The sequence below is a fragment of the Lissotriton helveticus genome, chromosome 1_1, assembly GCF_964261635.1.
Source record: "Lissotriton helveticus chromosome 1_1, aLisHel1.1, whole genome shotgun sequence".
NCBI lineage: Eukaryota > Metazoa > Chordata > Amphibia > Caudata > Salamandridae > Lissotriton > Lissotriton helveticus.
The window spans coordinates 1,363,008,622-1,363,080,710 of record NC_136057.1 but is presented as its reverse complement, the minus strand read 5'-3'; positions in this window follow the sequence as shown (position 1 = coordinate 1,363,080,710).

The window sequence follows — 72,089 nt, the reverse complement described above, 5'->3', positions numbered from 1 at the left end:
TGTGTTTTTTTTACAAGTTTATTTTTGTTAGGGTTATATTAAATCTATATTTCTACTTTACATACAATGTTGTTTATGTTTTGTAGGTGGTGTTACTGTTTTACATTACACTGTTTCCTTGCTGGTGCAGGTCCGCCCATAGCCAGTGTTTGATTTAAATAATTGGCTGACTGTGTAAGACACAAACAGATAGATGCGACACCCCTCACTGATTGAGTTGTCCTACTAGTACTATCAGTCTCTCTCTTCCAGTCTATGCATTCTTTAACTGGACTCAAAGGGGGGTGTGAATTGTTTGAAAACATGTCCATTATTAATTATGCCTCCCTCAAACTTCTCTTACCTTTGCTTGATGTTTAACTTAGGTACAGCGATGGCTGCATGGTGATGATGGTTTCCTTTTCCTAATATGTCATGATTGTGGTGGTGGTGGTAGTAGTAGACACTGGCAGGGCAGCAGCATTTGCAAAAAAAGAAAATGAGACAGTCAGTCGCCTTTGAGAGACTGTTCGAGGAGTAGTAGAAGGAAGTACAGTACAGAACTTACCGAGCAACACTAATATGCAAAAATATTTTATAACAAAACATAATGGTGGTTGGGATAGCCTACTAGACAGAGTTACAAACTATAGTTGTGTCGAGTCACTTGACTAGGCCTACAGCGTAACAGTTAGTGCTGTGTATGAGAATGACAACAAATCCATTCAACGGCAGCAATTAATGTGGAGGTATATGTTCCTTTGGTAAATAAAAATCACCTCTAAAATATACTACTCATGGGTGGGCAAGCAGAAGAAGATCCTCGCTCTGCCTTGAAATTGAAGTACTATTGCTTTCGCCACATCCGCCCCAGCAAACTTGTAATAAATTATTGGTATACATTTAATATAGTCACACCACAATAAGTCACACAGCCCGGGGGACGAGGTTTAGTGTTTGTTAAATGGATGGGAAGGGGGGGTTTGGGGAAAGGTTTGAAAATGAAAAACAGACAGTACACATGGACAAACACCAAACAACAAACTCTGTAGACTACCATATCCATATCAATATGTTAAGGGAGAAAAAGGAAATGCATGCATGATGATGATTGATAAGCAGACCAGGATTACATACACTTCTTGTTCAGTTGTTCCGGGCTTAATACTTTTACAGATAGCAAATACAATTTTTAAATATTGGTAGGGATGAATCATAAACAGAGAGCAAACCTAATGATAATAATAACAAGAAGAAGACACTTTTGTAAAGATTGTAGACAAAAAATGAATCAAATTATTTAAAAGATGATGAAAGTTGATACTGTTACTGTGTTATCCTGGTCAAAAATGTGTCTGGATTTGCATCTTGGCATTCCTCTTGGTCCTCTCGTCCATCAATCTTGGGTGTCACCAGTCACCACTGCCCGCCTGGAAAATGTAGATGTATTGGTAAGGTAAGTGTGCATTGTAATGTTTTCCCAAGAATAGGGCAAGGGCCGGCCTGTAATTGTAGATGGAAAAACAAAAGGGATATTGAGAATCAAAGTCGAAAGAAATACACAAGTTATGGTGTAGTGCAACAAGAACACTTTCCGAGGCGGGATGTATGCATCATCTCTACTCTAGTCTGTTTCCAGCATTGACCTTCAACAACAACAGGACAGAGCAGGCCCAGAGTGATGGCACGTCGCTTAGCACATCCTCCGTTTAGAGTACTTTTTTTAAAGAGTTGGACAAAGCACATATCCAGCAACATAGCATTTTACAATTTAAGTGAGTAAAGCAATGCACTGCAGTCATCCCACCGCTACACTCGACTTCACTTCTACACAGACATTTAGGTCTGCTGTGGTTGTTGTTGACGTGCTTACCTTTTCTGCCACTCATGAAACGTCCTCCTGACGTGTTATTATTCCATCAATCATCTCCGATACTTGTACTGACTGACTATGAAGATCGGCCTGCAGTAGAAGTACAATTTTGTTATTACACAACAAGAGTAGAAATAATATTGACTTGAGTCACTCTTTAGTATGTACAGTAAGACTACTAGTACACTTTTACTTCACTTCATGCACAACAAACAACATAAACACAAACACCAATCGCTCAGAGACAGGTGTCCAATGCATGACATTCATTTTCATTACCTGTTCCTTCTCATCTTAAGTTAACGGGCCGTCTTTTTCGCCATCATCATCATAGATAATGCTGTTGTCATACTCAGTGTGCAGATTGAGTCCCTTTCCTGTATTCAAGCAAAAGCAATGTATCAAGTTGCAGTAGAAATACAAATTTCTTATTAAAAATAGTTGCAAGAGGAAAATTGCCTTGAGTTACGTTTAGTGTGTACTGTAGAAAGATGATTAGTGCACAATGAAATAACTTCATGCACAACAGACAACAACAAAATCACTTAATCTGCGTCCAATGCGTGGCATCAATCATTCATTACCTGTTCCATTTCATTTTCAGTTAATGGGCAGTCTCTCTCGACTCTGAAAGGAGGATAGCTATAGTAGTCATCATGTTCCACTTCTTTTGGCGGGACTAGGAAAGATTTTATTTTTTCTTCTATTGTGCATCAGCAAATCATCATCTGTCTTGAGGGCAATGGATTAAGGGAGATTCAGGAGGATGGAGCGGAGGAGCTGGATTCGGAGGACTGTACTGTGAAATGCAGACACCTGAAACTTGTATATTGAAATAAGAAGAGTAGAAGATGGTGGTGATGGATTTGTTGTGATTCAAAGTTTGTAACCTGAAAGACAGACACACAAATAAAGGAAAATAAGGGAGGAAGACCGTAAGTGCAAGCCTAATTGTCAGGGAAGTATAGCTCGTCCTCAAACTCTAGGGGTTCAGCCAGTAGTAGGTAATCATGTAACACACTACTTCCGTCACCTGGGCCGCTGTCCTCATCTTCCTCCCTTGCTTCATGTATTGTGTAATTCGGTGGTATGAAGTGCTGATTCATTTTGATCATTGTTAACCTCTCCACGTTCTTGGGCTAGAGACTGGTCCTTCTCACTGTTACAATGGAACCAGCAGCACTGAAAACACGTTCGGAAGAGACATTCGTGACAGGGCAAGCCAGATAGCTTATCACCAGCCTGCTGAGCAGTGGCCATTCAGCCCTTTTCCTATACCAATACTGCAATGATTTTTGATCGATGTACAGCTCTGTTGGGTTGTCCAGATAGGCCTGGACCATCCGCTCAATGTTCAGGGGTGCTGCTGCTAACCTTTTTTCGGGCTCTTTTCTCTGTGCATCAGCACTGTGCTTAATACCAATGCCTAACTGTAAATACCAATCGTGTAACGATTCTACTGGGCCTAATGATCCAGTTGTTGTTGCTGTTGTCGATAGTGATGGTGAGTGTTGTGAGCCAAACGCACTGCCCTCAGCCTCTGAAGTCGCACTTGATGCCACATGCCCTGCTGCAGTACTTCTTGTCGGTTGATCTAGCGGGCTTTTAATTAGCAGCCATTCATTTTCCAACGTACTCGCTGCCTCAGCTATCCAAGTTTTGTAGCGGGCAACATCCATCTCTGGAAAAGGATTTAATGTCTTCAGTGCCAATTTTGCCTGGGGATCCAGAATTGTGGTAGAAATGTAACGTTCTTGTGACAAAATCTTATTTTGCACCCTTGTATTTTCAGCTAAGCGACGGACTAAGCTCTCCACCAAGTCATAGGTAAGCTTGGGCGTAGTTTGCGTAGCAGCACTACATGTAGCTTCATGTAGTATACTTTGAACTTCACATAGTATACGTAGTCTGCGTAGCATAGCTGATGACACTGTGTACTTGTCTGCACTGTGAAAAAATTGCATAATAATTGCAAATGGAATTCTGCACAGTGCCAGTTATGATAAAATAAGTATCTCTTTCCTTATATGCTAAAGTGCATATAGTACTTTCACAAAAGTAATATTGAAAAATTAATAAGCAGTGAGGGAGGTGATGATTTTGGGATCCTCCCTAACCTAGGGGAAGTACCAAACAGATGCCTTGAAAACATAAAAGCACATCTTATTGAACGATTTGGTGGTTGTCTCATCCTCTTAGGACCACCCCAAGCACAGTTATTGGCAAAAAAACATTCCCAACCAAAGGCCCTGCAAAGAATTATGGGATGAGATTAGCAGTGAGCAGTGAATATTATATAGTATCCAATATAAAAATAATTCTACAAAGAGCTGCAGTTCAACTGGTGGTTACTAAATGTCCCTCACGAGTCAAATGCAAATGCTTGATGAAAGGGCTTCAATGGTTTTGTATTTGACTCGTGAGGGACATCTAGTAACGAATAGTGGACCTGCAGCTTGATGTAAGAATAATTTCAATGCTTTGCATTTGACTCGTGAGGGACATCTTGTGACGACTAGGGGCCTTATTTATGAAGGTCTTGCGCAGCCGGTGCGTCACTTTTAAAATGGGAAAAAGTGTTGTGCCAGTGGCGCAAGACCTTCATAAATGAGGCCCTAGGTGAACTGCAGCTCTTTGTAGAATTATTTTGATATTGAATACTATAATATTCACTGCCCACTGCTAATCTCGTCCCATAATGCTTTGCAGGGCTTTTGGTTGGGATTGTTTTTTTGCCAATAACTGTGCTTGGGGTGGTCCTAAGAGGATGGGACCACCACTGAAGTTCAACAAAATGTGCTTTTTGTTTATGCTCTTTCTGTTCAAGGCATCTGCTTGGTCCTCCCCCTAGGTTAGGGCGGACCCCAAAATCATCAGCTTGCCTAATGTTTTCATTGTAAAAGTTCACTCTTGTAAATTGGTTATATGCTTTTAAGCATGTAAAATTGCTTTTTCAAAGCATCTGAGGAAGTTGTTGATTTAGTTGCTACGCTACGTGATTAAGCACAGTTTTGGTACTGTACTACGTGCAATTTGTGAAGTGCGAATTAGTCCAAACTTTGCATGCTCCATTAGCGTAGCGTAGTATTATGCCCAGGGTTAGTCATAGGCTACTTTTTTTTCCTCTACACCTTTGTATGATTCAGACACCTTCTTCAGCTGATGTGCTAGCATTTGCAATAATGGGACAGCTTGGCCCATTGTACAGTCCTCCTTGCTGACTTCACATGTGAAGACCTCAAAAGGACGAAGCATGTCAGTCAGGCATTTAACTAGGCACAATTGGTCCATCTGAAGAGTCATGCCTTTCTCAGTAGCATCCAGTCTTTGCATGACATATTCATTGAGTGGCCTGTACTGCTCAAACAGACGATCAAGCATGTAATACGTTGAGTTCCAACATGTTGCCACCTCCTGGATGAGTGCTTTGACTTGCATGTTATATTCAGGTTGAATGGTCCTCAGCTGCTTCCGAGCTTTAAAAGAATGCCTGAAATGAGTGCATATTCTTCGGCAGATGGTCAGTAAGTTGCTGACTATGGGTTCTTTTTTCAGAAAGTCTTGAACTATAATGTTTATGCAGTGCGCCAAACATGGAACCCTGAAATAGGAACCAAGGTGCATGGCCTTAAGTACATTACTGCCATTATCTGTGGCAACAAAACCAATACTAAGCCCTCTTGGGCGCAGCCATTAAAAAACCTTGCTGGAAACTCTTCCAAAATGTTTACAGTAGTAAGAGATTTCTCCATGACGAACTTGGCTTCAGTTGCATGTTTCCGAGTAGCTTTAAAAATCTCAGCTGTGTCAACAGTACCTCGTTCAGATAGCTTATCTCTAACACCCACAAAAGAGACCCAGTGTGCAGTGATGCACATGTAATCTGTGGCTTGGCAACTGGTCCACATGTCTGTTGTCAGGTGGATATTGTGAACAGCACTCTGCTGCAAAGCTTGTCCAACCAATACCTGCACATCATGATGTAGTGCCCGAACAGCAATTCTTGCGAAATAGGACCAGCTGGGAACTTTCCATTTAGGGCAGATGGCTGACACAAATTCAAGGAAACCCACCCCTTCCAAAAATGAAAAAGGGAGAAGGTACAGTGCTAACATTTTAGCCAGCTTTGCATTGTACAACTGTGCCATTGGGTGGTTGCGTTGGAACTGCCCCTCCAACCTAAGCATGCTCTCAATGGTAGGCTGGATTACTTTCCTTTGTGGTGCTGTTGTTTTCATTAACCCACTTAGGCTCAACGACGCAGTTTGTCTCGTTGCAGTACTCGGTTGCCTTGGTGTCTCAGCCTGACTCTGAGTATGGCTCTTATTGCGGTGCCACTCAGATGTTACTGAGGAGGATGTGGGCAGTACCACTACACTACTGGGGACAGGGCTAGAAATGCCTCCCTCTTCTTCACCTTCCACCGCAATAATATCGTCCCCTGATTCTTCATGCCCAACTTCAATGAGTTGAGTTTTTTTACTTTGTTTTAAGTGAAGTAGGTGATTCTCCCACACGATAGTGTGGAGTATTCTGAGATGACATGCTTGGCCTCCAGTACCATAGTTTGTACCAAGCTTACCCCGCCGAACACCTTTTCCCAAACTGGGGAGGAGAACTTTCTGGCACTGCTGGATGTGCCACTTTCAATACCAGATGAACTGGAGTAAGTGCTTGGAATGTGACTCTGTGCAGCTACACTGTGACTTTTACTACCAATACCTACTGAGATGGTTGAGCTGGATGTAGGTCCCTGCCGGGCCTTTGAAAATATGGCAGCTGGAGGTCGTGGGGGTGTAACCTGTGTTGCTGGTATCCGTGCTACATCCCGCTCAGTAGCAGCCTTTCTGGATAGGGTGAGAATGTTGGTCTCCATCCCCTTTGGGGCCGGAGTGATGTGCATGATGACTGGCTCATCTTCATCAACATCATCCCTCTCTTCTACATCTACCTCCATAACTCAAAGTTTTTCTGGAACCTTCCTTTTCAGAAGCATTGAGTTGTGGCGTGCATCACTCTCAGACTGAGCTGGTGGCTGCCAAGTGGCATCCCCATCATCAGAAGCGTGTCTTGAAGAAGAAGATGATGGACTAAGCCTCCTTTTCCTTGCTGGTGGCCTGGAAGACAATAGATCTTCCGAAACAGTGGTTTGCTCCACTTTGTCTGCAGGAAGCTCGATTTCCTGAAATGCCCTTACTTCAGGAGCAACAACTACTATTGTGGGCTGTTCTTGCGGCTGCTGCTGTTCTTGCGGCTGCTACTGTTCTTGCGGCTGCTGCTGTTTTTGCAGCTGCTGGTGTTGTTGGTGCGGCTGCATACTTATCTGCTGAGTTTCAGCCTGCGTTGATTGTGTACTACTTTGCGATAATGACATTTCAACATCGCTGCTCGTTGGTAGACTGGCTACCTTTGCGACACTTAAGGGCTTGGGCCTAGGTTGGTGGGGGAGGTGCTGCTCCCAGCTTGGTTCCCAGACAACGCTGCTGCAGGCGTAATTTTTTCATCCCAAAATAAACATTGGCCGGCACACCAGTCGTGGTTAATGGCACTTCCTTTTTCTGTTCCTTCTTCTCACCGGCAACTTTCTTGGTACCCGACCTGGTACCTCTATCTTTCCAATCCTTTGTTTCTAGACACTTTTTTAAAAATCTTTTTTATTTATTATCTCTCTGACTATTTTCCTGCTTCTATATTTTTGGTTTTTGTCTACTTTTTGTGTGTTTTTTAGCTACATTTCCACTCTTTTTCTATTGCCTGCTCTTTCATTTCTTTTACTTACTTTTTATTTTTTTTTACCTTTTCTTTCCCGCCCCGATTCACTCTCTACCCCAGAACCATGTCTAAGGGTAGGGCTTGCCGCAGGAGCCAGAGCCGCGACCGCCTTCCTTGCGGAAGGCGTTGCCCACAATGGGTGCAGGCACTGGCCTTATTTGGGGAGGTGGAGTTGGCTGCACTTGTTTTCTTTGTGCAACGCCCCCTCCCCTTAACCCTGGCAGCAGGTGGCAGGCCTGGGTCCAGGTACGGGCTCCGGGAGCGTTGGCAGTGGTGGGGGAAGGTGTGCCGGGCAGTGTTTCGCTGCTCTGTGTCCGGCGCACCCAGAACCAACTGACGCACCGGTGGTCCGATATCCTGGACCGGGAGCAGGACCTGCTAGGAGTGGAGGTCCCGGGTCTTGGTGAGTAACTATTTAATTATTACTACTTTGTGTCTGTTCTTCTGCTCTGTGTTATATATTGCGAATATCTTTTTTCCCAACCAGCTAGAATGCTGCTGCTTACATTACAGGTAAATTACGTTTAAAAGTCTTCTGTGATTGTTATGATGATGACACAGGTGCTCTTTTGCGCTACTAATCTTATTTGTTTGCAACTTTGCGTTTGCGCTCGCTTAGCGTGATTATGTAAGAGTTTATTTTAAAGAAATTAAGTTACGTAACGCTATAGTGACTCTAGTCCTTACTTTGTCCTGTCACTAAGAGATAGGGGCAGATTGATACTTAGGTGTAGTTACTTTGTATGAGTTTGTAATTTTTTAGTGGCATACGTGATACCCCTCTGTTATGTCACGTGCTGCTAGTACCCGAGTCTTTAGTAGAACCTTTTCTAGTTTGTGCAATGAGTGGTAATAGGCTTAGCACTAGCAGAACATCATTCAGCATCAATCAATATGCCAAACATTTGGTGTATACAAAAATGTAGTCATGTAATGTGTCCTCCATTTGACCATATGCATTGTAGAGGACTAAAAGAAGTGGAAATGCATACTTAATGTACAATTGGCACGCCTAGAATAGGTGGGCTAGATCAGGTGGTACATCGTACTCAGGCTTAGTTAGTATTCTGGAATCAGAATGGAAGACTGGATTAGTGTTGATAAATAGTAAATGGTCGATCCGCGAATCCCCCGATACTACTTGTTGACCAGATGAGATCGGTCAATTTAGTTATTGCAATTGTTGTTTACATAAGTGGTTTTTTGACTGTTCTTTAAAAATATTTTATTTGTTTCACACCACTCATCAATGTTTGTCTCTTTCTTATATCTTTCCTGTTCAGCACCCAAGGGCAGGCAGACAGGGGCGCAGTCGGCGGGAGAACACCAGCAACAGGAGGACACTAACGAGGGCTCTTCTGCTGGCCCTAGTAATTCTTGTTTTTAATAATAATTCTTATTCCATAACTTTTACTGCACCATATTTTTCACGAACTATTGTTTCCGTTTCCTAATGCTATTTTTTACCAACAATTATCCTTCGATCTGTACTGTTTCGAAATTCTTGTTATCCCTGCCTCTGCTATGATGACTCTATGTACTACTAATATTAGTCTGTCTGTACTGTAGTAGCTAAGCTTGCCCAGTTGGCCACTCTTAAAAGGTTTTAAATAAAACTCAGATTCACCAGTAGCTCTAGCCAGTGAATCCAGTCCTTTGGGTCGTCCTCTTGTACTACTTCTAGTCTTATTGATCTTGAGTCTTTGTTAATCTTGAGGCTTTTCCGCTTTTTGACAATTCCCACCAACAAATGCCCAACCAGATTTATTACTATTTTGATAGAATAGGACATACTACTAGTGTTGTAGGGATTTTGAACATACAGAACTTTGCACAAGAAAATAAGATGTTGGTGATGGGAGGTTGGACTTTCCTCACACACCTCAATCAGAAGTTCAAAACCCACCACAATCCCCTGCCAGACTAGTTATAGCAGTGTCTTGTCATAACTATTAGCTCTCCGAACCCTCCCCTCAAGATACCCAACATGTAGATAACCCAGAACATAACACACCGACCTCTCAGTCGTGGAAGCAATGCACATGCACACCCTTCCTTTCGCTTGCTCACTCGTCTAAGTCCACACCAAATACCACCAAGTCTATGTAAGTTCAATATTTTTATTTTGAATTGACAAGCTCTGTATGTTGTTCTATTATGCAGCACCAACAGGAAAATGAATAACATTAAAACAATAAACATTGTTACACTTACTTACAGTTGGGAAATCATGATAACTGAACAGTGGTGGTAGCACCACCATCCCCTAGGTAGGAATATAGTTTATATAAATTTATAAATGAAGATCTCTGACAGTCGTGGTTATTGTATTTATTTATTTATAATGTTTTATATAGCGCGGACATGACCCACGGGGGTATCAGAGCGCTTTACAGTACATAATTATCACAAGTTATACATACAATCGGGTATCGCATATAATACAAATGAGGTAGACAAGTAGGCTTCTAAGAGTTAAAGGTTTAGGATGATAATTTGTTCATGAGAAACATTTTCGCTTCCTTTTTGAAGGTGGTACAAGAAGGGATTCTGCGTGAGTCTGGTGGAAGGTTGTTCCAAATCTTCAGTGCGATACCTGAGTAGGCTCTGCACCCAGTTCTCTTTTTGTGGAAGGATTGAGGTTTTAGTAGTAGTGAGCTTGCACTTCACAAATGTCTACCACCTCCCGACCGCTCTAGCTTTTGTGCTAAGTAGCTGGGGGTGTTGCTATGTAAGGCTTTATGTGTCATGCAGGCGATCTTTAGTTGTATTCTCGACTCGTATGGTAGCCAGTTCAAAGCCTTCAGAGCCGGAGTGATGTGGTTATTTCTTTTTATTCTGGAGACCAGCCTGGCCGCAGCGTTAAGCGATGTCCTGAGCGGTGCTAGTTTGTATTTTGGAAGACCGCAAAGAGTGATGCTTCCGTAGTCCAGTCTTGGTAGTACTAGGGCTTGGACCGCCATTTTTAGATCAATCTGTGGGAGGAAGGGTTTAAGTTTCCTTAAGATACTCAGCCGAAAGATGGCTCCTTTGGTAGTATTGTAGATCTGCATATTTAAATGTTTGTCAATGGTGACTCCCGCGGATTTTGCGGAGTCAATGATGTGAGGGGCGCAATCAAAGGAAGTAAGATGCTTCAGCCATAAGTCTATGTTGGACAGCTCACTCAAGGGACCTCGGCGCCTTTTGGTGCGGTGGCAAAGTTACAGGCACACATGGTCAGTGGAGACAAATCTTCTGGCCCTTTACGCAGCTGCATTGTAGGAAAAGCACTTTACATTTACCCAACGAGGTAGCACTTACTGGATTAGCCAGTAGAAAGTACTCCAGTTGAGTAGAGGTATTGCACAAAACGGTGGCATCTTCGTGGCTAACTATGCAGGGCAGGATTCATTCTGGCACGAGGCTCCTGTCACAAAAATTAAACCTCAACAGGAAGCACTTACAGATATAGCAGGTGCCCGAGTTGAAGCTCAAATTCAGTAACGTTTTAATCAGCCCAAAACATTAGTGACCACAGTCGAGGCTGGGCAAGTGTGCTTTAACCCCATATCTGCCGTCAAACATTAGCTGTAATACTCGAGGGAGGTCTTTGAATCCATGAGTTTCTCGAGCGCAATCCCCGTGTAGTTCCTGTGACCAGGAGGCTGCTTTCTCCTCGCCTGCTGCCCTGCTGGCTCTCTGACCCTTTATACACAAGAGGCATGGTGACACGCATAGAAGCCCCGCCCATTTGGCCCCGCATCACACACTAGCGGTATCAAACCTCTTCCCGCCCTTTCCCAACTATGATGGACAGCTCACTCAAGGGACCTCGGCGCCTTTTGGCGCGGTGGCAAAGTTACAGGCACACATGGTCAGTGGAGACAAATCTTCTGGCCCTTTACGCAGATGCAGTGTAGGAAAAGCACTTTATATTTACCCAACGAGGTAGCACTTACTGGATTAGCCAGTAGAAAGTACTTCAGTTGAGTAGAGTGCAAATCGCAAAAAAATCCGCAAGTTCGCGGGAAAATCCACAAATCCGCTGATTTTTTGGCAATTTCACGCGAATTCGCGGACCGCAGATCCGCGAAAATTCGCCCATACTTAAATATCACCAAAACAAATACATACTCACACTCCCGCTCAGAGTCACATAGTCACTCAGACCTACTCACAAGCTCACGTACCCACTCACAGACCCACTCAGAAACACACATGTCCACTCACAGACTCACCCAGAGACTTATGCACCCTCTCACACACCCACTCAGGAAGTCACACACTCACTCACAGATGCACTTAGATACTCATACACCCACTCACAGATCCACTCACACACTCACGCACCCACTCCCAGACCTATTCTGACAGTCGCAGACCCACTCAGAGACTCACATTCCCATTCACAGACCCACTCAGACACTCATGCACCCACTCAAAGATCCCCAAACATGTTCATGTACAAACTCACAGACCCACTCAGAAATTCACGCACCTACTCAGACACTAACACATCCACTCACCGACCCATTCAAAGAGTTACACACCCACACACAGACCCACTTACACACTCATGCACCCACTCACAGACCCACTCAGACTCACCACCCACTCAAGGACCTACTCAGAGACTTACACACCCACTCTCAGACTGACTCAGACATGCACATACCGACTCACAGACCCACTTAGACACCCACAAACCCACTCACAGACCCATTCAGACACACACCCACTCACAGATCCATTCAGGCACTAAAGCACCCACTCACAGACCCACCCAGATACTCACACACCCACTCAGAGAACCACTCAAAGTCTCATGCACCCACTCACAGACCCACTCAGGAACCCATGCACCCACTCACAGACCCACTCACACACTCACACAGCCACTCACAGACCAACTCAGATGCTCACACACCTACTCACAGACCCACTCAGAGACTCACACCCCCACTCACAGACCCACTCAGACACTCATGCACCAACTCAAAGATCCCTAAACACACTCAAGTACAAACTCGGAGACCTACTCAGAAACTCACCCACCTACTCACAGACCTACTTAGACACTAACACATCCACTCACAGACCCACTCAGACTCACGCACAAACTCAAGGACCTACTCAGAGACTCACACACCCACTCACAGACTGACTCAGACACTAACTGACATCATAAAAGATTCACACACACAGACCCTGAGCCAGCCACTTACACACCCATTTCACCACTGTCACATCCACTAACAGACCCACAGAGTGACATAAATTCACTCAGCTGCTCACACAGATGTTCATACACCCACTCTCAAACGAAACAGGTTATAGTTAACTAAAACTTCAAAAAACACATTAAAAAATCAAACATTATAGGTATGTTATAGTTTTGAAATGGAATAAAAAATCCTTTGAAATTCACTGAAAAAAAACAAAGGTTACAAGGACTTTACAGTAAGGAAATAGAATTTTTAAAAACTTAGAAATTGAATATAGATAGATAGAGATAGATAGATAAATAGACCCTAAATTTGGCTTAGATCCTTATTATGAATGTCTGACAAAATATCGAAATCAAAAATATCGAAATACAAAAATATCGGAACAAAAATATCGAAGTCAAAAATATAGGAATCCTATCCCTAACAAGGTAAGTACAAAAATATCGAAAAAATAATATCGTAGTACAAAAATATCGAAATTAAAAATATCTTTTTTTTAAATGTATTAATAATAATGTAAAAATAATTATAAAATACATATAATGTTACAAATATTAAATAAAAATATTAAAACATAATTAAAAAATTAAAACTAATACATATACATTTAAAATAAATTAAAAACTTAATAATTTAATGTAATTTTATATTTTTTAATTTCATTTAATTGATTTAATTTAAATTTATTTTATTTTTACCCTGTACGACTGTACCCCAAAACCCCAAAACTGACCCTGAACCCTAAAAATACCCCTTTACCCAAAAACCCAAAACTGACCCTGAACCCTAAAAATACCCCTTCACCCATGAACTGAAAACTGACCCTGAACCCTAAAAATACCCCTTTACCCAAAAACTGAAAACTGACCCTGAACCCTAAAAATACACCTTTACCCAAAAACTGAAAACTGACCCTGAACCCTAAAAATACCCCTTTACCCATGAACTGAAAACTGACCCAGAACCCTAAAAATACCCCTTTACCCAAAAACTGAAAACTGACCCTGACCCCTAAAAATACCCCTTTACCCAAAAACTGAAAACTGACCCTGAACCCTAAAAATACCCCTTTACCCATGAACTGAAAACTGACCCTGAACCCTAAAAATACCCCTTTACCCAAAAACTGAAAACTGACCCTGAACCCTAAAAATACCCCTTTACCCAAAAACTGAAAACTGACCCTGAACCCTAAAAATACCCCTTTACCCATGAACTGAAAACTGACCCTGAACCCTAAAAATACCCCTGTACCCATGAACTGAAAACTGACCCTGAACCCTAAAAATACCCCTGTACCCAAAATTAATTAATATTATTTAATTACCAATTAATTATTAATTAACAATAACAATAAAGTAAATATATTAGCACATTTGCTGTAATTAATTTAATTTAATAATTAATATTATTTTGCACAATTAATTAATTAAGAATAACAATAAATTATATATAAAAAAATTACTATAATTAATGTAATTAAATAATTAATAATAATTAATTACCAACTAATTAATAATTATAAATATGTAAAAAATTATAATATTTAATTAACTAATGAATAGAAATTAATTACCAATTAATTATTAATTAAAATATGTACAAACATATATCAATTAATTAATTATTATTAAATTACTTCCCACCCTATTCCCCTATAAACCCATAACCCGCTACAGAACATATTTATCTATTAATAAATTAATTAAAAATAATAAAAAATTAATTCTCAATTAATCAATTAATAATTCCTACTAATTAATAATTAATTTAACATAATTAAATTACTTCCCACCCTATTCCCCTATAAACCCACAACCCGCTACAGTAGTAAAAGACAATATTTAATAAAATAACATTAAAAATAAATAATAAAACATAATAAATACAATATAATATACACTAAATTTATTTAAAAATTGATATTAGTAACATCAAAGTTATTAATTTCGATATTATTAACATCGATATTTACAACTTCGATATTACTGATATCATGCCAATATCGATATTTAGACTGTCGATATTACTTACCTTCGATATTTTTGTATATCGATATTTAAACTTCGATATTTTTGCATATCGATATTTAAAAATCGATATTTTGTCTGTGTACCCCTTATTATAGCTGGAGCAACATTATTGTCTATTTAATCAAACACAATAGGTTTTTGTACAATGCACACCGTGAACGCAGATATTTGAAGGTACTCTGTGAAGAAGGAAAAGGCAGCTTCATGACATGAATAAGTTATTTGTCTTCTGTAACAAAATTTCTGGTGGATACTCTATCTAACCACAGATTCCCCCATTGTGACTGTTCCCAAGATGTCAAATGGGATCGGTTAATTTTAAAGAAGTACTCCTCCATGCCGATAGATGACGTTGAACAGCTCCTAGCTGACTTTGTTCCGCTCCAGGAATTAACAAGATGAGCTGTATATATGTGCTACCCATGCATTATGATGCCAGTTGCTTTCGTAGGTTGTCCGCGCCCACAGACAGAGCCTATCAGCATATTGGCATGACGTGTAAATCTTCAACCTGGAATCTTTTTAGATGGAAAAAGAGTCCAGTCCATAGAACGGGGAGGTGGGAGGGTCGGTGAAGAATCCAAACTTAGAGAATCCAACAGAAAGATTGTTACGGACAGTAAGTAACTAGTTCTTCTAATGGATACTTCTGACAGCAGATTCTTAACCTTGTGCATAGATACCACAGCAATACCTCCTCAGAAGGTGGGTCTGTGAATTGGCTCATATCATAAAGTCCCGCAGGACTGAGCTAGCAAACTGTACCTCTCGACAGACCTTAGTATTGAGGCAGCCGTGTTTTGTAGACGTATGAACAGATGCCCATATAGACGCTTGACAAATGTCTAGCACAGATACTCTGTGTTATCGCATTAGTAGGAACTTTAGCTTCGATGGAATGAGCCTGCATGCCTTCTGAAGAATGATTTTTGGCCACTGCATAGCAGATCATTATGCAGGGCCCACTTTTGCACTGCCTTGCCCTTCATTGCCCGAGAGAACCTCACAAAGAGCTGATTGTGCACCTGGTGTCCTTTGGTACACTCAGTGTAAATACTTAGTGCCCTCTTAGTGACCAAATAATTAAATCTCTCCTCCTTAGAGGGATGAGGTAGGGCAAATAAAGTCAGAAGGGTGATAGCCTGGCCAACATGAAATGGAGTGATCACTGTCTTTAGAAAGGCGGCTCGGACCTGCAATACCAAATTATCTGGAAAGGCACACATGACCGGTATCCGGACACATATCGAGACCACGCGCAGCTTGGAATTCTTCATACCAGTTTTCCTCATCATATTGTGGGATATAATCATCTCCTTCACCATAATTGTCTTTGTCTCAGTCAGTTTGAAAGAGATTGTGTGAAGATTAGCCCCTTCTACGTGGTAAGGGCAAAGTGTCAGAATCGGTAGGACTGCCTCTTGGCTTGGTGCTGAGCTGAGCCGTTTGTGGCATCAGTTGAGGTCATAGTGGATTCATCTCGGATTCAGATAGCACAACGGGCTGCATATCCTCCTCTGGTATCTGCGTCGATGCAGAGGAAAACAGCTCAGGGAGCGGCATAGAAACTGAAGTCGGCAACGGGTCTTGCTGAACCCAATGCAGGTTCATGGGACACAGACAGCCTCAAGGGTGGACCTGCTAGTGGAAGTCTGACTGGAGGTCTCTGCAGTTCTTTGGGCCCAAAAAGTGCCAGAGGAAACTGGTAAAGTGTCAAAAATGCACATATTGGACTCTGTGCAAGCCTCTACTTGTTTCACCATCTCTGATGGATCAGTGATCACCGGGTGTGCCAGGACTAGACTTGGAATCACCTTCGATGAAGATCGGGATGAGGCTAGGAGGCACGCTGATGCCCTCACCCCCTCTCTGAAGTCAGAGAGTAGTAGGAAGGGGCTGATTCCCACTTTGACTTCTTATTGTTTTCTTGGACTTACCCGAAGAATTTGACCTAAAGAATGATCTGCTGTGAGAAACACTTTGGGAAAGGGACCTCACTTATGACTTCGGCCAATCATCGCATGGATTCTTCTTATGTTTGATGACGTAAAGTCTGGCGTTGCCATCACGTATGGCCTTCGTATTCATTTGGACGCAGTCATCACAGACCTTGCAGTCGTGCTCTATCCCCAGGCTCCAAAGACACACTTCATGAGGGCCCATCACAAGCATCTGACTGCGACAGTCCTTACACGGTTTGAACCCTGTTGTCTTAGGAAGTGACATTTTCCCTTGCACATTGGTAAGCTGTTTGATGAAAAATAGGTCTTAAAGTTAAACGAGAGGCTCCGGATCTGGACCTGAAGGCACGGAAAAAAAGGAACTGATGCCAGCACACATTTCTGGCGCCTATGTATGGCACTGCTCTTAACTGCCAAAGAGAAACAATGTTGGCGTAGATCCGCATAATGCCACCTACCAGCACGCATAAGTACTTCTTCAAAGCGTCCTGCTCTAGCCTGATGATTTTATAGTTTGACGAATCCATCAGGAAAATATTTATCTAGTATCAGATAATAAACAACAGCAGACACTGACTATAGGTTTTCTTCTTTGCATTGTGCAGATGGGTATCTATTTTCTGTCTCCTGTTTTACATCAAAAGTGACTGCTTTCCCTCTAATTCTTGGTGCATAAGGTAACAGTGTGGTGGCGCACAGATGCCACATGAAAACGAGGCTAATTTGAGGGTCAGCAGTTCAAGGGAAGATCAAGCTGACCCAGAGCAGGTAGCTGGCTCGAGTCAGCTATGTGGCTCGAGCCTGACTCGAGCCTTCAGTGGCTCGCCCACATCTAAGTACGAGTTGTCCCTGGCATTACAAACCAGAGAGGGGAACCGCAAATGCCTTTGCTTGGTGATGGTGAGTTTATGGTACATGGAAGCAAGTGAAAACAGACTACAACAACCCAGAAATCAAAAATGGAGACCACACAAACACATCTACCCACAAAAAAACACTGACGAGCACCTCATTCCATCATTAATCTCTTGCTCCCATATATGCCACAGCTGTAGTTACAGTAGTAATTAACCCAAGCCTACAATAGGTGGAAAGTGAGTTGGGCTGGATTTTGGAATTTTTAGCACGTTGACATCTTTGTACGTAGATATTTTCGCAGACTTTGTTTTCACAATCATTATTTTTTTTGTCATTATTTGTGGAATCTATATTTTCACATCTTATAGACTGGTCCACCGGGCACTTTAAATTGTACAACAAGGGGCAAGATTATAAGCTTTTTGGCATGATACAATGTGGAGATGACGCTCTGGTTGCAGAGTTTTGTGTTGCCTTGCAGTTCAGAATGCAGCAAAATAGGTTTGCTCCAGTCATCATTTCATAAATATTTCTGCTTCTTTGGAAAATATAAAGCATACTGAATTTCTTCCATTAGAACGCGTTTGCGTATCAAGGAATGTAACTATTGTCCTCGTTTTTTAAAAGTGAAGGATGAAATTATGAGTCCCATCAGTATATTGTTTCCTATTACAAAAGCAACACAAATAGTCTAAATGTGTTTGCGCACATTGTCTATTACAGAAGCAGCAGCAAGGCTACAAAAAACCCTTAGCTGCGTTTTTGTGCCAGTGCAAGGATAAGTGTAATTTGCACCCTATCCTATAGTTGCATTTTACAAGCAGGAGCCAGATAATGTAACTTTCCAAAGTTGCAGTGATGTTTTGAACAAACATTCGCTCTGAACCAGCACTGCTTAACTGACAGTTGCATGGTTGGTCATGGCAAAACATGCAATTTTGGACCGGCAAGTTAAAATGTTGCAAAATTACACTGAAGCGTTACAAAGATTGCTTGATCTGGCCCTGGCTGTCTGTTGTATTGGAATGGACGGGGGCAACGGCAAGCCTCTGGGTGCAGCAGCCTCTTTTAAATAGTTTCAGCGAGAGCCGAGTGATTACATTTTTTACATTTACTGTAAAACACAGATTAAACTTGGATTAGAGTACAACCTATGTACTTAGATTTGCACAGTAAATACCCACTGGTCTGGGATAACAAATAACTGTACTGTACTGTTATTAATTAACTTGTGCCTCTTCAACTTACCTTTTCTTAATATTCATACAGAATCTTTTAATGTAACATTTTATCTTATTAATATCCTTTTAAAAATCATGACATTTTAATTAGGCTGTACTTTTATGGTTTTGCAAAAAACGAAAAACGAATAAAGTTAATTTTGATTTGATTTGAGTTGAGTCAACGCAGGTACTACACCCAGTTGTGTTTACAGTTCTGGGCAGCTGGGAGTTCGCATACCAGAGGCGTGAGTGTGAGGCTGCCATATCTGTGCATCCCATTCCATAAGCTTCAAAACACAATTTCACTAACGAGGCCACAAAGAGCTTGGATTTGCATCGGGTTCCGTGTTTTTTCCAGAGTGCAGGGTGTGTGTGGTATGTGGTTTGGACTCACTGCCTCTTTCTTTGCTGCTCCGCAGTCAAGATAAGTGTCTCTCCGTTTTGTACTTCTATGTGGTAGTAATAACATTGGTATAAGGCTTATATTATGTGTTGTATCCGTGTTGTTTTTTCTATTGAGTTGTGTAATATACATCTCTCAGCGCTCTGTGTTGCGTGCTAGTTGTTTCATCTTCCGGTGTCCGTTCGGGGATCTGCAATCACTTCCAGTCTCACCCTTCCTCTTCTATTTAGATGCATGCTGCGCCCGTTCCCCTTTCGTTTGCCCTTCTTTCCATTACTTCCTTTCTTGCAAAATCGGCCCTGTAACAAAATCGGCTGAAAAGCGGCCCAGGCAAAGGGCTCGGTCGCACCCAACCCCCCCCCCACCCCCCGGGGGTGAGGGGGGCCGGCCGAGCACTTTGCCAGGGCCGGTTTTGGCTCCCAGTCCAGTCCTGAGCCCAATTGAGCTACTCGCGTGTTTCTCCGGGAAACTTGCTGACACGTCTTTCGCTCGCTAAGCTCCCGATCACATCGTGCAAGAGCCACCTTCCCCGGGCTGCAACAACAGGGGACTCGCCGACAGGTTTTAATGTGCTTTAATGAGACTTTTGCTTATTGCATCTTAAATCTGAGGATTTAATTGAATGGATGGTTGAGTCCTTCAAGTTTTCATACTTTTTGAGACTGTTATATTCCTAACTTTATTCATACTTGTGCCTGTGACCAGCCTATTGCTTCCACTGATACCCTCACTGGCAGAGTCCTCTAGGGCTGTAATAATATGTTTAGGGCCCCTTCCATTTCTTCTTTAACCCTCTGGGGACTTAAGATTGAGAGGATTCCTCCTCTTTGTGACCCTGTCTGATTATGAGCCATTTGAGCAAGGTCTTGAGGCTTGCAGGCCTCATGAAGATGAAGATTACTACTATGATGATGGGTTTGTAGAGGTCTTTTACAATTCGGTCCAATGCTTTCTTGATAAAGCCCTTACTTTCGCCCTTCAACCCATTTCATGTAGTCTTGAAGAACTCTCTGGACGTTCTGCTGCCCCCTCTCCTACCCCTCCAGTGGGCTCCTCCCAACGCCCTCCTGTCCCATCTACAGATTCCACTTGGCCACCTTCAGATGCCTATAATAAGTTGTCACAAGTGGTTTTAGGTGAACATACATATAGTGCCAAGAAGGCTCAAGCTCTCTCACCCCTCTAACACCCTGACACTGATACAGATACTTCTTCTTCCTCTCATCAGTCCCAAGCCACTAAACATCCTAAGAAACATAAGCATTCTTCCTCTTCCCGTCTCAGTTCCCTTCCCCCAATCCCTTCACTTTTGAGCCCTTCAACATCATTCACCTGAAGTCCTCTGACTGGGTTCCAGCACCCTCAGTTGCGTACTATATTTAACACCACCTCTGCAAGAGCATTAAAAAGGAGGTTCAGTCCAGACTCAGAACAGAGTGCCCGAGGCCTGACCTTCTCCATAAAACAGCTCATGCTCCTGACATTGACTCCAATATGCTTACCTTACTAAAGAAGTTCACGTTCACAACGATCAGAAAAAGGGTATAGACAGATCCCTCTGAGCTTGTCAGTATAAATTGCTTAATCTTTCCGGCCCCTTGGCGAAAATTCTATAATTGGCCCTCCACACACAAGACACAGGTGCCCCCATCAATCCAGATGTGCTAGCGGGTGGGCTCATCGTGGGATCTGTCTGCCGGACAATGCCAACTGTGCCCTGGCCTCTGAAAGACACAAATCTGTGCTAATGAGAATTGACCCACAGTTTATAAATTGGCTACTGCTAAACCTCAGATACAACAAAGAGGGGGGAGAGAGAGAGACAAGTGGATTCGGTCTCCCTTGGCAATATAGTTAAACAAAATGGAATCCACTCAGGAAAGTGGTCGTGATCCCTAAAGTGATGGGGAGCACACAGTGTTGTTTAAATGCCCCTCACACACCAAAAGGCCCCTTGGTGTCATGCTTCATCATCGGGGGCCTTCGCACCCCTCTACGGAATGCGGCGTGCTACGACTTGCGGCTACATAGGAGCACTTGATAGTGAACTACGTGTGGGTGTGTGTTAAGGGAAGATAAGTGAGTAAGTGAGGTGAGGTGGAAAAAGTGGAGTTTAAAAAATGCCTGGCTCGTAGGAAAATTAATATTTATTATGTCCTCGGCTGGTATTATTAAAAAGGTGCAAAGTGGGGTTGATTATATACGTGTTAGGGTATATCAACCGAAAAGTGTCAACATGTTTCGGAGTACAACGACTCCTTCTTCAGGACAAGGATATGCACGTTATCCTCACCTTACTCACATGGGATGTTAAAGTGTATTCTACAAAAAATAGACTAGGTGAAATGTACCTATCAATGTTATTTAATGGACATGCTCAGTTGCGCCCAATTGGCGTTGAAGAGAACCTGTGGAATAAAAAGACATAAAAAACATCATAGTCGGATGTCCAGGAACTCAGGAAAGGACAATACTTTCAAATGAGTGGAGGGTAAAAAGGAACCCAAAATCAGGTTCTGAGACCCTGTAAAAGAAGACATAGAAAAAAGACATACAGTAAACACAGACATACAACTACATTGTGAATTTCATGCCCCCTAGTATGGTGGTGGAGGAGAGGGCTTACTTATAGTTCAAGGTTAGGAGACCTCATGAGCCTTAGCGTGGTATTGGGGGATTCCTTCCTCACTGCTCAGTTTAAGCAACCTAAAGGATATTAAGGTTGGATAATAGGTTGTTTTAGTTGTAAGTTCAGCGGAACGTCAAAAAGTACAAAGGTACAGACCACTCGTTCTAGCTCTTTTGACCCGACTCACGGTTAATGCACGGTAGAATCGCCTGCCTCCCCTCAACGCTGCTCCGATGAAGTGAGGAGTGAGGTTGGCGATTTTCTATTTATACTCCCGGACTGCTAATCAGGTTGAGTAAATTGGATAATTAAGTACGGAAGTAAGCCCAAATAAGGGTGTACTAGGCACCCGGATCCGCTGTTGCGCCGTAGGTAGGGGTGCGGTTACTGAGGTGGGATGCGCACGCGTTAAAGACTAGCGTGGAAAGAGTTGCGCATGCGTGGCACCCGGGATTCCTATGGGACGCGCATGCGCTAGAGATTAGCGCGGATGTATCCCTTCTTTCAGTCAATGCGCAAGGGAAACATCCAACAATACAGTACATGCTGCCGGTTCACCCGGGATTCCTATGGGACGCGCATGCGCTAGAGATTAGCGCGGATGTATCCCTTCTTTTAGTCAATGCGCACGGAAACATCCAACAATACAGTACATGCTGCCGGTTCAGGCTTACATTCAACCAGGGGCATGAGACTGATTTTGCAGTGATCGCGAGCCCTGTTAACGTAACGGGTGCAAAAGACACTCATTATCTAGGGGATTTTAAATAGAGGATGTTTTTTAGGGACTATGCAATCACGACTTGAGTTCGCACCGTTTATAAACATATGATGACTGTAGGTTATTCAATAAGACATATGTAAATGGGTCTAGAGTTTAACAGAGGACTGTGCTTGGAACACGGTGAGTAAGGTGTTAGTTATCATTGTATACTCAACGTAGCTGGCTCCAAGGGATAGAGTCATTCAGCCCAGAGGTATCGGTCCCCAGGCGGAACACCCACCGCTGCTCTTTTTCAAATAGCCCTGACTCTGTGGGTAGTTGTTCAATCACTGTCCACTGTAATTCATTCACACAGTGTTGGTGTTCCAGGAAATGGGCTGTCATTCTGGTGGTTGACTTTTTGCATCTAATGTTACTTTTATGCTCATTGATTCTTATTTTCACTTGTTTCGTTGTCATTCCCACATATTCCTTTGTACTTGGTTAGTTACTGGACTGTAAGTGGTGACGCATACAGTCCAGTAACTAACCAAGTACAAAAACTGGTCAACAAGCATTGGCGTACACTGACAAGTGGCTCGCTGAACCTAGAAAAACCACTGTTTGCCCACAGACGTGGGAGGAATCTCAGGGACATGCTCATCCATACAAGACCTCCCCCACATAAAGTGGAACAAACGAGGTTGCAAGGTATACAGGGCCATCACCCGTGTGGCAATTGTAACAATTGCCACCTCACCAAGAAGAGCCAGACCATAGTCTTCACGAATGGTACCAGCTGGGAACAACGCACTTTTACTAACTGTAACAGCAGGAATGTAGTGTACCTTATTACATGTCCCTGCGTGTGGTGATGGTAGGGCTGATATCTTCCTCGATCAGCGAGTAAATTCGTTGGCGTTCATCTTCATTGTACGCTAAGGTATGTGCGTGGGCTTCAGTGCTTTTAGTGATTTCATCAAACTGCATGGTATGGCGTGCACCCCACCTGTTGGCGGGTAAGAGAAATGAATTAGAGGAAGAAATGGGTGGTGCACTGCGAGGGTATATGAAAGTTAATGAAAAGTTACTTAGTTTTGGGTGCTCTCATGGGTGGAGTTTCCGTCAAAACGCCGATGAGATATGAAAAAAGGTTGTGTTTGCATAAATATGATATGATACGATGGGCCTGAAAGGAGGATCATGAAGATTTTTATGTATTTTCGGTCACATGTGTATTGTCGGGCTCCTGGGATGTTCTTGTTGTAAGTAATCCTTAGTGCGATCTTCAATGATCCCAGCTTGGTGTGCTGTAGTTACAATGTTGATCAAGATCTTTTGAAACTCTTTAGTGGGATTGTTATCAAGTAACATATAGATGTTAGTGTCCTGGATGTGTTCAAGTAATCGTTGAGAATACATGGTAGTGTTGAGAATTACAAGAGCCCCTCCCTTGTCGGCTTTGATACAACGAATTCGTGGATTGTTGGCCAATGCTTTAAGAGTGTCTCGGTCTTTGGTGGTGAGGTTCTGATGTTTCTGTTTGTTCTTGAAATTGATTTTTGCCAGATCGTTGCGTACTAGATTTTCAAAGAGATCAATGCACTTGTGGCTGCTGGGAGCTTGGTATGAGCTGGGAGGTCGGAGGCCTCGAAGTTCATCTGGTTTGTTCGGCTCTGCCCGAAATGCATTGGAGAAGTTTGCGTTCATTTTTCTACCATTAATGGATTACCATATCATGGAATGATATGCAGTTAATATCATCGAATATATTCATATGAAGATTTCAGAAAAAAAATAATAACTTTTGAATCACTACCTTTTGAACTCATTTCATGACAATCAAAGGTGTGCCTCACTTGGGGATGTATTTGCAGTGCACCACCCATTTCTTCCTCTAGATTCTATTAAGGACACATAGGTGCGGATTATCCCATCCATTGGGACAGGTAAGCTGTTGTGATAGCGCTTGGTTGCTATCTACTTTGTATATCATGAATGTGACTGTTCTCTTTTGCCCGCCCTTGTGATTATTTCAGGGTTGTGGATCATGTTTCATAACACCCTTTTGTTTTCAGACTCTGATCAGAAGCAAGGATGAGGCGTCTTGGAGCTCCAGTTCCTTTTAGGTGTCAGTTCTCTTCTGGACTTATGTGAATCTACGTTGAAAGGATTTCTGGTCTAGTGCTTTGTCCCTGTTATGGCCTTTGGTTTTGGCTATAAGTTGGACTATTATTAACGCAATAAAGAGGCAGTCAAGATGGTGGCTCACTGTCTTGTAGGTCATGTCTATACACTATTGGTGGACTGTGAAGGAGGCGTGGTTAAAAACCTCCTGGGAAATGTAGTTTAATTATATATTTCTACTATTTATTCATTGGCTGCTATTTGGAATAGTAAAGATGGAGAAAGCATAATCCTCACCTCCGTGTCCTTAATAGAATCTAAAATTCTTGTAGCAAATGCTAGAAAAATGTTCTACTCAACATGGCGATGCAAGCACTACTGCACACAAGCATGAGGTGTAGCAGAGAATGGAGATACACGCAGCCACACATGCCTACTGTGTGCAGGGTCTACCTAGGTGTATGTTTTAGGCAGTAAACCAAGAAAAGAAACAGACCCAAACCCTGAGGAACTGATAAACAACCAGAGTATGTACCTTGTGTGGAGTCCACCTAGAGGGTAACAGAGGCACAACCACTGGAGACACTGTTGAAAAACCAAGGTGCACGAATTCTGGATTGGGTGTTTCTAGGGAGGTTAAACACATAGGCATGCCCGACTTCAACCTGTGTCTATCTACTATATATGCACTACTTTAAAACTGTAATACAAATTGCATTTAAAATATCAACAACCTGGCCAAAGGGACAGTGACGCTCTTTGCACTTTTACACCAAAAGGCGGTAATCACTGAGGGCCCAGTACTCCATATGGCAACATGAGCAATGCAGAGTTAATTCAAAAGAGTAAAATTATGCCACACGGTCAAACAACAGATGAAGCAGGGATAACGTAGGTGACAGGAACAGGAGGCATGCGGCCTTTTAAAGGCAGGCATGATGCCTGCTGCTACGCAGGGCTGAACGGCCCAAGCCCATCTCATGGTCCTTAGTGGGCTTCACGGCCCAAGGCCTTCTCATGGTCCCGCGAGGCCTAGTCGGGTTATGGCTCAAGCCCTAGCCAGATTGACCCTCTGCACATGCGCGAGTGAGACACAAGGTGCTTGGTAGGTTGTTGCAATGGCAGAGCGAGACTGGACTGGCTCACCTTCAGTTACCCTCCTCTCCTTATGTTTCCATGCAAGCCGAATACTTTCTTTTACAACCCAAAGACAGTTGCTCATTCTAGTTTATGTGATATGGTACACCCCACACTCTAAAAGTTTTTTCCACTTCAACTTTCGTTTTTAGTAGGAAATGAAATTTCAGAGTAAATACAAGAAACAGTGTTGTGAAAGTGAGACTTAGGTTGCCTCCAGCTAGAACATCAGCATGATATAGATTTTGAGTCTGCTGGGCACTGACTCGCTGCCTGGAGAGGTTTGCTCACTTTCAGTATTGTAATGTAGAATTTATATAACAATTGTTTAATTGCTCTCAAATTAGAGTCCCCCTCTCTTCTTGTTCTCTCCCTACTCTTTGCTTCTTAACTCAACACCCCTCTTCTGTGAACTATCTGTCAAGTTGCAGAGGACTGAGACATTATATTAGCCATATATTGCTGTTTAACCATGACTTTGTATAACACTTTATTTAAATTTGTACTTGTTAACACCTACGCACTTGTCACTCTACTTGATTTGCAGGTGTAATTTATTTTTGATATGTAATGTGCTACTTCCATTGTAAAGCGCTCTAACACCTTCAGGTTATGCTGCGCTACATAAAGGAGCATAAATAAATATCTTATACGAGGCATGAAAGTGCTCTGATTTGCATTGGGTTCCTGTCACCCTGTTGGGGTGCATGATTGATGCCGTTTTGGCAAGGCCGGCCTGGGAACGGAAGCCACCCCTGGCAGCTTCGCTCGACTGGCCCCTTGGGGGGACCAACGGAGAACCTTTGGCTCTCCTTTATATCGCTGCCGCTTTATCAACAGGGAGCCGATATTGCAATACTACTGCGAAACCAGCCCTCAGTAACAACAAGCATTTACAATGCAATGGTCTCGGCATTATTAAAGGTAGAGTTATTGGCATTGCTCATGACATTTTTGTAATTTTTTATAAAATCATAAATAAATGGCATTGTCATTTACATTGCCATTAGCTTAATCGTTAAATAAATGGCATTGTCATTTACAATGCCAATAGCTTAATCGCTCGCAAATGCATGACCTATTGCATTTACACCCACACGGAGCCACACACACAAAGCCAGCCACACACACACACACACAGAGCCCCACACACACATACACACAGAGCCCCGGGGGCAGGGGAGCAAGCACAGCCAGGGGGCAGGGGAGCAAGCACATCCAGGGGGCAGGGGAACAAGCACAGCCAGGGGGCAGGGGAGCAAGCACAGCCAGGGGGCAGGGAAGCGGACACAGAGCCACACACACAGAGCGCCACACACACACACACAGAGCCCCATATACACACAGAGCCCCACACACACACAGCCCTCCCCCCCACACACACACACAGCCACACACACACACACACACAGAGCCACACACACAGAGCCACCCACACAGAGCCACCCACACAGAGCCACCCAAACACACACAGAGCCACCCACACACAAACAGAGCCACCCACCCACAGAGCCACCCACCCACCCACAGAGCCACCCACACAGTCAGTTTTCACTAGAGGAGGTGCGTTCCCTCTTTGATGGTAAAGGCCACTTGCAGCCTCTTCCCTTTACTGGGGTCAGAGGCAGGGAGCTTCCATTATGATAATGGACACTTACAAAAAATGACATAAGTCAAAATACATGTGTTCATACAGGTCAAAAATAAAGACTGTTGAAAAATAAAGACTGTGTGCAGAAGTCGAAAGTAGGCATGTGTGATAAAATGCAGATATTCCTTTACCTTTGTGAGAAGCTTAGGTAAGACTTTCTACAGATTCTTTGTTAGCTGGGGATGAGGAGGAGGGAAAAGCAAATGATGTGAAGACTACAGTAGCCTGACAGATGTGTCCGAAATTGTAAAATGCCCCCGGAGCCCTTCAGGCTCGAAATGCGGAATGCCTGCTGCCCCGAGGTTGGAAATAACGTGGGAGCTTCGTTGGAGCGGCCCACTGCCAGTCGGGGCCGCTCGGTGATGGGTGCGAGGAGCCCCGCACCTCCCTGAAACCAACAACCCGGGTCTTGCACTCACCGGGTCTCTGCAGGTGAGGGCTCCTCTCTCTTTCTTGCTTCCATTGTGGGGCTCTCTCACACTGCGGGATTCTGACGGCAGAGTCCCCGCAGTCCTTCTCCAGCCACGGCAGTCATGTGAAGCGTCTCCTCCCAGGAGGGCGCCATAAATGTCAGACTCCAACTTTCATATAGCGCTTTTCATTGGGGGTTATCGTACTTCTAAGCGCCTTCAGTGTTTGTTAAATTGGGGAAAGGAACAGCAGTCCGGGATGATGCAGTGCCCAGGGTCACACAGTGATGTTTAAGTGGAGAAGCCTGCATTGGAACACACTTCACGTGCTTCTGAAACCTACAACGTTCCCACATTTCTTTCTAAAGCAAAAGCCTCCGGCCACTGGCATTAGGGTGGATCACGCCTACAGATGCTTTCCACCCTTATTTACCCCTCCCCCCTTGCCTACATCACTTGTGAGCACCACCCAAGCTGCACACCAGACCCCCACGGATCAGAGCCCCCCACCCACAGGCAGTCTCAAATGCATTCATCGCAGGTTCATCAAATAATTAACCTTCACTTCAGGCTCCTAATGAGACGCGCACATCCAAAATAAAATTAATTATGAATTAAAAATGAATTCGTCCCTCTCATTAATGGAATGCGGAATGCCTGCTGCCCCCGAGGTTGGAAATAACGTGGGAGCTTCGTTGGAGCGGCCCACTGCCAGTCGGGGCCACTCGGTGATGGGTGCGAGGAGCCCCGCACCTCCCTGAAACCAACAACCCGGGTCTTGCACTCACCGGGTCTCTGCAGGCAAGGGCTCCTCTCTCTTTGTTGCTTCCGTTGCGAGGTTCTCTCACACTGCGGGATTCTGACGGCAGAGTCCCCGCAGCCCTTCTCCAGCCACGGCAGTCCTATGAAGCGTCTCCTCCCCGGGGGGCGCCATAAATGTCAGTCTCCAACTTTCATATAGCGCTTTTCATTGGGGGTTATCGTACTTCTAAGCGCCTTCAGTGTTTGTTAAATTGGGGGAAGAAACAGCAGTCCGGGATGATGCAGTGCCCAGGGTCACACAGTGATGCTTAAGTGGAGAAGCCTGCATTGGAACACACTTCATGTGCTTCTGAAACCTACAACGTTCCCACATTTCTTTCTAACGCAAAAGCCTCCGGCCACTGGCGTTAGGGTGGATCACGCCTACAGATGCTTTCCACCGTTATTTACCCCTCCCCCTTGCCTACACCACTTGTGAGCACCACCCAAGCTGCACACCAAACCCCCACAGATCAGAGCCCCCCCTCCTCCCCCCCCGCGGGCCGTCCCTAATGCATTCATCGCAGGTTCATTAAATAATTAACCTTCACTTCAGGCTCCTAATGAGACGCGCACATCCAAAATAAAATTCATTATGAATTAAAAATGAATTCGTCCCTCTCATTAATAGAATGTGGAATGCCTGCTGCCCCCGAGGTTGGAAATAACGTGGGAGCTTCGTTGGAGCGGCCAACTGCCAGTCGGGGCCGCTCGGTGATGGGTGCAAGGAGCCCCGCACCTCCCTGAAACCAACAACCCGGGTCTTGCACTCACCGGGTCTCTGCAGGCAAGGGCTCCTCTCTCTTTCTTGCTTCCGTTGCGAGGCTCTCTCACACTGCGGGATTCTGACGGCAGAGTCCCCGCAGCCCTTCTCCAGCCACGGCAGTCCTGTGAAGCGTCTCCTCCCCGGGGAGCGCCATAAATGTCAGTCTCCAACTTTCATATAGCCCTTTTCATTGGGGGTTATCGTACTTCTAAGCGCCTTCAGTGTTTGTTAAATTGGGGGAAGGAACAGCAGTCCGGGATGATGCAGTGCCCAGGGTCACACAGTGATGTTTAAGTGGAGAAGCCTGCATTGGAACACACTTCATGTGCTTCTGAGTAAGTAATTGCTTGAAACCCCGCTCGGTGGACTGCGGAAAAGCAATTGTTAAGAACCGCTGGCAGGCGACGCCGCACAAAGCATCTCGGTCGTACTGTTACACTAAACAAGGCGGCCGCGCACAAGGAGGGGTCGGGGGCCCTCGGCAGGGGTGTTAGATCATCTGTTCGTAGCCATTTTGATATTGTCTTTTTTTATATTAAACCCTGTGCTCTTTCCAGCTCACTGTGATGGCGTAAAAGAACAAATAGTGTGAAGACAATTACATACATCTCGGTATTGCGGACAGGCAGGATATCACAGAGTGAAAGATGTGTGCTCTGAGGGAAGTTTTGCGGCTAACAAAGAGACCGCGAGCAGCAAAATGGCGCCCGCAAAGCTCCAAAAATTTCGGATTCGGGGCGTGTTTTTGGCGTTCTGAGTGAAGGATGACGTCACAGTCGAAAGAACGCAAAAAACACGCCCCCGAATCCGAAAGAGACGGGGCTTTAAAGGAGTGATGACCCTCTCCTCCAATGGCTCGCCTCCGTTTAGGAAGCCAGCCAATGGAGGAGAGAGGCGGGTTCAAGCCCCCATACTCCAAAACATTAAATCTCCTCCCGGAGGCTGCGCAAGCGCAGCCTTCGGTCCTCGACCTAAAAACGGCCCCCACGGGTCAAAAACCGGTCCCCACCCTTCCGGCCCACAGGGGAATCGCCCGGTGCCCGCTACGGCCAGTCCAGCCCTGGGTATTGGCTGTAGTTTGGCTTGTACGAGAGGCGCTACTTGATGTGCTAGAGGTTTAAACACATGGTTCAAACATGGTGTGGCGTACATCACTGTGCATAACTATGAGGTGTTTCGGACAGTATGAGAATAGATGCACCTGTGACTACTCACGCTGCAGAATTTTGGACTGACCTTACTAGTAATGCCATTACATATTGGACAATGATGAGAAATTTCTTCCTCCTTCGCCATTATTGTCATTTAATTCAATTGTCCTCATTTCATTGACCTGAGATGGGTGAGAGGCTGGGTCAGCCCCTTTTATGGTCTAGCTCGACAGCGCAACTGTCACCAGACAAGTATGTGAGCATCACTTGAGAGGGGATTTGGCTCTGCCCACATGTTGGGAGCCAGGAGCACATGCATTGATTGGGCAGAAGTGGTGTGCTTCTGCAAAACTGTCTTACCCTCCATACAGCTGTGATAATGTTGTTTATTTATCCGGTTGCCTGAGCTTGACCTTTCAATTCACACACATGACATTGTAATGCTTTTAATGTGCCTGACATAACTAGATCATTTAGGGTGCTTTTCTCTAGCAGCAGCACAGATGGTATGAGGGCAGTCATTAAACTACATATATAGTTTGACAGTGCAACTGTCATCTGACCTTTTAACCTACACCAATATCATACTACAGTCCTTTGCTTCCACGCAAATACATGTCCATCCCCAGGGTATCTACTTGTAAAGCTCTCACTGCCATAACAACATTCCTTTAAAGCCACACGCACCTATGAGCACTGAATATGCTTGTTAAGATTCAAAGCCTGCAATTACACCAACACGTTCTCTAAACCACGTCTACAAAACAGAAAATGCTAAATAATACATTTTCACATTTCATTGCTTGTAACGTTTTTAAAAAAAATAAGAGGCAGTAATTTGAAAAATGTAATAATTATGGAATTAGGGTAGGCTGATCTTCACAAAAAAGTATGCTGGCTCCACATTTGAAGCTAGTCACACATTTTTGTCTTACACAGCACAATCTTTGAGGCATTGTAGTCCTGTATATTTTAGGTCCTAATTCCATCCACTTGGTAAGGATAAAACTCTGAGTCGCCATGCCAGGACTAAACTTGAGTCCTTCACATAGATCTCAGAATCTGGTGGATTGGCCCAGTTATCTATCTTATTGTGCTAGGTTATCTCATATCAGGCAATAGCCTCTGACTGGATATTGTTCCTATTATAACAGAGATGATAAGTGAAGAACACGTCTGCAAAAAAATAATCTAAATACTCATTTGATTACTTTTGGATTGCCAAAATTACCAAGTTAGAGATGTTACTTTTTAATGAATGTTGTTTTTAAGCCCAATCGTTTAAAAACTTCCTGACAGAATCCAAATTCCATCTGCTGCAAAATGTTGCCTGCCCATCATTTAGCTGCCAAAACTGAATGTTATGTTTCTGACCAGCGCTTGAATGCATGGGAATTGATGTTAGGTGCTTGACACGGGCTGCAGACATGGGGCAAGGCCACACTAAAGTGCGGCAAAGTATATATTCCTGCATTCTACTTGTGGTAGCAAAATAGCAAAGATTAAGGCTTACCTGCCTGTCCAACTGTAATTCACCCTAATTCTATTGGTTCAAAACTAGTAGTAACACCGGGGAGGAGCCCCTCCTGTAGTCACAAATTTGCCAAGGCTCAGGTACCTAAGAGTGCCACTGGAGCATACCTTTGCAAGGCAAAGGAGTACACCAGGGTAAGACATATTCTTACCTTCATGTACGTATTAATAACTAAAGGCACATTAGTAGAGGTGCCTTTGACTGCCCAGGTGAAGGCCCTAGACCCTCCTATGACGGGTCCTAATGAGGCCGAAACATGTAGGTAAGGAAGAAGTAGAGAGGATGTTCAAAACACAGATTCATAAAATCCTCCTGTGTTCTAAATCCAGCCGAGTGTACCCCAAAATAACAGAGGTTCTTTTATATTAGAATCTGCCCCCCTTCTATGACCAGAAAAATGCTTATTCTGATCTCCCTCCCAATGAGGTCGAGACCACCATGGTGGTATCATTTTAACATGTTGGGACGGACTGTCTGATGATGAAGCTTAGATTTGTGCAGAAAAAAGCACTGTGGGATTGTAACGTGCCAATCTCCCAAGAGGTGGAGTAAGAATTGGTAGGGTTGCCTTGTAAGAATTTTGCCCCATTGGGCAGGGAGTCCGCTCCACCCACAAACTCGAAATTGGCGTATCAGTGGTAAACCTGGCTTTCAGCCTCAGAACACAGCTGGACTCTGAAAGAAAAGAGGAAGGAGTGCACTTGCTGAACCTGTGGACCTCAGAAAGGAAGCCTGCACCAAGAAAGACTGCACTTTGCTGAACCAAGATAGGACTATAGTAAGGAACGCGCTGCTTTTCCTGTTGACTTTGTGAAGAGAGACCCTAAGGACTAGACCTGCTCCAACTTGTGCCTTGGACCAGGGAGTGGAGTCCTACGACTTCTCTGGTTAAGCTTCGGGGTCACAAAAGACTAAAAAAAAGTCCTGCACAGTGCCCAGCTGACCAGGACACCACTGTTGTAGCCTGTGACATCAGGTCTTAGCCCCCTAGGATGGTGCTTGAGTGTACTCTTTTTCCACAATGAACAAAAACGTGTAAGCCTTAAGCAAAAGGTAAAAACATTTGAGTAAAGAATGAGAGGCTGCTGAGCCTGGAATGCACGGCCGCCGCATACAGAGAAGCTGCCCTGTTGGAGGTAGCTGTCAGATGGAAGACCCAGGTCCAACCGAGGCAAGGAGGCACCATGAAGAACGAAGTGCTGACTGGGGGAGGTCCACTGTGGCCGCGTCCCAGCAGTGGGTAGCACCCACCCATACCCTGACTGGGGATTAGCTGGTGGGCACAACAGATGATCTTGGAGAGTCGCTTAGCCCGGCTGGTTGGCGGCAGGGGCGTAACACTGGCTCCTGGAGGGTGTAGGGGGCCCTCACGTTCCAGGGGGCCCCGTCAGCACCGCACTTCTGCTGGGGAGCTCTAGATTGAGTCCGGAGGGGGGCCCTTCACGTACCCTGCAAGGGGGCCCCCTCAAGGTTCGTTACGCCACTGGTTGGCGGGGCGAAAGGACGGGACCCATTGAGAACTGTGGTGCCTCCTGGCTTCCATGGAGCTGGTGGGCCTGGAGGCCACAGCCGCCAACTACGGTGAAGTTTTTGGCAACCGGTGCTGGTTGACTCGAGGGTGAGCTCGTGCCTAGGCAGCAAGGCAGGCCTTGTTTGAGGCAGCTGTCCAGCGGTGGATCGTGGCCAAGCCGGAGGCCTCATGGGAACCGAAGAGCTGGCTGGGAGAGGCTCACTGTGGCCGCGTAGCAGCAGAGAGGAGCACCTACCTTACCCCTGACCGGGCTTTGATGGTGAGCACGGCAGATGGCATAGGAGGGTCCCTGAGGCCAGCTGGTAACGGAGGCAGAAGGACAGGGGCTCCACCCTGCATCAAGCCTGGAGGAGCGGTGCAGACCAGAGCCCAGCTCACTCTTGCTTCCAAAGCTGATTCCTGTTACCCCCCTTGTTGTGCATGCACCACCCTCCATGCAAAGTGCTTATTCAGCTTCTGCCTCTGGTCTAGCGGCAAGGGGGGAGCGGTGCGACCCTTCGCAGAAGGTCCACATTGTGGTGATCCAGATAAGGAAACACAACTGGAGCAGTGGCGTAACAAAACTTGAGGGGGCCCTCCTGCAAAGTACATGAAGGGGGGCCCCCACGCTCCAGACCCCATCTAAAGCTCTCTGGCCAGGGGCCTGCCAGTGCCGGGGGGGGGGGGTGGACCCTGGAGCTCAGGCCCCCCTGCACTGCGGGGGCAACAGGACCTTTTGTTACGCGACTGAACTGGAGCTCACCGGGTTCCCCTACCCTAGACTTACCCTCTGAGGAAGGCAGGGTGACAAGGGGGAAGGATGGTATGACTCCTGGGGGTGCTGGAAAGCAGGGGGTGTAAGTAAATTCTGCCAAACCCTGTGGCACTGAGGCATTACACTGCCCTGATGATGAAACCACAAAGGGAGCAGGCCGCCCCAGCTGACCACAAAGGACACACTGGACTATATGGACATGTCGTTGCAGGGGAGGGGAGCCCTGAATCACCTAGAAACCACCCTGGGAAAGCATATGAAGCAGTTTGATAGACTACTGCAGGCAAAACAGGACACTAAAACCACCTTGGAGACCAAGATTGACACAGCCTCACTGAAAGTGTCCCTACTGAGAGCTGATCACAGGAAATTTGCTGAGAGGGACGATGACCCAGAATCTGCTATCACAACAATGTGCCCCACTCTAAAGGATGTGCAATCACAGATGCAACTGACGAGGGCCGACCTCCAGCGACTGCAACTGAGAGCAGAAGATGCAGAGCGGTGCTAATACGTTGGTTCACTTCATCAGATTATTTTCGCTTTGGGGGTCCCTTTAAAGTTAAAAAAATATATAACCTTTTTGTAAATTGGAGTGTGATTATTATTATGATGTGTTTCTTGCTTATTGGATGTTTTGGTACTGATAAATGCGTTACACATGTTTTCCTTTGACTTAAGCCTGACTGCTGGGTGCCACAGCTGCACAGGACTGAGCTGGGGAACAACCTTTACAACGCAACTTTTACAACGCACTACCATGACAATGAAACTTTTACAACGCAACACCCATTACAACGCATGCATTTACAACGCCACCATTACAACGCATGACACTACAACGCACACCACTACAACGCATGTCATTACAACGCAGTCATTACAACGCATACCATTACAACGCATAGCATTATAACACATAGTACCCTTACACTATCCAACACTTACCCTACTGTTGCACCCCCTGGAGTTAGAATAGTAATTTTTACCCCTACACTATCCAACACTTACCCTACTGTTGCACCCCCTGGAGTTAGAATAGCAATTTTAACCCCTATACTATCCAACACTTAACCTATTGTTGCACCCCCTGGAGTTAGAATAGTAATTTTTACCCCTACACTATCCAATACTTACCTTATATGCAATGTAATGTTATGCGTTGTAATGGTATGCGTTGTAAAGGTAGTATGCGATGTAATGGAATGCGTTGTAAAGGTAGTTTTTAAAAATTCGTTGTAAATGCATGCGATGTAAAGGAATGCGTTGTACTGGATGTTGCGTTGTAAAAAATGCGTTGTAAAGGTAGGCGTTGTAATAGTATGCGTTGTAACGTCATACATCCGACTGAGCTATAGTTTGGTTTAAAGAAACCTAACTAGACCTGTGCAGAATCATGACAATACTTGTTGAGGTCTCACAACCACCCCAACTAATAATCCATTTTCTCACACTTAATATTTATTTGAATAAATTAATTAAATTAATGAAATGAACAACCATGCGGTACATACAACATACTGAATTACTGCTAACATAAACAAGCATTGGCATAGCCAATAGGTCTCGCCTTAGGGACCTTATAAGTGTTTAGTCAGAGATATTGGCAATGTTTTTAAGGTATGTTGTAGCACAATGTAGCTGCTGTGTTCAGTACTGTAAAGTCTGCGTGCAAGTTGTGCTTAGTGTAATGACGTAAGGGCAGTGGCATGGTGGGGAATGTAGTGATGAGTTGTGATATGATCTGTGTTGGTGGGATGTCTGTGTGTAGTGTGTTTTGCTGGTGTGTATGTCGGTGGGATATGTCCTGGTGGGCTGAGGCAGCTGACTCCTACTGACATCATGTTCTACTTACAAGCCAACAATGGACTTATAAAATGCACCGGACTGTCACCAGCTCATTTTGAGGAGATTCACTTTATTGTAAACATTTTACTGATGTCCTGTAATCTCTTGTCAACTTCTCAATAAAGTCGTTTTTAAATAAAAGGGGGGCACTTTTCGATCACTGACATTTCAGCACCTTGTCAGGGGCAGTAAGCGCTATGAAAATCTACAATAAAGCTGTGTTTTGGCTTTCAAAAGTCTTTATCCTGAATCAGAATGTGCTCGAAATGTATTTATTTATTTTTGCAGTTTTTATATAGCGCTAACTCTACCTGATGGTATCTGAGTGGTTTACATAAGTTACAGTTCCATTACACACGGCCACGTTATTTTTTTCGGAGGAAGACTGGCACGGGGAAATTAAGTGATTTGCCCAGGATCACAGGATGTTGAGCTGAACCGAGACTCAGACCTTGTTCCTCAGTTTTGAAGTCCGAAGCTCAGGCAGTTACACAGCAAACCTCTATTCAATGAATATGGGTACAACACAAAGAGTGGCCCTGAGGGCACAGTAGACATGCATTACAAGATGTCCACAAACTCTACACAAAGCGCTGTGCTTTCGCTTTTGCTAATTTCTCTCAGATCTTCACTATGGGGCTACATGGCTCAAATTGCTGGCACACATTATTTATGAACACGGCTGTATGTACGAGCCAATAATGGACCTATAAGATGCACCGGACTGACACTTGCTCGTTTTGAGGAGATTCACTTTATTGTAAACATTTTGCTGATTTCCTGTAATATCTTGTCAACTTCTCAATAAAGTCGTTTAAAAAAAGGGGGGGTGCTTTTCGATCACTGACATTTCAGCGCTTCGTCTGGGGCAGTAAGCACTATGAAAATCTACAATAAGGGTGTGTTTTGGCTTTAAAAAGTCTTTATCCTGAATCAGAATGCGCTTGCATGTATTTATTTGTTTTTGCAGTTTTTATATAGCACTAACCCTACCCGACGGTATCTGAGTGGTTTACGTAAGTTCCAGTTCAATTACACACAGCCACGTTCATTTTTTCAGAGGAAGACCGGCATGGGGAAATTAGGTGATCTGCCCAGGTTCACAGGATGTTAAGCTGAAGCTGAGACTCAGACCGTGCTACAAATAACCAACAAAGAAGAGCGGGAGGGGATGCAAACATGGAGCGCAAACTGCTAATGAAAACAAGCAGCTCAAGAGGAGTGGTGGGGGCATGCACAGGAATGCAGCTTCTGCTCGCTCCTGAGAGCAAAATGCTGTGGGAGTTAACATTACAAAAAGAGGTGGGACATGCACTCACCTTTAGCCATTTGCATGATTGCTTTAGTGAAAGACACGCACAAAAGCCAATCCAATGTGTGGGAGGAGTCAGACCCACACAGAGAAGTTTTGAGTACTTACAAGAAGCCATCCATAGTGCAGCGCATACACGCTGCGCTAGGCTTGACCTAAAAAAGGCTGCATTCACAATTATGTATTTTTTTAAAAATAAGTCAATAACTATGACTTTTTTATTTAGGCTTCGCCACACAAACTAGGCCCTGAATGCTGAGACTCCTTGCTATTTTTTTTTTAAAGAGAGATAATAATCCATACTTAATTAGCACACCCAGGAAAACATTTTTAAATTCAATTTATAAAACAAAATTAGAAATTAAACAGATACATCCAGTTTTTCAATAAATTGGGTTTAGCGAGGGTTGCTGAAAAGCATGTATACTTATGTGTGTATATGTGTGGCATTTATACAACATGAACAATATCCCGAACACAGGGCCCGTGATGAAGGAGTAAGCTAAACTCCGAAACGCGTTGGACATTGTGTCTCATTAAACCCGCACCGAATATTGAGGCCACGGCTCCAGTGTCAATATTTTCCTTGGATCGAAGGGAAATTACAGTGGTAACCCTGTGTTCGAGTTTTCAGGGGGTGGCTACCGCTGCCGTGTGCCCGCCGAAAAAGAGGCTTGGGAAGAAGCCAACATTTGTGCACAACATGAACAATATATGCATTTTTATCACTTCATTGGTTTATGCCATTGTAAAACAAGTCTCAAAGTGTAGTTTTCATATAAAGCATGACAGAAATTGGGAATATTACTTGAAATGGGTGAGAAACTACCTCAAATAATAATCACTTTGTCAGGATGAACCACAAAAATCACTAAATAAACATGTGCTTAAGCCTTTGGTAGCTTGGCACAAAAGCAGTCAGACTTAACTTAGAGGCAAAATGTAAAGTATTATTGGAGTATTCAAACAGTAATGATGTAAAAACACCACATAAGAAAAATCCCACACCAGTTTAGAAAACTAGAGAATATTTTAATAAATAAAATGACACCAAAGAAACAAGAATTCACTGAGTAGAACAGGAGTTATGAATTTTTAAAGTGTAAGGTTCAAATAGCACCAAAAGGCATTATGCGTCAACCGCAGTCAAATGGTTGAGCTTGACCGGAACAAAATCAAAAGTTAATGCTGATCACAATGGAGCATGGTTCGGATACAGGGCCCCGGTTCGGACTTAGGGCCTGATTTATATTTTGTCGGACAGAGTATTCTCCATTGGTCTGGCAGAGTACTTTACGTCCGCCTTTAAGTCCGCCAGGCCAAGACTACTCTGCTACCAGATTTATAAATGATGGTCTACCTGTGATTTATAAAGGCACTTGTAGAAACTGCCATCATGGCGGTTCATGCCAATGTATTTTACTGTTGGCAATAGAACTGCGTGGGAGGGATGCAGTCCTGCAGCAAACAGTATTATTTTTTCTTTTCAAAGAGAAAAATCCTGAAACTGGATTTTCTTTTTTTAAAGAAAAAAGTAATGCTCCCCTTGGCCCAAGGTTTTACCTGGCAGTAAGGAACAGTACAAAATGACTACATGCCCCCATATGAATTGTGTGGATGGACATGTAGCCATTTCTCTGATGGCCCTGATTGCCCAGGGCCTTTGGAGGGGGTTTATCACAGCAGAGAAAGAGTAGTCTCCGCCATGATTAACCTTAAAGTATGCCCGCATGTAAGTAAAATCATCAGAGGGACAAGTCAGCAGGGTGTGGCCACAGAGGGCCCCATGTCATCGGATAGCTGCTGCATGAGGTACCTGTGAAGCTGTTGACTCTTGGCAGAAAAGCTCAGAATCGGAGCAATTTGAATTTCATGCCTTTCCCCAGTGAAGATTTTTACCTTCAGACTTTGTCACTTTTTTAGACCCTCTGATTCTGCCAGCGGGGCAAAGCTGCAGTCTGTAGCTGAAGAGAGTTCAACGAGACATCACACCTTCTCAGCAAAGTCCCATCTGGATTGAATTTGTTGCTGCGAAGAAGAATGTAGCGGGAGCAACCTGAATCTTTGGCCCAGCGGTGATGGAGATTCATCGGAATGGCTTTGCAGGTTGGTCCCAGTCTCCGGTCAGTTTTCCGAGCAACAGGTTGGCAAAACGTTTCTAAGTCCCAGGTTTCAGGAAATGTTAGGAGGAGTACGCTTTGACACCAACCAAGGGTCCAGGACCTTAGGTGCTAGACTTGGGGGTTAAGACTAAGCCTGGGCAAAGCACTACACTACGCTCGCGTAGTCTGCGCTACTTCGCACTATGCGAATTGCACGTAGCACAGTGCAAACATGTGTAGCGTAATGCAGCAGTCATTTTTTGCTTGCTCGCGATCTTCAACGTCAAGTTGGCGCCCGCGAGCAAGCAAAATGACATCCCGGTGAGACTTTTTCCTCGTTCACGATCAGCAACATCAAGTTGCCGATCGCGAGCGTGGAAAATAAACCTCCCGTCGAGTTTCTCAACGCGGGGAGGTCAGGTTTCTCATTGCGAGTGGTCGTGTATGTTCGCGACTGCTCGCGATGAGAAACTACCAGTACGCGTTGAGAAAGCTGCCACTCGAGTAGAAATCTACTCAAGCGGCAGAAAACGACCACTTGCACTGTGCAAGATGCAGTTTGCACTGATTGCACAGTGAGGACAAGCATCCGGCACTGTGCAATCAGTGCAAACAGCATCGTGCACAGTGCACTACACATTTTGCGAATCTACGTGTAGCTCGCGTAGTGCGAAGTGCACTTTGCATAGCTACGCGTAGCGCTACTTTGCAAACTACACCCAGGGTTAGTTAAGACTCACTCCAGCAGAAGCCAGTAGCAGGTTCCACGTTTTTAGAGCCTCTGATTCTTCCGGCAGGACATTGTTGAATTCTGCAGCTGAAGAAAGTCTCTACGAGGCATCACACCTTCTCCGCAAAGTCCCTACTGGATCGGATTTGTTGCCGAGAAGAAGAATGTTGCGGGAGCAACCCGAATCTTTGGCCCAGCGATGATGGAGATTCATCGGCATGACTTTGCAGGTTGATCGCAGTCCCCTGTTAGTTTTCAGAGCAAAAGTTTGGCCAAATGTTTCTAAGTCCCAGGTTTCATGAAAAGTTAGGAGGAGTACCCTGTGATACCAGCCAAGGGTCCAGGAGTCAAGGAGTCCAACACTTAGGGGTTAGGACTCCCTCCAGCAGAAGCCAGTAAAAGTTCCAGGGCAAGTCCAGATGGAACTGGGCAGGTGGGTAGTTGCAGGAAAGGACTATGGAAGCTTGTTTATCCTAGTAGCTCAAACAGGAGGTCAGTCAACTTACCCTTGGAGTTTCTTTTGGGGTCCAGGGTTCAAGGCAAGCAGGTCCAGTCTTCCTTCATATTTTTCAGACAGCAGTACAGTCCTTCTTCTGATTCAGGTGAGTTCTGAGGAGGGTACTGGTTTTGCCACATTTATGCCCTGTGCCAGTCAATATGAAGGGGAAGCTACTTGCCACTCTCTAACAAATGGGGTAAAAATTCCCAGGGGTGTCTCAACCCACTTTTGCAGCACCTTGTGTGTTTTACTGTAAACGATCTTACAGTGCCCCTCTCTACCTAAATCCAACATGGCAGAGCCGTTCTTCCCATGTTCGGATCTCCGAAAGCCCATCCAGAGGTGTGGCTAAAGAAATGGACAAACCCTCCCTTGTGGTAAGTCCAAGCCAGTTCTGGGGCAGCTCCCCGCCCACTGGGTTTGGAGCCAATCTGGCTAAGAAGACAGAAGAAGGCAGACCTAGGTGTGAGCTACATCTGCCTGTGAGAGGGTGAGCACCATTTGAAGCTCAGAGAGGGGCTGTAACAATAGAACAACGTCTCAACTGGAATATCATACAGGGGGACTGTTTATAGAGAGTGCATCAATCTCATAGCACAGGAACAAAAAGGATGAGGGAGACCAAGTCAGGTGGAAGGGTTGTTATTTGCATATAGAAGCACTATAATTCAACTAGATTGCAGTAACCATAACAACCAATTGTGCACTCGAAGTGCTGTAGTGAGTGAACGGCGCAGTGACACAAGTGATTACAGAACAACGTGAGACTGCGAAGAAAACAATGAAAAAACAATAAATTGGGGGTCAAACAAAGGTATTTACAGTTATAGGTACAACTTCATGGTTTAAAAATGCCCCTTTAATAGCCGCGAATGGCGTTGTGAAGTCGACGACGTTTCGACCTATTCAAATCAAGGTCATCATCAGGGCCTCACGTTGTTCTTTAAAAAGTTACAAACAGCTGCTAGTTACGATCATTACAAGAGGCACAAAGTATCAACTCGCGCCACACGGATATTTGCTCGTTTCGATCATTACAAAGGCACGGACTAACAGATTGTTAGAGGAGGTACGTATTGTAGGTAGCGGCAGCGATATTCGATCAGGTGAGACAGGAGTAGTGCAGTTCGTCTCAGTCTTGGGGGCGCGGGCTGGAGAGCATGGCTGATGAGCAGGAGATCATGTGCAAAGCTGGAGAGCATCAGAAAGATCACGTGTGTCCGATCCCTCGGTGCGACCCCAGGGTGCATGCACTGGGGTGGGGGTTTCATGCCCTGCAGAGCGGTGGGAGTCATTCACTGGGAGGGGGCGCTCTGCAGAGGAGGGGACAAGCTGACTGGGGAGGTATGATGTGCCAGAGATGGCATGTATTGGGGGAGGGGCGCGGTGGCTCAGACATCATATCATGGTGCATTCCTGAGAAACCAGGGTACGTTATCTCACTGGTTATGTAGTGGTGTGTCCTGTGTGTGGCAGTGAGTAGCATAGGGAGGTAGGGCGAACTGCTCTACCTGTAGAGAGAGGATGCATGCTCTCCTGTTGTGTGTAAATGTAAATGTAAATGTCAAGGTATTTGTAGAGCGCACTGCCACCAAGCGGTTTCCTGGCGCTATTACTCATACCGCTGTGGAACCCTTCCTGGCTTTACCTGTTAAGTGTCCACTCCTGGGCACCCCCAGGGTGAAGCCAGGCATCCTTGCGCTGTTGGGGCCGGTGTGGAGGTTAAGCAAGCTATTGCCCAGAGTTGCAGCGTGGGGCATGTGATTAGAATAGGCACCGAGGCGAGAATTAACAGGTCCGAGGAAATTGAGCCCAAGACCCGGCGAGGCGGGAATTGAACCCTGGTCCCGGGCCAGATCTCTGCATCAGGGTCTGCCGCTCTAACCATTGAGCCACACTCCTCCACGTCCTGGGTGCACGGGGAGTGGGGGCTGCGCTTGGGTGATGCCCTCCAGGTCAATCTGCAGAGCAAATACCTCGGCACATAAGTCCGACAGAGGGACCGGGAACGGATGTGTTGAGTATGTTTGTCAGTGAGGGGGTGGTGTAGGGCAAGTCGTGCAGTGGTGGGGCAACTGCTCGGTGGTGTGTACGTGTGTGACACATTATGTTGGAAACAGAATTAGCTCTCTCTGTGAAATGGATTACTCGGTGTTTGGCAAGGCCCCGCAGAGAATGTAGAAATCGTGACAGAGTAGCAGATGGTGAACCGTCAGAAGTAAGAGAATGCACACAGACTCACAAGTCCTAAACAAATATGCTAATTTACTAATGTTGAAGGTGTGTCCTGTTGGGAAAGTGGCTGAAACCCTCCCAGTACTAAATATGAGTGTAAGAGAAAGTGGTCAACAGTTGGGAAAGATAAACAACATCCCAATGGAAAAGTAAAAAAATCAAGTATGCAAATGCATTTTGGTTCAGATTTCCATCGGCGGGGAACTGTATGCATGTATGTGCTCCTGAAATGTTATGGTTGGTGTAAATTTGAACGCGTGCTCGGATTATTTGCGAACCCCTTGACAGTTATGCATTTGCTACAATTGTAGAAATACCCCTGCAGGAACAAATGTCCACCTTTTCCAGTTGACTCTTAATGATTCGGGACTTATATTTGTATCATGAATTCTAGGTGCTTGTATGATCAGCAAGTTCTTACAATGCTCTTTTTTGAAGGGTCGTGGGGGGGCACAACTAATCTGCTGTAAGCCCACCTTTCTAGATCCATACACATTTTGGACATATTTAAATTGTTATTGAAATATCGTGAATTACGCCCACATTTTCAACAGCTGCCCGAATTTCCAGGATGTTAGGAAGGACCTTGTTATAAGCTACAGGAAGCATTGAAACGGTGCAAATGTTTTGTGCAGCTGGTGTGCACTTACACAAATGTCGCACAAGTTACGCCCTGACCCATATTTTTTAACACTCACATTTTCCTACTGGTAAAAGCTAGATGACCTTTCTTGACACAACTGTGCAGTAAACGGGATACTGAGCTCAAAGGTAGTTGCAAATACCGCTCTCACACTTTATTCTGCATTACACGGTGCAAAGGTTGTAATCGAGCAAAACACTCAACACAGTATTGTGCTCGTAGAATGTTTTACTTGGATTTTTTTTCTTCCAATGACTGTGGACCTAAGAATGAGGCTGAAATGTAGAAACATCAGAAAGCTAGGAGCGTAGCAAGGATGCCATGGGCATGTAAACACGGAACATTGCTCATTTGACTACTGCTGGGGTAGTAATCTACAGTAATTACAATGGTTCGGTGCGCCCCGGTGCTACTGCACCTGCTGCACCAAAGGTATTTACCTGAAGAAAGGCAGGCCCCGAGAGACGGTGCGTGACGTCATAGATCTAGGCATATAAAGGCTGCTGAGTTTTACGGACTGTGAACCTTGACCTCAGGACTCGTGTGCGACGGGTTCAGAAATACAACATATTCCAGTTAGCTTGATTTGTAAATACTCTAGTATGTCGAAAATGAGTACAGTGAGTGCATTTTGATGTACATTTTCCGTTTATTTTTGGCATAGGTCCACGAAACGTTAATATTATTTACTCAGATAGTTTACTTTCTTTATATGGAGAAAGGTGGCCATATTTCTGCAAGCTTTCAATATTTTTCCTGGTGTTTTGCCTGCTGTCTCTGAAGCCGGGCCAGTGACAAATATGCTTCAAAATGCGGTTAATTTTTCTATATTAACATTGAATAATGGCAATCTATTTGCTCTGCAATTCTGTCACTTTAAATTGTGATTTAGTTTCTCTCTAGGGGTTTGTATGCTTGGTTAGGTGGTGATTGTTGTCTCCTGCATGACTGTTAATAGTACTGATAAAGTGCAGGGTGCAAGTGACAAGAAAGATCTTGGATCGAGGAGGGACAGTGGCAGTGGTCCTCCTCGATCTAAGTGCGGCATTCGATACGGTGTGCCACAAAACTCTACTAGCTCGGCTATCCGATGTCGGTATATCTGGAACCGCCCTAGAATGGCTGGGTTCGTTCCTCAGTAACAGAACCTTCAGGTCTTCGATGGCGACTCTTACTCCAAAAACCAACCCCTAGACTGTGGTGTGCCTCAGGGCTCTTCATTAAGCCCCACGTTATTTAACGTTTATATGAGGCCACTGGCAGGTGTCGTCCAAAAATACGGAATTAAAATCATATCGTACGCGGACGACACCCAGCTGGTGGTCTCCCTAACCCAGAAAGGCAGCATGCTGCCCCTTCAACCCAATCTGGCAGCATGCATGGAGGAAGTCAAAAGATGGATGACATCGTCATCCTTAAAACTCAACGGTGATAAAACCGAGATTATGATCCTCAGCCCCTCCCCTCCCTCCACCTACCAACAGCTATGGCCCTCTAACCTGGGACCAATGCCAACTCCTAAGGAAAACATAAAGAGCCTAGGAGTGTGGCTAGATAACAAACTCACACTAAACACCCAAGCAACCAAAACAGCTGCAACCTGCTTCGGGATCATTCGAATGTTGAAGAAAATTCTGCCACTACTACCCCTCGAAGCCAGACAAGTGGTCATCCAGGGCTTGGTACAATCTAGGCTGGACTTCAACAATGCCTTATACTTAGGAGCCCCAGAGTATGTGTTGGAAAAACTACAAAGAACACAGAACTGTGCCGCCCGCACTCTCCTACAGATCCCTCGCAGAGAGTCAGTCAAGGCAGGGATTAGATCCCTTCATTGGATCCCAGTTAGAGAGAGAATAAAATTCAAGGCGCTCTGCATATCACATCAAGCATTTTACAGAGCAAACCCGGAAATTAACCACTCACTTCTCTCTCCCTATTGCCCCGGAAAAACCTTGCGCTCCACAAACGCACTCCTCGCCATACTGCCAAGAATCAAAAAAGCCAGAGCAGGAGGCAGGTCCTTTTCGCTGAATGCCTCCAGGCTCTGGAACGCTCTCCCCTTCTCACTTAGATCCACTCCCTCCCTTCTACACTTCCGCAAAAAACTCAAAACTTTTCTATTCAGAAACTAACACTTCTTGCTCCTCCCCCTCCTCTGAATCTGTGTCTCTTTTTCCACTACCAGCGCTTGGACGCCCTCGGGCAACAGCCGCGCTCTACAAAACCCCTTCACTTCACTTCACAAGCTTCACAAGCTTGTTAAAAACTAATCAATAGAACGGCTAATTCAGTGAATATTCAATTTTTAGTGCAAGCAAAACGCCGCCACTTTTAGGTTGCGGCATGTTTTCTTTTTTTTATTTTGTGGCAAATGCTTACAATAACAAGCATTACAAATGCAATAGGTCTCGCCTTTAATTAAGTTAACACCTTCGGTGCTCATGACTCATGAGCCACGGCGCTCCGGTGCTCATGACGAGCTCAGCTCGTCATGAGCCGTGGAACGCTCAGGTGCGGGGAGAATTCCCCCGCTGTGCTGAGCGTTCCACGGGAGCCAATGCAGCTGTGACGAGCTCAGCTCGTCATGAGCACCGGAGCGCCGTAGCTCATGACGAGCTGAGCTCATCATGAGCATGCGGGCGCTGTGCGCGCCCCCCTCCCCCCCAGCACAGCGGGGGAATAACCCCCGCAGTGAAGGGGTTAAAGCTATTTGCTTTGCTATACAATACCATTAGCAAAACAAATGGCTTTAACTTAATCAGTATAAACGAAAGGTTGTCTACAAGGGATTTACTTAAGGGACTGATGAAAAGACATTTCTAAGCATTCGTCTACAGAGTTAGTTGTAGCTCTACTGTATCCACAGGATAACAATGATTTTATCACAAACAAATAAATGTGAAATAGAAAAAGGCGCACGGAAAAACCTATTTGTTAGAAAAAAATGAATTTTATCAGATTAAATCAGCATGTGGGGATACATTAATAAATTTATCTCACAGTATACAATTATGAACATATAAAGTAAATCAAATAACACATCAGTTCATAATCAAAACATCAGCTCCTATTAATCAACCAAGAGTAACTCAAGTCAAACATGAGCCAAGGAGACTCTTTGGATCAATACATTGTTTTTGGAGACCATCATCAGGACAATTATAATAGTGTGGAAAAAGCCCCTTTAAGGAATGATGATGTAATGAATAATGGAGTACTCGCTGCCAAAAGGCGAGCAACCCGCAATGCTCTGTCTGCGCTTCAAAGATACAAAAATCTACCCCGGTATGATAATCCGAGGTCGACTGAGAATGATACTTCTAGATATGGGTCGTCAACGTCTAAAGCAATGGTGGTTCAAAAGAAATACACCAAACGCGTTTCCAGCGGCATTCGCACATGGATGCCACTGGAAACAGCGAGTACTCCATTATTCATTACATCATCATTCCTTAAAGGGGCTTTCTCCACACTATTATAATTGTCCTGATGATGGTCTTTTGACATCTGCAACCAAGACCGAAACGTCGACCTACACATCATCTCCAAAAACAATTTGCTGGTAGAAGTGATTTGATGGGGAAGATTCCCCCTGCACCTCAATAAATTATATTTTTTGTTGCTATTGATAGGTGCACCAGTGGGTAGTGCAACATCAAATCCAACAAGAATACTTTATCAAAGGGAAACAACTACTGATTATGGACAGAGGAGTTGGAGTTAGTGAAATTGAAAAGATGTACTTTGGCCTATAAAACTAATCTTTTGAATCAGCCTAGTATTGTAATATAGCTAAAGGGATTTGGTAATATAGCATTTGTGAAGTGTCTCACACCTCTGATTAGGCCCCAAAAGTGCGTACACGTAGATGAGGGGTTAATCTATTGCTGAGCTCAGTTGACAGAGTTTAGGTTTATACTGTACAATGTGTGGCAAGAGTTTTGGTGTTGTGTGTAACATAACGTGTATTTGTAAAGCACATGTTCAGCCGTAAGCATATTGGAGCTGAATAACAGATGTTTATTGTTACCCAACTTAATGGTACTTATTTTATTGACCTCAGATGGATGAAAGGCTGAGTGGACCCGCTGGGATTTGAAACTGTGACCATGAGGTCAAACACAGGCCCCTGCAGTGGACGCATTAGTCCAGTGAGGCACCAGACCTGGCTTCCAGAGTCCAGACGGTTGAGCCGACTATCTTTCTGCTACACATCAAGTGTATTGTTTTGCAAAAATGAGACATGCACAGTTGTACTCTCAGTCTTAGATGGGAAAGGTAGGATGGGATTCAGAGAAATGGAAGAGAAGCCTGCGCCGTGGTAGTGGAGAGCCATTGCTACAGTTTAGAAAGACATGTGTGTAGACAGACGACCCTCAGGAGACCGCAAAGTTTACAAATAGTGGAGCAAGGTGGCGTAGAGAGCCACTTGGTGCTGGACAGGCTGCAGAGTGAGTGGAATGCTAGGTTGCAGTAGACAGACCTACATGATTATTGAAATGTGTGGACCGATACAGACACATTTCTAGGTGAGATGTAGAACCCATTATGAACGGAGTTGAAATACAATGCAGATATCTGTGTAATGGGGATAGCCATGAAAATGCTGGTACACAACACAGAAATATACAAATACTAGTGTACAGTTCAAAGAAACAAGAGAATGTTGGGGTGTGTGGAGACCTAGGAGTATACTCACGTTTCAGTGATCCAGGGAAATAATGGGGTTACAGCATGGAACTCTATGCAAATATTCCAGTCCACTGTGAAGAGCTAGAAGAAAGGTGGGATAAACTGAAAGAAATTAATCGTGCAAAAAAAAAAAAAAAGACTGGTCTGGGCAAAAATGTTTTATATACTGCACATTACACTCTCACAGGGCCACCACTCACCCTGCACCCACACTGGCAACATCTTTTATCACTGGGGTACCTGGAATAGGAGCAGGAACTAATGAAGATAATCTGCGTGGTCTACTGCAATGGAACATGGAGACATCCAAGAATGCATGAGAAGATGGATGAAACGTGAGAGTGCTCCAATAGATGAAGGCTAGAGTGAGATGCTTAGGACAAGTGCCTGCAAGTGCTTTGTGCATCATGTCTCATACAAGATCATTTTATTCACTGGTAACCTGTGGATGATGCCCACCTTGAATGTAAAAGAAGAGCACTGATGTAAATTAAGTAACACATGTGCAGCTCTGCTTTGCACAATATGAAGGTGGCAGATAAGATTATTAGGTAAGCCAAGAAAGACTGCAAACAGGATGTGACAGATGCCTAGATCACAAACCTTCTCCCTTTAACTCTGAAGCAAGAAATAATTTTCCTTAAGCTCTTCAAAAGGGAGTAACATGTACCACTAATCTTGTTGCTATGCGGGCAGGGGGTAAAAACGGCATTGATAGTAAAATCAAAGTCACATCAACATCATAGTAGCAGAGGATGGGGCTGGGCCTAGATCCAACGTCTGCCAAACAGAGGTCATGGTCTAAGGGTGATTCCCTAGAACCAATACCTCTGTTTTATCTGCAACGAACTTTAGAAGGTTAGTGGGCATCTAACATGCAACTGAAGCAAGACATTCCCAAAGTTTACGGGAAAGTCAAAGTTACTACAACTTTATTGTATTAGAAATGATGGATCAATGATGTAGTAAAAAACAGCAAAGCCAAAAGAAAGAATTAAAGCAATGAAAGGGGGTAAATAGATGTTAAAGAACACCACAAAGTATACAATACTTCTAGATAAATCAATGTCCGATTTCTTTTAAAAAGAAACATATGTTTTTAGAATGCTCATTACTACACTCCTTTTGGGATTTAGTTCAGAAACATTTATCACTAATATTCAATATTTTATTGGAGCTATCATTACCTATGATCTTATTGGGACCATGGCTGAATTAACTCCTTTATCCTTGGATGATACTGATATGCAGCTATTAGATCTCCTGATATCAATTGCTGTCAAAGTTATATTAACGGAGTGGAAATCCTTTCATCTCCTGTCTTATCATACTTGGTGGGCTTGGGTATCATATCTTCGCGTGGCTCATATTTCTGTTGAAGAGAAACACTGTACTCCTTCCATCTCTAATACTGTCTGGAGTTCACTGGATACATATATGAAATTGTCCTCTTAGGGGTTGGTAGTCCAATATCCTTTTGTTTCCACTCCTTAATTTGTTTTCCTTACTGTTGCAGTTGTCCACATCTATCTATTGCTCGCTCCTCCTTTTTCTCTTCCTTTCTTTCTTCGTTCTTCCCTCTTTACTTTCTATCCTTTCTTTTTCCCTCCTTCTTCCTTTCATTATGTAATTTTTGTATCTGAGCAACACAACTAATTTTGGTATAACTCTAGTTGGAGCTGTTCTATTTTTTCAGTTCCGCTTACCCAGTTCATATGAGACTCAACTTATAGCATATATTATGTATATTATATATATATATATATATATATATATATATATATATATATATATATATATATATATATATATATATATATAAAAATTCTGTTCTTCTTGTTACTTCATTATTTTGCTAAAATGAACTCTATTTTCGAGTCTGTATTTATTCAATTTTTTATTTATTTATAGGTCGATAATGATTTGTTGTATAGCATTTTATTATAACTATGAATTCTTGTTTTTAAACTAATAAAGATATTGAACAAAAAAAATTCAACAAAAAAAAGAAAATGCATTTTAAAGTAAACACATCTAAGTAACAAGATAACATTACAGATATCCACAATGAAATAAAACCTTTTTATTGCACCTCCTGAACTAGACATTTGTGTTAAACAATGTATAACCCCTTCCTGTGGTGTTCATCTGAGAGTTTACAATGGGAAGTTCTTCCTATTGTAGTTGTCAAAGAGTTCTCAATGTAAAGAACAAGTTACTTACCTTCAGTAACTATGTATCTGTAAGAGACATCGGTTAGTTATAGATTCCTTACCTTAGAATTACCCATAGGCATCAGACTGGATCCAGATAATTTTTTCTTAGCATACCCCTCCGTGTCGGTACGTGGCGTTGGTCGACTCCGCGTCCTTAGTTGGCGTTGTGATCGGCGGGATGACATCGTGGCCTACTTAGACACCGCCCCTACATGCGGACGTCAGTTCTGACACGACTTTCCACTCCAGAAGCGCAGAGCCATGAAAGACACTGACCACTGGGGAGTATGGGTGTGGCGGTAAGGAATCTATAACTAATCTATGTCTCTTACAGATACATCGGTACCAAAGGTAAGTTACTTGTTCATCTGAAAGAGACAGTTAGTTATAGATTCCTTACCTTAGAATTGATACCCCAGCAATACCAACCCCGGAGGAGGGTCTGCAAACCAAGTTCACAGCAGAAAGTCCTGGAGGACAGAACGTGCAAAATAGCCGTCCCTCCGGACTTGGCTGTCTGGGCAGTAATGTCTGGTGAACATGTGCAAAGATGCCCACGTTGCCGCCTGGCAGATGTCAAGAAGTGGGACTCCACGTGACAATGCAGTAGTTGCTGCCGTAGCCCTAGTGGAATGAGCACGCAGCCCCACTGGAGGTTCCTTTTTCGCTAAAGTGTAACAGATTTTAATACAAAGGATAACCCATCGTGAGATGGTACGCTTTTGGACAGCCCGACCTTTCTTGGCGCCTACCTAGCCAACAAAGAGTTGGTCATCCACCCGGAAATCTTTTGTGCGGTCAAGCTAAAAGGACAGCGCATGCTTTGGGTCCAGACAGTGGAGCCTCTCCTCCTCCTTGGAAGGGTGCAGAGGTGGGAAAAGGTGGGCAAATTGATAGTTTGTCCTAAGTGAAATTATGTAACCACTTTAGGAAGGAACAAGGGTCTCGTCCTAAGCACCACTTTGTCTGGATGCTTAGAGGATAGAGCTTGAAGCTCACTCTCCCTGTGAGCAGAGGTGATGGCAACAAGAAAAGCAGTTTTCAGGGTGAGAAGCCTGAGAGGACAGTTGTGAAGAGGCTCGAAGGGAGCACACATAAGATAAGTTAAAACGAGATTCATGTCCCACTGGAGCATTATGAAAGCAGATGGAGGAAAGAGATAAATAATGCCCTCAAAGAATCTGTTTACAAATCGGGGACTTGAACAAGGAGGGCTGATCTGGTAGCCAAAGGAAAGCAGAAATAGGTGCATGATAGCCTTTTAGAGTGCCCAGAGCAGAGCCCTGCTAAGCCAAAGAAAGGATGAACAAGAGAACCTCAGAAAGAGAGGCAGAGGGGATCCACAGCCTTTGCTGGGCACCAAGCCACAAACTTATTCCATCAACAAGTGTATACCGTTTTAGGTGATGGATGCCTGGCTGCCAAGATGACGTTACAGACTTCGGGCAGAAGTTCAAAAGCTGTTAACTGTCACCGCTAAATCTCCTTGCAAGGAGGGGGAGGCTGGATAGATTCGGGTGGAGGACCGTCCTCTGTTGCTACGACAGAAAATACACCAGATGGAGCAGTCACATCAAAGGATCGATAGCCATGCTCAGGAGCTCACGGTACCAAACTTTTTGTGCCCAGTCCGGAGCAACAAGAATGCGTTGGACCCGGTCGCGCTTGATTTTCTTCAGCACTCAGGGCAGAAGTGGTACAGGCGGAAAGGCATACAGGAGGCCGCAGTTCCACTTGTGATGAAAAGCATTGGCGAGCATGTGCTGCCTTGGAAACTCCAACACTCAAAACTGCTGACACTGCACGTTCTCTTCGGTGGTGAACAGATCTAACCAAAGCTCTCTCCACTGCTGAAAGAGACCTTGCACCACCTCCGAGTGAAGACCCCATTCGTGATCTACCAGGCACCGACGGCTGAGTTTGTCCGCCCTGGCATTCAGAGAACCTGCCAGGTGTTGAACCACCAGAGTCATGCCCTGATGTTCCAGCCATGTCCAAAAGGGAAGAGCCTCTTGACATAGGGCCCATGACCCCACCCCGCTCTGTTTGTTGCAGTACCACATGATGGTGGTGTTGTCTGTGTACACTTGAACTACTTTCCCCTTGAGGGAGGGAAAAAATGCCTTCAGTGCCAGGAGGATCGCCCAGAGCTCCAACAGGTTGATATGGAGCTCAGACACCACAAGAGACCAGACTCCCCTAATCTCCACCTCTCCCAGATGGCCGCCGAATCGCTGGAGCAGTGCATCATTCACCGCTGTTAGTTCTGATTGTGGAAGGGAGAGGCATCTGCCTCTGACCCAATCCTGGTCCGTTATCCACCACTGCAGTTGTTGTACAGTTTCTTCCAAGATCTGGATGTAGTCGTAAGGATTCCCCTGATGCTGCACCCACTGGAACGTCAGGTCCCACTGCAGAACCTACATATGCCACCTGGCATGATCCACCAGCAAGATTCAGGAGGCCATGAGGCCCAGCAGCCTCAGGGTCATTCTCGCAGAAACCTCGGATAGAGGCTGAAACATCGGTATCATAGTCCGAATATCCCGGACTCGCTACTCGGGAGGATAGGCCCAAAACTGCACTGTGTACAGAAAATCTCAGATGAAAGAGAGCATCTGAGAGGGAGTCAGGTGTGACTTCAGCAAGTTTACAGTCAATCCCAGCGAGTACAGGAGGTACGCCGTAGTCTGGAAGTGGGAGACGACAGCCAGGGGTGAGCCCGTCTTCAACAGCTAGTCGTCGAGATAGGGGAAGACTGGAAATTCTGATCTACGCAGATGAGTTGCGACCACTGCCATCACTTTCGTGAACACCCATGGGGCACTGGTAAGGCTGCAGGGGAGGTCAGTGAACTGAAAATGCTCGTTGCCTACCATGAACCGTAGACAGCGTCTGTGGGCTGGCAGGATGGGAATATGAAATAGGCGTCCTGCAAGTCCAACGCCATCATCCAGTCTTACAGGGTCGAGGGCAACCAGGACCTGAGCCAACGTGAGCATTTTGAACTTTGAGGGCCCTGAGGTCTAGAATAGGATGCAGGCCTTTGTCCTTCTTGGGAACAAGCAAATGATTCTCCGACATGCAATCGAAAGACAGTGGCATGGAGGGAGCGGCAGTCTCAAAGGGGAGGAAGTTGCACCTTCGGACTATTTCCAAAACACACCTGTCCGACGTGATGGATTGCCAGGGTGGGGAGGTGAAGGCAAATCCGGCCACCCACTGGCCATCGATGGCCCTGAAGGGTCGGACTAGGAGTGTTTGGAGGCTTCTGCAGGGGAGGAAAGGCTGGACTGGCCTGCCCGTTGGCTCGCAGACACACGCGGTTGCTGGGTTCCACGTCCTAAGCCACGCAGAGGCTGGGCAGCTTGCATGAACCAGTGGCGAGACTGGGCCGGACATGGTGGGGTGACTCTTCCGTAACCACAAAGGGGGCCAAAAGCAGACTGGGGTGGACGAGGTCTGGGGGCTCTGCGAGCAGCCTCAAAGCCTTCCTCTTGAACGAGACCGGGAGTGAAGTGGAGCTGACCACTGGGCCACCAGGCACTCTCTGGACGCCTCCCGCAGACTTTGAATTCATGGCCCGGCAGTCGGAGCCCGACTTTGGATCGTGGTCATGCTCCAGACACCAAAGGCACACAAGGTGTTGTTCTGTCAAATATATCAACCTGTGACAGGCCTCACAAGGGTTGAACCTGGTCCAACGGTGGGACATCCCTCGTGCACCAGGAGTCGAAGACTCGAAAAAGAAGTCGTGAAAACGTCAAAAAAGTTTAGTCAAAAAGTGACTAAAGGGGTAGCTCTCTCCAGATCTGCGCTAGGCTGGCGTGGAAAAAGAAAGAACTGACATCAACATGCAGGGGCAGCATCTAAATAGGCACCGCAACTTCACCCCGGAGGCCATGACCTCGACGACGGACACGGAGTCGATCGACGCCACCTACTGGCTTGCAAGGGGAAAAAGAAAAAAAAATTTGCCGGATCCATTCTGATGCCTGGGGGTAATTCTAAGGTAAGTAATCTATAACTAACTGTCTCTTTCAGATACCCTTTCTTGCATTTGGCATAGAGCTCAAAATGTAAACTCCCTTATTAGTGCATTTAGCAAAGAACTCACAATGTAAAACCTGACTTTCATGGTATTGAGGTAGAGCAGGCTAGGACTGACTCAGGGATGTGTTGTGGGGTAGAAATGCAGAAATGAGCAACACACAAAAGTAAATCAAAATAAATTAATGTTGAACTAATAATTTAAATAGTAAAAGTGTTTTAATGCACACACAACTATATTCTATATTTAAGATAACAAGATTTAATATGGAATTACAAACTTGAACCCATCCTTCAGGGCCCTTGCACATTGACGAGAATGGAATTTGTAGTCCACTCCTATATCTATGGCACCATGTGGCAACTGGTGCACCAGCAGCCTTAATCCTAAAACCCCAAAACATTCCTCTATGGACTACTGGAAAACAGGAGGCTGTTCACACGCAAAAAAGATTAAGTCAAAGACTTTGTCAGGTCGTTCATAATGTAAACTGGAAGCACCACTTTTGAAATCAATAAAGGAAGCCTATAGGCTTTAACATGAACATACAAATTTACACATGGTCTCTGTATATAGACTCCCATCAAATTCAAACATTTTAAGCAGAACCAAAGTATACACTGGCATTAACATACAGTCTCTCTCAGTAGACACCAAGCATTTACTGTCCCGGGCCTAAAAATGGCCTTTGTATTAAACCCCTTCCTACTGTATTTGGCAGAGGTCACAATGTAAAACCCCTTCATACTGTATTTGTATAAAGATGTTTGTCATGGCATTCATATTGTAAACTCCTTCCTGCTGTATTTGTCAGAGGGCAATATAAAACCAATTGGTACTGCATTTGTCGACCAAGCTGACAGTTTAATGTCAAACCCCTTCTATTGCATTTGTCATAGGGTGCACAATGTAAAGTCTGTTCCTCTGGCCTTGGGCAACAATTTCATGTTGTAAAACCCCCTCCTATTGTATGTGTTAGAAAATAAAAGCCCTCCCTATTGTATTTGAGAAATCCAATTCAGGAGGTCCCTGGTAGTAGGAGTTATTAATCCCAATTGGGTCAGTGGAGATCTTTCCCCTCTGGTCTCCTGAACTAGAATGCAATTGCCCCTTTTAATACTTTCCTTCATATGTTAATTTTTGACAGAGAGGTCCAGGGCTGATTCACGTAGGTACTATGTGCTATGAATTCAGAGCCCAGCAAAACACATTAACACGCTTAATAAATCAATGTCCAGCTGGTGTTTTTTTATTTTTTTAATGTAAAGGCTCTTTATTACACACACAGCTAAAATACATAATATTTACACAATTTCATGTAGCAGGGGTGTGGAATTTAATAAAATATCTACTTGTCCATGAGGCAGGGTGCTTCATAAATCTACTTGTCCTGTAACAAACTCCACTTGTCCCTGTTGTGCGGTGTAATGAGGCAAAACATATGGCAGCAAGCAATCTCAATATATAAGAGCTCTGATTATGCCAGGGCTCATACCACAGTAGTGTTTAAATACTAGCAATCCCCTTATGTTGCCACGTTTCAGCAGATTTACATACTGAGGCTGAAGGTAGTGGTAAGCAATAGTTCCAGGGTTGGAATACCCTTTTGAATCTGTGCAAACCTACAAACCTGCATGTTTTAAGGGTTTTCAACAACCCTTCTCAAATTTTTCTCATGCTGAAAAATGTTGGAAATTTACTTCTGACAATGGCAGACGTAAATCTTCTTCCAGAGTTGGGAAAAAAGTTAATGAAGGGAAAGTTACTTGCAAACACTCAGATTTTCACGTGAGCAAATCTACACCTGCATATTTGCTCGTGCTAAATGCAGTTCACAAATATTTTCTAGGAGTGTTATTTCTTGGCCTACTTCTGTAAATTCATGAAAGCTGTATAGCTATACTTAATGCAAGGATATATACCATGGGTGCACTTTTGAGTTTTTCTTTAATAATTGGCCCCTTATTTGGTCTGGTGTTAATCCTAACCTTTTGTGTTCATTAAAATTCTGTCTCTCTCTCTGCATTGGCTGGCTTCACTATCAGTGACAGCATTCTGCGATTTCACAAGGAACATATCTACAGACAAAGTAGTGTTGTTCAGTGCCAGTAACTACTGTGGCTGTGTGTGCTTTTTGAGACCAAAAACTAATTTTGCTTATGCCAATGTTTATTATAATGGTGAGGGCCCGGCAGCTCCCACACCAATAAGGTTTTACAAAAACCATCCCAAATCAAGTCACACATTGACAATACTTAAAAAGTTGACCACTAATTCAGACCCACCGGCTTTGCCAATGCTTGTTTATTTTTATGTTTCCCTTAATCTCATTGAAACTGGTTACACTGACTTTCCGTTATCAATATTTTTGGGAAAATACTACCATACATCAACACATTTTACTAAATGATGCTGCAAAGAAATGGTACCTGAAATTTTACAGTAGTTTAGCTAAATGTTTTTTTTCTACTTTCATTCTTTATGACCATTTTATTTTGAAAGCAAAGGATCATCAATCTTGCTTTCAAGCTTTTGCAAATATTTGCAGGATCTAATCAGAGCGCATTCTGGGAGCATTATACACAGCCTCATATTGCTAAACTTTTAAAACGTGTGTAGACATTTTTATACTGGAGCCACTGTCAGTAATGCAGTCAGAGCTTACAACATTTACTTAGAGCGCTCACCATAATAATAAAGGCTTTCAATTATTGAACCATAAAGTTGGAACAACATTAACATATGGACAAAAAAATTACCTTAACTGCAGACAGTGTCTTTCCCTGTTTCATAATGTGGTGCTGGCAGCCAAAGTGTTTATGCTGCAGGGGGTTGGTCCTACTTGTCCCAAGGACAAAATGCACATGAAAACTTGTTCCCCTTGACCCCAAACAATATGTCCTGGGTATTTGGCTATAGAAATTCCACATCCCTGCATGTAGAATTACAAATTGGGAGCTCTCTTATATGGGTTTTGTAGATTAGCCAGGATACATATGACATACCCTAAATAAATATCACAGGGGGTGCAAGTAATACTGTAACTATAGTTTGCTCCCCATCTCTGTGAGGTGCCATGAGACAATTTGTGTACCGGCAGGCTCTTATAATGAAAAACAGCAATGTTCTTACAAACGTCTGCTGGAAAACATGAGGCTTTTCACAATCAAAAAGATAAAGCGGATATGCTTTGTTAAGTCACTTACAATGTAAAATGAGTGACTTTGCCAACATTTAAAAATAAATAGTGTGAGCCTGCTCACTTTAACATGAGTATGACCATGTGGTCTTGACCTAAAAAGACCCAGCACTTATTTTAGGCAGACCCAGTGTATACATGCCATGAACATTAAGTATTGCTTTCCAACATTCAACATTTCCAGTGGTCATATCTAAAGATGGACCTCTGTATTAAACCCCTTCCTGTTGCATATGTTACAGAGTTCATCATGTAAAACCTTTTTTTATTGCATTTGGTAATTAGTACCAATTTTAAATTCTCTTCCAAAGATGTTTGCCAATGTATTTACAATGTAAAATGGCATCCTTATTTATTTCACAGAGGGCTCACAAGGTAAAACTTCTTGCTGCTGTATTTGTCAGTGTTGGATCTGATACTAGTCAGGTAGCTGTTCCCTGAACTTGTTTGATTTTTCCCCCTGGGTTTTGTTGATTCTCTTATGTGGCCTCTGGGCACTTTCCCACTGTATGATGCAAAAGTGCATGCACCCTTCCTATTTGTGTTGGGAAGTGGCACTGATTCAATGTCCTGCAGCATATGCCGATCAGTCATTGCAGACCGGTGGGTGCGCACTGGTATCTATTGTGAGTAAACTCATGAGCAGCTTGCCATTGTAGGCCTTTTAAAGTGCGCACCCGGACCTATGGTGCCCATGATTACGAGTGCCGCCAGCCAACGTGGGCTTGTGCATACGTGCACATTTACATATTATTAATACCTGTGTCCAGTTTGCTGTGTAGACTGTGGCAGGAACACTTGCACCCCTTGTGCTGAGAAATGTGTGTCCCACTTGCCATTGCAGGTCAGTGTGTGCACTAGCGCACGTGCACCCAGGTAGTGCGGAATACCTATATGTGTTTTCACGACCTACGAGGCCTGCTCTTCCTATAGGTTGACGTGGGGAAGTGTTTGATATTACTTCAGACTGCAATCAGGGCCGGACTGGCCGTAGCGGGCACCGGGCATTTCCCCAGTGGACCGCCAGGTTAGAGGCCGGTTTTGGGCCCCTGGGGGGCCATTTTGTTACCAGGGACCGGTTTTGCAGCATAGCTGGATTATCGCTCCCTTGTAACAAAATCGGCTGAAACCGGCCCTAGCCAACAGTTTGGCCGCAGCCCCCACCCCTGCCCCGCGAGCTGGCCCATCAGTTTGCCAGGGCTAGTTTCGGTTACCAATACGGCCTTGACTGCAATCCACTATGAGCAGCCTCATGGTGTTAATATCAATGGGTTCACAGTGACAAACCCTTTCCATTGAGAATGAGGTTTTGGCATAACTTGCTTAGAAATGGCACTTATAGAATATGAACATTTCTATGCTCCAATAATCTTCGGGACCGTAGTGTCTGGCTCCAGTGGACACCAGGGGACGGGGGGGGGCTCATTTGTGCGTTCCCCCAGCAACACCAATAAAACATGGGCATCCCACTGGAAGGGCAGACCTCTGCCATTTGAGGGCAGAATGGGAAAGATTGATGATAGAGGATTTGGCACTTAGCCTCTAGGGGCTGGATCATGGCCCCACTAAAGATTAAGATCTGTATTCCACGGTCCAATAGCAGACAGGCCTACAATTTAGGGGATACATCTGTGGTTCAAAGAAAAAAAACGCTAAGCCACCCAGAACTTCAAAGTCACATGGCAGTATAACTAGGGGGACCGGAAAATCCGGACTGAGTGGTGCACATTGCCAGACGACTCAGTTGTGCACATGGAGGATAACTATCCGAATAGTGGCTGGCCTGGGTCAAGGACCTGCTGAAGTGTGGCACCATGAAGTGTACTCTGAAAGGGCCCAACCGCGGGCCTCCTGTTCACCCGCAGATCTCAGGGACATCAAAGATCTCCCATTAGGGACCTACACCATATACCTGTGACATCCGGAGAGCTGTGCTTTCTCAAGTGCCCACCGCGGCTACTGAATCCCACCTGGTAACGTCGTGCAAGCATGGAACTAAGACTTGTGACTGCAGACTGGATTGTCTAGTGTGGAACCCCAGAAATATTGCTCACAAATAATGCGTGTGGTTCCTGTACTGCGGGGACCCTGACACTCATAAGCATCTAGTGGTGGTAAGCGGATTCCCAGTTTGTAGAACCCCGCGTGGCCCATTTCATCGGCACACTGACTGCATGCTCATTGCATCCCGTGTCCGATTCACAGTTGTGACCCCCGGAGGTGTACCCATAACAGTGCCTCAATCTACCTCATTTGGCTCTGCTGAACTTGCACCTGTATGTGTGTGACTGGACTGGTCAGATGCAACCTGTTTCATAGTGCACCAGACATTGTGCCTCATTTCCAGGGAGGTACAGAATTGCAACTCTTTGCTACGTGTGAGCGGAATTGCCTGGTGAAACCCATATAAAGTGCACCAGTCACTGTGCCTCATTTCCAGGGAGGTGCGCAATTTGCAACTCATCGTGTTTGAAATATAAAGTGGCTGATGCGACTCATACTAACTCGCATCAGTCACAGTGCCCGGATTTCCTGGGCACAGCCCTGATCATCGCATACCAATCAGGGGTCGTCGTCTTACAGAGAGGCTCCCCTGTGTTAAACTCCATTCATCAGTTGTTCTCTTGTTGACCCTCATTGCAGCGGACCAACTGCCCTCTCCGCACCTAGCCCCTCCCAAAGACATCTTGGCGCCACGTAGAAGCGAGAAAGATTGATTGGGTTGAAGGAACGCTTCTGAGACAGTTCTGAAGCGGGTCAAGAGACTGTGTGTTTTTCATTGTGTTGTGAGACCTGTGGGTGAATTTTCCGAATGGCTGCTAAATTCCCCCTTGTTTATGTCTACCAGCCCAGTGTCCAGGAGGCAGGGTTGGTTATCTTCCATCTTGGGGTATAGAACAATAGGGGTGAACTAGACGGTGCAGGGAGGCTGGGGCCACAGAGTCTGCAGGGTTTGATCCATTGACCTGCTGAGTACCAGTAGCACCGCATTAGGGTGCCGAGTGTTTATGTGTGTAAGAATGTGCCATATGGACAGACTGAAACCTGTCCCACAGCGTAGTCTGCAGAGTGAATGTGTGTGAGTGGGAGTGATTGTGTGTGAACCACTTGTGATTCACAACAGTGGCCGGCAGTGCAGCTTGATGTGTTCATTGTATGCCAAAAGCCTTTCACATTGCGGTTACTCGCATGGCTCCGGGCCAGGGTGCTGCTAAAAAGTCTTCTATTTTCGTGTATGTACTTATTTTTTATATCTGGCACTGCATAAGGGTGCTCTCTCTCAATTTTGGGGAGGAGGGTTAGATTAGGAATTGTCCACAATGTACAACCTATCGATATCATAACCATATGAGTGGGACTAGTACTGCTAGTAATATTTCCGAATGTGTTTTATGCCCCAAAAGTATATGATGTTGATGCTATAATAAATAAATATGTGTGTTGAATATAAACGTTTTTACATTACATCCTGTGTGAAGTCTCTTTTATGATGCTCATTGTATCTATCACAAGTAACTGCTGGCCTTTGCTTTACACATTGCCTCTCACTGCTCAGTGCCAAGCTACCCAAGGGTGAGCACGGGTTGTACAGTGAGTGTAATTACTTGCCCTTGATGGAAGTGGTAGGTTCTGCCTGGCTCTGGGGCATCCCTTCAGCCAACCAGACACTGCCGGTTCCAACAGTCAGAGAGCTCACAATGTAAAACGCCTTCTATTGCATTTGTTAGAGGGTTCACAATATAAAAGCCCTTTTCCATGGTGTTCGGCAAGGAGTTCCCAATGTGTTGTATTTGACAGAGATTCACAATGTAAAACCCCTTCCTATTGTATTTGACATATCTGGTTCCGAAGCGCCCAAGACAGACTAAGTTGTAGCCCCAGTTGAGTGAATGGGGGTCTTTCATTTCTGGTATCCTGAAGCCTCTCTACCCCAGACCCTCAGAATATGTAACTAGTGCCCATTTTAGCAATTGTTACTAAGGACAGCTACACAGGGCAGTCCAGAGGTGACTCAGGGTAGTGATGTGGGCTAGAAACTGAGCACACAAAAAACGCATCAACACTCAATAAACCAATACCCAACCAGTGCTTTTTCTTTAACCTCTTGGTTACTGAACCTTTCCCCCTGGTGCTAAGCTATTTGTTGGATGTGTGGGGTACTTTGAGCTTAAGCCTTCATTAATGTTTCCACAAAAGGTATCCAAGCCAAAATTGCAGCCTTTTTTCACCATCTTGGGAATTCTAAATGTACCAGTGTTTGTAGATGCCCCTGTAGGGAACTGAGAAAGTAGCCCAAATATGGCTAACATGGGATTTTTAAAAAAAAAAACAGTATCAACAAAGGGTTTGCTGTGCTATGATCACCATCCTTCCAGCTTTCAGGAACAAACAGTTATATGAAAAAACATTTTACCTCCAATGTTGCATCTTTCTATGCGGTAGTCCATTTTTGGAATTGTTTGTGGTTTTCACCTACTTTAATTTTATGGTGGAAACAGGTGTGAAAACAATAGATGATCCCAGAAAGCCATACACTTCTAAAAAGTAGACAAAATTATGAATTGAGTACTGGGTCATTTATGTAGATTCCTCCAGGTTTTCATAAAGAAACTGACCATAAAAATTAATTGAAAAAGTATAAAAATGAGTAGGAAACAAAAGAAGTTTGGGACAACGTTTTCATCCGTAATTTTCTGTCACAGAGGATGATTTTCAAAAGCAATATACTGTTACATTTGTTAGAACCTTCTGGCCATAGGGATATATTGGGTTTGCAGTTTCTCCAAAAACATGTGCTACCCTGAGCCAATAACTGAGCTGCCGTTTTTAAAGATTTTTCATTGTGTACAAACCATACATCAATTTTATATGGTAAAATATAATGATTGAAAAATGGGTGTGAAGGCAACCTATGTATTTCTGACATGTACAATAGTTACCATGGGTGTCTGCAGAAATGTTTCCGGGGGGGGGGGCACATTTTTTACTTCATCACCATCCCCCTTGCACCCTTCTCCCCTCTGCCTTGCACCCTTCTCGCCTTCCCCTTGCACCCTTCTACCCTCTGCCTTGCACCCTTCTCCCCCTCCCCCTTGTACCCTACTCCACCCCCGCCTTGCACCCTTTTCAACCTTACACCATTCTCCCCTCTGCCTTGCACCCTTCTCCCCTCTGCCTTGCACCCTTCTCCTCTCTGCCTTGCACCCTCTCCTCTCTGCCTTGAACCCTTCCCCCTCCGCCTTGTACCCTTCTCTACCTTGCACCCTTCTCCTCTCTGCCTTGCACCCGTCCCCCCTCTGCCTTGCACCCTTCTCCCTTCTGCCTTGCACCCTTCTCCACTCTGCCTTGCACCCTTCTCATCTCGGCCTTGCACCCTCTCCTCTCTGCCTTGAACCCTTCTCCCCTCCCCCTTGCACCCTTCTCCCCCTCCTCCTTGCACCCTTCTCCACCTTGCACCCTTCTCCCCTCTGCCTTGCACCCTTCTCCCCCTCGGTCTTGCACCTTTCTCCTCTCTACCTTGCACCCTTCTCCTCTCTACCTTGCACCCTTCGCCTCTCTGCCTTGCACCCTTCTCCCCTCTGCCTTGCACCCTTCTCGGCCACCCCCTTGCACCCTTCCCACCCAATGGAGGGGGCTGCCATGCCACCTGGAACAATGGCACCAATTTCAAAAGCATGACGGACTAGGGCCGGCCCTGACTGGGCCCACACCGGACGCACTGGCGATCCGGTGGGGGGGGGGGGGGGAGGGGAACAAGTGCCCCGCCCTTGCTCCCCCCTGCGGACGCCCATGATAATTACTGAATTACAAAACAGTGGTTAGTTACACACCTCTAAATTTGGTGTTACCCATACTATCATGTGATTTAGAGGGCATTTTTGCAAAATGTCTGGTTTTTTCTTCACTGGTTTACATTTGGAAGCCATCAAAGCAGAGAAATTCAATTGGTAAAAACAAATGTTCTACTATCCTGTGGAGCCACACATCTCTCGATCAAAATGGTACCCCGCTTGTGTGGTTGGGCCTAGTGTCCGCAAAAGGAAATGCTATGTAATGCAACATGGACTGATCCAATTTTTCCTTTCAAAACCCACGCTTTTTTAACTATGTGGGTAGCAGTGTGGGTAGCATTGGATTTTGGGCCTGGGAGCAGCAGCCATCCAGGACAACCTACCAAACCCAGACATTTCTGAGTACTAGACTCCCGGAGGGAGTTCCAGATGGTGTGACATGCATAGACGTCACACAGTTTTCTTACCCAGAAGCCCTTGCAAACCTCAAACTTTGGCTAAATACTCACATTTCTTAACATTTCTGTGAGGAAAAGTTCCAGACTCTGCAGGGATCCACAAATGTCCTTCCAATTGAATGACACAATCTCTCAGTTGCAGGACCATCACTGCATATTCTAACCCTTTCTTTTTATGTTTGCCAGGGGGGTTGCAATGTAAAGTTCTAGCCTATACCTATAAAGTTTTGCATGGAGTTGACAATGTAGAACCCATTTGTTTCATATCTGTCCAAGAGTTCACAAAGTAAAGCTAGTTCGTATTGTTTTTTGGAAAACAGTGCAATACAAATCACATTCCTATTATATTTGTCAGAGAGTTCATAATGTGAAACCACTTCCTACTGTATTGCACACAAGGTTACAACTTGTAAAGCTCCTTACTAATGTGTTTGACCAAGGGTCTTCCTTAACAATGCCCCTGTCAATTACTGACTACTTCTTTCATGGACTAAAAAAATATTTTTCAGTCAAATACTTGCAGTCAAGAAGATCAACATGTGGGCAGAGCAATAGCCCCTTCCTTAATATTATTTCATACAGCTATTTTTCTGGTGAAGGCTTAAAACTAGGCGTAAAAGCCAATAACATTCCAAAATGTGAGGGTTTGTCAGAGAGGGTAACAAAAACCCTACCTACAACAGTAATATCTTGGAACCAATTTTAGAAAGTAATTGTCTACAGGCTTTCACATAGTGTACCATCAATCCACCAGTTAAGACTAATTGGCTTTAACATATGCTCTTTACAAGAAATAATTCAGGCCTACTGACTTTGTCATAACTTTCCATAATAAACACATTATATATTTGGAGACTGACAGAGCTTTCCCCGTGACCAAATCAGGCCTACTGCCTTGCTCTTTGGTTTCTCACTGTCACTAACTCAGGGCTACAGTATTGAGCACTATCTGTGCAAACAAGCACTCTTTTTCATTGGAAGCTTTCCGTTTCTGCCCAATCTAGCCCAGCAGGGAGGATGAAGGATAAATCCAAACTACCTCTCTGAGAAGTGCTTCTTAAAAGCTATTTTTCTGTTGATCACGTGGGGTGGCAACTGTGCTGCCAAGTCAGACCTAAAAGGGAAGCTATGTTAGCAAAATAAAAATGATAGATGCAGACACATCTGCAACACTGTGTGGAGTTCTAGAGGCCCCTTCGGGAGTATTGTGATAATCTCTGAGGAATACTTCTTAAGTACTGTGTTCAATTCTGTGTTTCACATCATGACTATTCTAGCATCCTCATCTGCAGTATTATGACCATTTCTAGTGGTCAACTCTGGTGTATTCTATCTACTTAGTGTCATCTGGAGTACTCTATTTCGATCTAGTGGCCAGACCTAGAGTATTGTGTCCACTTCTTGGGGTCATCTCTGAAGCATTCTGTGTAGGTCTGGAGGCTTCCAATGGATTACTGGGTACAGATCTAGATGCCCCAACAGGGGTATTGTGTTCAGTTCCAGGGGACACCTCTGAAATGATGTGTTCAGTTATAGAGGCCCCATCTGGAGTATAGTTCTCATTTCTAGACGCCTCGTTGTGAGTACTCTGTTTAGTTCTGGAGCCCACATCTTGAGTATTGTGTTCAATTAAATTATCCTCATCTGGACTATGATGTCTAGATCTATTGGTCCCACCAGGAAAGTGGTGTCCCATTTCAGAGACCTCATCTACAAAATTGTGCTCAGTTCTGGTGTAGAGTATTATGTTTGCTTCTTATGCTCATCTCTGGAGTATTTTGTTCCATATGGAGACCGCTTATGGATTACTGGGTTCGTTTTCGACGCCATAAACCCGGGGTATCATATCCTGTTCTGTAAACCACACCGGAAACAGCGAGTCAATTTCTGGAAGCGTCTTCTTGCTTATTATCCAGTCATGTGATCCCCATTTGAGCTTTTGTCTCTAGGTATTTAGGGCACATCTTGGGTGTTTGTGCCATTTTCTGCAGGTGATACCAGCAGTATGTGTCATGTTCTAGGGACCTGATCTGGAGTATTGTGCAAGTGCTCGAGATCGCATTGCCAAAAGGATAAAGGCACCTTAGATAATCCAGGGCATTAAGATGACTGACGATGTGTAACATAAATCTTGTGAAAAGAGATGTGAGGATATGAATCTGTGTTGTCTGATGGGGAGTGGAGTTACTTTCAAATGCCTCAGGTATTTAATACAAGCAACCAAGGGAGGAGAAAAAAAGCTATGACAAAGACATTTAAAGATATATAAGTGGTATAAATGCAGCAATGAAGGGAGGCGCTATAAGAAAAAATATGTAACTATATCAGAATATTAGCATAAATAAAGCCAAGGAAGACAGAGGCAATGAGAAACACATTTAAATACCTCAGAGGTAAATAAAGTACAGATGTAAGGAGAGAGATATAGCAGGGACTTTAAATACCTCAGAGGAACAATAGAGCAGAGGAAAGAGAGGAGACAAGAGACACATCTTTGAATGCCTCAGGGCTGTACTCTAAGTGAGGTGTTGAAGCGCGAGCATCTTTCGTCATGCTGTTGGGAGTTTCTAAGGAATAAAAATGTAAATTCTCCCTGCACAGAAGAGAATGTTTGAGTGCCATAAAATGTCAAATGTATTTCTAATTTTAAACCATGGGTGTTGTTTTTAAAGTAGCTCGAAATCCATATATAAGAAAAGATGTGTTGCTCTACCTACAGGCACCAATGAAAGCAGGGCACCTTCTTGTAGGAGTGGGATGGGGGTTTCATGGGGAACTTGGGAAGAGCGCTACCTATCCATTACTCCTTATTTAATTTCTCAAGAGACTATCGGCCAGATTGATGAAACGAAAATCGTCTCGCAAAGGGCCAGATTCTGGGAATCTGGCCCTTTGCGAGCACAATTATTGCATTTGGGATTCATCATCCCAAATGCAATAATCGCTATTATAGAATTCGCAATTGTGCGAGGAATTGCATTTAAGGAATCTCTATTTGAGATTCCTTAAATGCAATTCATGAAACATATAAAAATTGCGAATTCGCAAATTTGGGCCGCTATTTACCGCGAAGTCAAACCTCGTGGTAAATAGCGGAAACTTAGAAAAATGCACTTAAGTGCATTTTTCTAAGTTGTATGTTACACACACACATGTCCTTGGGACATGTGTGTGCGTAACACCAGCGTCCAATGTCATTTCAAGGGTGCAACAGGGTGTCCTTTGGACACCCCTGCAGCCTTGAAATCGCAAACTCAAAATGCGAATCGCTAATAGCGATTCGCACATTGATATGTCTTCCCATTAATTTCTATGGGCCTTTAGGCCCATAGGGATGAATGGGGAGTTATTCCTTATTTGCGATTAGCAATTAGCTAATCGCAAATAAGGAAGCTGTAGGACTCGCAAAAAAAACTGAGATTTGTACATGAATCTTGTTTTGCAAGTCTGTAATAGCGATTCCTTAATAATCGCTATTACAGACTTGCAAAAGGGGACTTTGATGAATCTAAGGGTAAGGGCCATATGTATCAAGCCGTTTTTGAATCGCAAAAGCCGAAATTTGCAGAATTTCGGCCTTTGCGACTCGCAAACGGCCGTTTTGCATGTTTTGGGATGTATGAAACATTCCCAAAATAAGGAATTGCAAAGTTGTGCGATTCCTTATTTTGCCATAGCATTTAGGGAATCGCAATTTTGCGATTCCTTAAATGCTATGTATGTAGCATTTTTGGCTAGCGAAATATGGTTAAGAATTCGCAAATTACCACCAACTTTTAGTTGATGGTAACTTGCGAATTCTTCAAAAAATGCATATTTTGGCAATTTTTAAGGTGGCATGTGATGCACACACATGCACATAGGGCATGTATGTGCGCCATATGCACACACATGTACATTTCAGGGGTGCAGCAGGGTGTCTTTGAGACACCCCTGCACCCTTGAAATAATTCTCAAATTGCGATTAGCAAATTGCGAATTCGCAATTTGAGAATTATTTCGCAATCATTCCTATGGGCCTTCTGGCCCATAGGAATGCATTGGAAATTATTCCTTAATTGCGAATTTGCAAAATGCGAATTTGCAAATAAGGAATATTAAGGAATCGCTAAAAAATAGCGATTTTTTTCATACATACCATTTTGCAATTCCTAAATAGCGATTCCTTAAAATTCGCTATTTAGGAAATGCAAAATAGTTTGTTGATACATATGGCCCTAATTTACAGATTCCAGAGAGCAAAACGTGAGGGTGTCGCTAATCTGATGGGCTGTCTCAGGGAGATTAATATAGCAGAGGAGAGAGTGTAGAAATATGAGGGAGACATGTAAATAGCTCAGGGGTGTAAATACATAAGAAATGTGATGAGAAATAGAAGGAGGAGGCTTAAATTCCTCAGGGGTATAAATACAGAATAGGTGTGACATGGGAATTATGAGAGGCACTTGAATACCTTGGGGTGTAAATATAAGACTGCGAAAGGAGAATTAAACGAGAGACATTTAAGTACCTCAAGGGTGCAAATGCGGAAAAGGTGTGAGAGGGACAATACGAGAGGGAAATTAAAATAGCGCAGGGTGAGCACCCATAAGAGGTGTGACTAGAGATTTATGAAGGACATTACACGTGTAAATGCAGAGGGGGTGTGACAGGGAAAATATGAGAGAGAATACATTTTGTCGTTGTAAACACAGGAGAGGTGTAGTAAGAGATTCAGGAGGGGCTTTTAAGTACCCCAACACTTCAAGTACATAAATACAGAAGAAGTGGGATGGGAATTAAGAGAGAATTACAAATGCCTAAACGGTATAGACACAAAAGGGGTATGACAGGTGAATAATGGGAATATTTAAATACCACAGGGAGCAATGCCTGCCCTTGCTTTAGATATAATGTTTCTACAGTCTTGTGGAAGGTCTTGTGAGAAGTTGGCCTGATATATGATGCTCACTAATTCTAGTGATCACCTTGTATCAGTCCAAACAACCCTTATGGTGATTGGTTGTAAGTCAACCTTATAGACCAGCTATCCTAATGGTAGCATGAACAGAGCAGTCTTAGGCTAAACTCTTTTGGCATGTGAAGCCAGCTGTTTTACCACATATAACCCCTTGAATACCAGATGAAAGGACACCACACAGGTTGTTATGAAAATAAACAATATATTTATTAATAACAAAACACCTCTGAACTCTTTATGAGATCAGAGGGCTAGGCACATGACAAGACTCTTAAGAAAAACACAGTAAGTCGCACAAATTACAATGGTGCCCTAGGGACACGACAAACCATATACTAAGTAAATGGTATAAGGAAATTGATAGAGGAAATGACGATGCCCAGAGGCTGTAGGATCGCTGGGACTACACTACCCTAACCTTAGGTAAGTAGCAGGAGGCCCACGGGACGCGTGTGCAGAGTGTAAACTCACACGCGAGATGCGGAACAAAGTCAATGGGCAGAACAAATTACGAAAAGGTAAGTAAAAGACAGTTCCAACTAGTTACCACTAAAACGACTGGATACCTGGACACTAGGAGAGTCAATCTACCTATGAGCACCGAAATGCTCTTGTTACCTCACCCACGGGCTGCGGGTGCATAGGTGTGAAAGTGTGTCGGGTTTCCGCGTCGAAGTCTATGGAGCCATGAAGAAAGATGCTGCAGGCGACCAGGAGGAAGGTGTCCGGTGCGATCCAAGGGTGGATCGAGGAAGAAGAGGACCTGAAAGCAGAGGGGACAGTGTTCAAAGTCACTAGCCAGTGACCGGTGTGGAACCAGGAAGGAACCAGATGCTGTTGTCGCAATCAGGTGAAGAGTGGACGCTTGTCTCTGCAGCCACGTGGACCAGGCGGTGTTTTTGATGACCAGGATGGAGGCACGAGCTGTCCCACGCAGGCTCTCGCTGTCGGCGGTGTCGGATCCGGATTTGGAGTCAACAGGCCTTGGCAAAGGCAACCCACGCGGTGAGTGGAAAAGGCATCTGGTGCGGACCAGGAGGGTCCGGGGTGCTCCTCTTTTGGAAGGGAGCAAGGGCTAGTCTGGAGCAACCAGACCAGCAGTGTAGATTTCGTGGATTGTCATCTAGGAGGCCACTAGCCAGCCGGCAAATGACCAGACAATGCGTTGAGCAGCAATCAAGCAAAAGGGCCCCCCAGGCAGATCTCGTGGATGCTGGAGGGCTGGTCTTCAGTGCAGGAGCTGCTCGGGGCTGGGGCTTCTCAATCCCCAAAGCACTTACTCGAGGATGCCTCTGAAGTCGTGCTGGAAGCGAAGTGCAGTTTCTTCAAGATGGCCGTTCCCACGTGTTCCGCAAGCTGCAGACAGGCTCAGCTCATGCTAGAGCACCATCTCACATAATTCCAAGCACTCTGCCTTCAGGATTGATAAGGCCTGCCATAGGAGTGACTGATAGGAGTATATGTGTCCATTTTGGGGTTAGACATAGGTATACTATATCTACAGCAAAGGGTGATTACACCACCTTGCCCCAGCTGTCTTACCAGCCAGGTGTGTCTGTTTAGATGGCCAGCCAGGGGTGGCATAATACATGCTGCAGCCCCTGGTAGGCCTTGGGTTCACCTATGCCCTGGGTACCTAAGGTACACTGTACAGGGGCTGATAAGGTGACCCAAAAGCAATTGGTAAATGCACCTAAAGTACATGTGTGTCAATTTAGAGAGAGAACAGCTAGGCTGTGGGTCTGATTAGCAGGCCCACAGCCAGGGAAAGTCGTAAACCAGTGAAGCAAGAAGCAAAAAGCAGAAAAATCTGGGGTGACCATAGGATTGCAGACCCTACTATCCTACAGGTCTAGGTCCTTAAATTCATTGAGTTCAGTAACAATGCATCCAGCTGTACTGACGCCGGAAATTGATGGAGAATCTGGCCCGTGCTCATTGTTAACAGCGTTGATGATATCGGAAGGCAATAAGGTTTGCATTATGAGAGCAGAAGAATCTCTGTGAACCAATGTTAGTGTGGCCAACACGGAGCAATGAGAATCAGAAGCCATGGCTCCCTTTTCATTTTCATCAGAAGCCTTGGTAGTAATGGGTAAGGAGGAAAGGCATAAGTGAAGGCCCCCGACAACCTTTTCAGAAAAGTGTTTCCCCATGATCCTCTTTCTGGTTCCCAGCTGGCAAAGTACACTGCCACTTCCGGTTCATTCCAGAGGAGATTCAAGCTAGGCTTGCCCCATCTCTGGAAGATGAAATCGAGAACTGTCAGATCTGGCAGGAGTTGGAAGTTCTGCTCAGAGTATCTGCCAGACTGTTGTTCACCCCTGGAAGACGCTCCACCTTGATAGAGATGTGGTGCAAGAAAACCCATTTCCAGATTTCCTGTGGTTCCAGCGATAGGATATGGGAGTGGGTGCCTCCATGTTTGTTGAGGTAATGCATGCATGTAGTATTGTCTGTTTTTATAAGAACCAAAGCACTCTGGATTCCGGAAGGAATGCCTGTAAGGCTAGGAAAATGGCTCGTAACTCTAGAAAATTGATGTGCATCCTTGAAAGCACCTTGGACCACTTGCCTCTTATCTGATCGTCTTGAAGGTGTGGCCCCCCCAGCCTTCTAGAGAAGCGTCTGTAATATGGACGGAATCCGGTATCAGTGAACGGAAAGTTAGCCTGTCGAGAGATTCCTGGAGGACTGCCACCAGAGAAGTGTTTTTTTCATGACTGGAGTTATCTGCACTAGGTTGTCGAACGATCCGGTTACTTGGAGCCATTGATTGTCCAGCTCCTCCTGTAATGGTCTCATTCTGAGATATGCATAAAGGCATCATTAGAATTTCTGAG